Genomic DNA, 72,089 nt, shown 5'->3' with positions numbered 1-72,089 from the left:
TAGTTTTTAAGTAACTACCAAGCTCCTTTCCAGCATGGCTGTACCATTTTACATTTCTACCAGCAATGTGAGAGTGACCAGAACAAGCTCCCTGTATGTCTGCATCAAAATCTTGCCGGGATTTAAATGGAGTTGGATTAAACAATTGGAGGGGGAGTAACATCTTCGTTGAGCTTTCTAATCCATAAACAATAGGACTCATTTTTGCTGGCATATTTATTGGTTTTCATCGCTTTTCTAAGGCCAATGTTGGAAAATCTGTCAATCTTTTCCTACGCAAACACTTCTACTTGAACTTTCTATTATGTAAACTATGTTTTTATTTATGTTTAATTTTCAGATTAACTGGTCTAATATGTCATATCTTAATTTGCTATGATCTGGTTTCTGTAATATTTTTTCTGTTTATATGATTAAAATTCTGAATCTTTGGCAATATTTTAAACTTTATTTTTTAAACAGTTTGATCCAGATGTGCATTTTGTTTTAGGGGTTTTCACATCCAAAATAATCCAAAAAGCAAAATAAATAACACAATTTAATAAAGGATCAGCTGCAAAGGGGATTAAACAATGGATGGGGATCAGTCTTCCTGATCACAGGTAAGTGGGGTGTTGAATAGAGACCTTGGGTTTCAGAAAAAAATAAGTGTTAGTGGAAAACTTCTTATGGTGTTTGTGGTGGAAGGGCTAGATTTTTCTTTCCCCAGTTCTTTGAGAACTGATAATTTTATAAAATAGGATAATGGTGCCACAAAGACAAATAATCATAAAAGTGATTATTATTATTCTTCATTTGATTACTACTCTCATTGCAGCCTGATGGACAGTTCACGGACCAACATGAGTTTAGGGACCAGTCTGTGACAAGTGCAGTACTGGAGAATAAGTTAATTCCATGAGGACATTTAATTTTATAATTCAACTCCTATAATGACTTGAAATTTGAAAGCAGGTACTCCAGGCTCCCATTTCTACTACTTCAAAATGTTACAGTTACTGGGTGCAATCACATAGTTAGACAGAATGAACAATATTTAATAGCACAACAAAGTGATTGTAATCAACAGTAAGTTATGGGATACTTTAAAATAACTAAAAGAGGGGGATCGGAATGTTCCTAGCACAAAGAAATGATAAATCTTTGAGATGATGGATACTCCACTTACCCTTATTTGATTAATTCACATTGTATGCCTATATAGAGCAAATATATACAAATGTGTTGCACCCTATAAATAGAGACAACTATTATCTACTCATAATAATTAATTTTTTTTTAATGTTAAAGAGGCAATAGAACTTGGTAAAAATTTTCCCTCAGTCCTTCCAGGTGGATCTAGACACAGCTCTGGAAGACGCTGGTATTTGTTTCTGCAGTGGGCTCATCAGCAGGTCTGTAGGGATAAGAAAGAAAACCAGCACTTTCTGACTATGGCTTCTCTACCCACTGGTCAGACATTCTAATATTTGAAAGTTTTGGTGAGAAAAGAAGGGTGGAGGATGTAGCGTGACAATGTTATCACTCACTCTAGGTAAACACTACATGATACTCTGCCAATCTGTGGGTGGGAGAGTGCAGCAAAAATCATCCTGCCCAGCCTTGCTTGGAAACTACTTTAAATCTTGTACTGTAGGCAATGAATAGAAGCAGGGCTAATCCAATCATCTTATCTATTGATAAACCTGGACTCCCGGCAAAATTTTTCTTCTCCATAAATGAGTAAGGAGAAGGAAAAGAGAAACATGGGAAATAAATATTCTGAGCACCTCAGGAAAAAAACTCTGCATACATTAAAAGAAATAAAGACCAAGGTTTTCAGAAATCTCTAAGAACAAAAATAAGCCCTCCGTTGAGGAAAGACGTTTAGAACATAATCATAACAGAAAACTGTTAAAATGGTTTTTAAAGTTGAAAATAGGTCAAATCTCATTGGTAAGAAAGGCAAATAAACACATTTTGTTTTTCCCTATGAAGCTGTCAATTTATTTTTGCAGGAAGATGGAATGTTTGCAATAGCATTTATGACAGGGTCTCAGTTATTGGGAAATTATCCAGCTTCCTATGTGCAGGGCCTCGCACATGGTTATACCTTTGGACAGTAATATCAATTTTGAATTGAAATAATAATCAAAGATGTAAATGTTTATTATAACATTCTACTTAATTTATATTACTAATGATTTAGAATCAATGTAAAATAGGTAAGAATTTAACAAATGCTCCATATCATCTATTATCAGGTACGTGCAAATCAAAACCATAAGAAGACAACCTCTCATCTCAGAATAGCTTCTATCAAAAAGATAAAAATATCACAAATTCTGCTGAGGATGCAGAGAGGGAGGGACTCATATATTCTCAGTAAAGGTATAAATTAGTATACCTATTCCTCAAAAGATGGAAAGTATTAATAGAATTATGTACTCCCGCAGCTGAGTACATATCTAAAGAGAGGTCACTAGTACATTGAAGAGACGTCCACACCACCATAGTTAGGGCAGCACCACTGCCCTGCAATAGCCAAGACGTGTCTGTCACTGAACGGACGGATACGGAAAATGTGGGGTACGTAGATACACAATGGACTTCATTCAGCCACAAAACCAAATGATATTCTGTCACTTGAAGCCACATGGATGGCACTGGAGGCTATTATGCTATGTGAAATAAACCAGGCACAGAAGCACAAACGTCACATGTTCTCACTCAAAAGTGGGAGCTGAAAAGACGGATTCCAGGTAGGTAGAAATTAGAATAGTGGTTACCAGAAGCTGGGAAGGAACAGGAAGGGGTGGTGGTGATGAAGAGAAGTTGGTTAATGGGTGAAAAAACAAAGTTAGACAGATCGAATAAGTTCTAGCATTCAAAAGTATAGTAAGGAAATTATGTTTATCAATAATTTATTGAATATTTCGAAATGGGTAGAAGGGAAGGATTGTAATGTTCCCCAAAGAAAAGATAAATCTTTGACATGGGTTTCCCAATTACCTCATTTGATCATTATACACTATTTACATATATCATGATTTGGCACATTCATATCATGAAATATTATGTGTTCATGAAGTGCTAGTTTTATATATTATGAATTGGTATAATATATACAACCAATGTAAGGTGTTCTTAAAACTCAGGATAAATAATTTCCTTATGATTTTATTTTCAAAATGTATTTAAAGAAATTTTATGTACAATGGTAATTAGAGCACTGATTGCAATGATAAAAACATGAAAAAAAACTAAATTTAGAAAGAAAAGATTTTACTATGATATAACCATACAACATAATAGTATGTATCTACTTAAAATCATATAAAAAGAAGATTTAATGAATTGGCAAATTGCTCATAGTACAGTAAGTGGAAAAGAGAAGATAAAATAAATTCTAATAGAGAATGCTCCTAATAATACCAAATATATGTACAGATGAACATATATTTTCCTTCATTTTACTGTAGAAATAAGTATACTGAATTAATATTAAATAAATATAATAAATGGGCTATGGTTTTGAACCAGTGACTAAGTTAATTTCAATGCTATTTTTTTTTTTTGTATTGCATTTTGTATTTTTTTTTTTTTTTTTGAGACAGAGTCTCACTCTGCCACCCTGGGTAGAGTGCTGTAGTGTCATAGCTCACAGCAACCTCAAACTCTTAGGTTCAAGTGATCTTCTTGCCTCAGCCTCCGAGTAGCCGGGACCACAGGAATCCAAAACACCTGGACAATTTTTCTTTTTTTAGTAGAGATGAGGTTTCACTTTTACTCAGGCTGGTCCTGAGCTCCTGAGCTCCTGAGCTCAAGCAATCCACTGCCTCGGCCTCCCAGAGTGCTGGGATTATAGGTGCGGGCCACCGCGCCTGGCCTTGTATTCTTTTTTCTTAATTTCTTTATTATTAAATCATAGCTGTGTACATTCATGCAATCATGGGACACCATACACTGGTTTTCTTTACCATTTGACCTATTTTCTTTTTCTTTCTTTTTTTTTTTTTTGCAGTTTTTGGCATGGGCTGGGCTTGAACCCGCCACCTCCAGCATATGGGGCCGGCGCCCTATCCCCTTGAGCCACAGGCACCGCCCCTGTTTGACCTATTTTCATTGTACTAGTTAACAAAGCCTTCCTGCCATTTTTTTAGTTATTGTTTAAGACATTTATATTCTACATTTAGTAAGTTTCACGTGTACCCTTGTAAGATGCACCAAAGGGAGGGTAATTGGCCTTGTATTCTTTTAGACTATGTGACTAGGAGAATGGGCTGTGTACGTTACATATGTTTATGAGTATGCATCTGAGGATATGTGTGTGCATATATTTAGAATATTTATTTATATATAGGGTGTCCTTAAAGTTTGTGTGCAGTGTACTACATTAAACTGTGTTAAAGTGAACACAAATTTTGTGTCCGCCCTGTTTGCACATATCTGTTTTATTTGTACTTCTCTTCTGCTACCTCGAGGTATGAGCTGCAGAATGTGCAGATGTGCACGTCCACACGTCCACACACCCTACGTCTGCCAGGCTAGAAGCCACGGTCATTTTTCTTCTTGGTTACAAAACCAGTATGTATTTCTGTATGATGCTAAATAAAATCTCTGGAGTTTAGGGGGTTTTGTAATTGCTTTTTGTTTGTTTGCACATTCTTTGAAAGAAAATCTCTTTGTGTTTCTAGAACATTTTTAAAAACTCAATTATTTCTAAAACACAAACAGTTTGGGGAGTACGACTGGGTAATTAATAACAACATGTACACTGGCAGGGACTGGACTCTAATTAATTTACTCTGTAACGTGACTTGAAATGAATAGCTAATTTTAACTACATTATGCGCACTTTGTATTGAGTTTTCTTTTTTCTGTATTCACAATTTTAAATGGAAAACTTAGTTGGAAGGCATTACACTTTCATTAATTCAAGAATAAAAGCTTCACATTCGTCTTCCTTCCAGCTCAAACAAGTTATTAAGGATACAACAGGACCAATTAGTGAGGGACACACATTCCATTAGTCCAAAGCAAAGGAATGAGGAGAGCCTAAATGAAGTGACTTTCCAGATTTGCATGGTCAAGGCAAACACATTTAAATGCAAGGTCAATATGAAATGCACTCTTCCTTTTGAGTCAGGGTTTAAGGCTGCTTTTTGTTGTAGAAAATGAATATATGGTACATTTATTAAAACAAGATGCAATGGTCTCACTTGAAAAATAGCGACATCCTCAATTCTAACACATTAGACAGTATTGATTCAATTTTTCTGCAGAAACCAATACTCTATTTGTCTCTTTTATATTTTAATGTATTTTAAATGATATGAAGCCTTTTGTGATGTTAAAGTTTCCAAAATTCCCAAATTATAGAGTCATTCTGAGTTTTCTTTCTTGAAAAACAAACCAAAAGTTTAAAAACAAAGAAAGGAAAGTGATGAGACAAATTATAACCTTGAGTTCTATATATTAAAACTGCATTTTATACTTTGTCTTATTCTATAAAGATACTGTAGGGAATACTTATTCATTCCAGTAGTCTGAGGCTTCTCAGCTTCCACATGACTCATCTTCCATTGGGGGGTGTTCTGTGTACTGGGGAGTCATTTATGGCTTCTACACACACCATGCCAGGAGCACCCTCATCACTTCTCACAAACAAAAAGTCTCCAGATATCGCCAAATGTGCCCACAACAGCGAGTGAAATCACTTCCGGCTGAGGACCACTAAGTCAGCCCTTCGGCCCCTTCCTGCACATGTGGAGATTATACTTTTTGTGTCTGGCACTACGCTAAGTGCAAAAGCCAGAACAAAGAAAATGCAGTCTTGGCTTCAAGGAGCTCAACTTTTAGAGACATGAACAGATAATCCACAAATAGAGATATAATCACACATGTCTAATTTGTAATTTCACACGGTGTTTACTTCACTAAAGAATCAGAGAAGGTTTGCTAGGGAAACATGCAAATTAACTGAGTGCTGAAGAATGGGTAATATTTGGCTTGATGAAAAATCTTTATAAAGCTGTTTCAAGGAATGTAGAAAGGCAACGTCTAATGAAAGCCTTGGCATGATAAGAGATGAGACCTGCACATTAAGTGGAGATGGTGCTATGCTGAAAGTTAAAGCTGGATAATTCCCTTCATGTAAAAATTACTGTAGAACCTATGGTACATGGATAATAGGATCAAGGATGAATGGAAAGCTAGCAGGTACCACTTGGCAAGTGAAAACATCACACTCATTTCTGAAATGCACACAGCCAAGTTAATAATTTAATGTTGGTTTTGTTTCAAAAACCAAAAATGGGCCAACCCATCTTACTTAAGGAAGCCCAACCTGCCCTTTGTGGTACTGAAAAAAAAAGGCATTTAAGGGCTCACAGAGGTTTTCCTAAACATGTTGACTACAGGCAAATTACATTTACTATTTTAGAATATACCGACTACGGTCTGCTGACACAGGTTATAAGAAGAGAAGAGAAAGATGACAAGGAAAACCAATTCTTTGCCATGATTATGCTGATGTGCTTAATACTAATATAATTTAATTTTTTTTTTTTGAGACAGAGTCTCACTTTGTCATCCCTGGTAGAGTGATGTGGCATCTTAGCTCACAGCAACCTCCAACGCTTAGGCTCAAGCAGTTCTCTTGCCTCAGCCTCCCAAGTAGGTGGGACTGCAGGCTCCCGCCACAACACCCTGCTATTTTTAGAGATCTGGTCTCACTCTGGCTCAGGCTAGTCTTGAACCTGTGAGCTAAGAAAATCCACCTGCCTTGGCCTCCCAGTAATTTTAAAATTTTGATTCAAATGAGAAAAAATATTAGGAGTTTGCCATGGGCCCGATGATCTTCTCAGGAAGGAGATATCTGAAGTATAGCCTCACACCTGTGGGAATACTTAATCTTAAAAGAAAATCATAAGTACCAAATTAGTAGTGATAGTAGCTAATAGTAAATACTGAACATGGTGCTAAGGTGTAGAGATAGGATGATGGAACACGGCCCTTACCTGCAGGAGCTAGCAGGCGAGAAGAAAACAGGAATCGTTAGATTCTCCTGGAGAAGAGCTGTGTATCTGCTCACCAGGGAGATGTCCCACAATGTCCCACTACTGCCCCAGACTCTGATAATCCCTACCATCTATTAAGACTGGATTTCTCTACTACTTTAGAAAATTAAAATTGGAGAATTGCTACTGGGTGAAATCAAGTAGTTGCTCAGACTCTTCAATGGCGTTCAGAGGCTATTTTCAATGAGACATACACATAGGTCTACCCTGACACGGTTGCTGTCATCCCAAATCCTGAGAATAGAGTTTATCACATTTAGCCTCATCCACCTTGGGGCTCCTTGACCGGCTGTTCTTATGAGACATGGCTCAGGCCTCATAACTGGGTGGGTGGTCATAGTGAGCAATGGACACACACCCCAGTTTCTGTCATCCTGTTTTTTCCCAGGAAATCCTGAGTTTTTTCCTGGGCATGAGGGATGTGTACGAATGAACACCACATTTTATAGCTGGAGGCCTGAGACACATCTTCATCAGAAGAGAGCTGAGGCTGTCATTTAACAAAATAGGATGTACCCATACAAGCAATTAAACTGAAGATATACCTGCAACTTCAGAATAGAAAAAATATGACTTTAGGATATGTCAGATGACAAAGTAGAGTTCAGAGTCAGAGAGGTCAACAGGTAAAGCAAGGTTCCTTGACAATCTGGGCCATGGTCAGTTATAAGGGAACAAAAGGATCCTCCCAAAGTATTCCTCAGGAGGGAGAAGGACCCAGTGTCTTGTGTTGAAATGTGACCGTTTACATCACCTTGTTTTCTCATTAATCTCATCCTGGTAAAATCATTTTCCCAGAAGGTGTAGAAAAAAAAAAAATAGCACAGAATCATAGGTAGATTCATGAATTTCTCTAAGAATCCGGGAAGGGTCCCAGGAAAACATTAACATTATCGTGTTCTTCTGTGAAATCTGTAGTAGTCAGTTCTTTGAAGGAAAAATATAGAGACCAGCATTGTTTAATATTCTGACTTCCCTTTCATCACATTTCCCCTTGTGTAGGGTAGATTTGGAGTGGTTTTATCTTTGGAATCCCCACTTAGTAGAAGTGCTGCTAGGAATAAATGTATCCCCTCTTTAGTTTGGGGGATACATTTATTTGGTTTCTATCCTTTTCCATGTGTGATTAAAGCATCACAAACCAAAGTTTGTGAATGGCTTCAAGAAACATCCTTTCTTACCACTGTGCCTTCTCATCCAGTGCAGAAAGGAGAATATTCTTGCACCCTAGTGGCACCTGGCATAAAAATCATTTAGGTGAGGGTGGAGCGACGATGTTTCCAATGTAGGGAACCCAGGAGTAGATCATGTTAATGTGTGCCCTGATCTCTTAGGACCCCATTTAATCCCTTTGTGTGCTTTTTCCTTTGGTGTGGACAGCCAGACATTCCCAGGCTGGGACTACGAACACTATCTTTTGGGACTTTGCCTGACATCCCACACACCTTCAGCTTTCTCTTCTTTCCTGGAGGATTTTCTTGTTTAAATCACTTTTATGGAAAATCTAATCTTGGAGTCTAGCAAAATTGATCCAATAAAAGCCCAAAGCCATTTGGGACATTTGTAGTATTTGTCAGCTTTTTACAATTATAATTCAGTATAGTTTCTTTTATTACTGTGGGGAGATGAGTCAATTAGGCCTTCTTGCTTTAAGGCCATGAGGTGTCAGATTATTTTGAGTAACTATGATTAAGTGGCAGGTGCCTGTTGTCGTAAGTAATCTGATTAGTACTTGATTGGGAGCCACTATTGTTCTGGTCACTACATACGATCCCCAGGCTTTCCATGGGTGTGGACTTCCCAAGGTAGACTTCCTATGGGGGGGAAAGCTCCTTGTACTAGCTCACCTGCCCCCATGAGCTGGACAAAGGCAGATGTCCTCATGCTTGCTGGCCACTAGGAGCTGAATAAAGGGCACATCACAACTCCTTTGGGCTCCTGGGTTTTCTCCAGTCTGTTCAAATCCCGTGCAAATCTCCTTGGCCTCAACAACTGGCACTACAATTACCACGAATAAATCTTTACTCTGTGTTTAGCACTTCTAATTTTGCACTTTTTTTTCTTAAAGAGGGAGAGCAAAATTGTATGACATTCAGGTTCCACAAAGCATTGACCTGCCCTGTGCAGAGCCTGGAAGTGGGGCCTCAACTGCATGTGGTTCAGGTGAGTAGGATGCTGAATCAAGACTCAAGGGACTTACCTTCTATAACGCCTTTCCCCAGCTCCTAAATGCCCATCAGCTCAGGAATGGATTAACAAGCTGTGCTGTATCCATATCATGGAATACTATTCAACCATAAAAGATGGTGACTTAACATCTTTTGTATTAGCCTGGGTGGAGTTGAAACATGTTCTTCTCAGTAAAGTATCACAAGAACAGAATCTAATGTACTCAATAATCATATGAAGCTAGCAGAAGATCTAATGCATGCCCACGTAGGAGAAAAACTCACTTCAATTCAAGTTGCGGGAGGGGTTATGGGGAAGGGGGAGGGTTGGAGTGCTCTCATAGAATGAGCACAGGGTAGGGTGTTTGGCACTCCTTTTGTGTGTGGGACATAGCTACAAGAGGGACTGTACCTAACAAATTCTAGCATTGTGATTTAGTTGTTTGTACCCTCACATTACCCTGAAATTAAAAAAAAAAAAGAAGTCAATGGGAAGGCGAAACATCAGTCCTTACAGAGTCGGCTGTGAAGGGGAAGAGCATTCTCCACAGGTCAGCACCAGGCAAGCAGTCCTTGAAACTCCTGATGCAAATCAGTATGATGGACGAAGACTCTTAATCTGCTAAGTGGAGCTGTGCAATGTTTTTCCACACATTAAGTTACCTGAATTATTATTTGTTCAATTATTTAACAAGACCCAAGAAGAAACCACGGAACACTCAGATTACAGAAAGTCAAATCCAGAAGTGAATGCTGACAGCAGAGAAATAAAGGATATCGTGTATCTTTTAAATTTAACAATTTCACATAATCTATGCAGCCAGTTTTGCTCCAAGTCCCAAAGTGCTAATAAGTTTAACATTCCATATCATCTGAATTACGAACAAAAGAAACCCTACTTTGAATACCAGCATCTACACTCTACCCTACAAGTTTGTTATTAAACAATTTTAATGTTTTATATACAATATTTTATTTAGGACCTTATAGTACACTTTGATCTGAGTAAGATACTTAACTGGATCAATTTCCACCACAAATATCTCCTCTTTTATGAATGTTTTAGAGAATTTTATATAAATTCTGTAATACATAAGAGATTTTTAAATGCAGCTTTAAAATCATATAGCTCTAAAGAATAGTTGAAGTTTGATAATTTTAATATCATCCATAAATGTCTATTAAATTTTCTAACACTTTCAGTCATTTCTTTTAGTTATAGAGATAAATCAGTTAAGAAAAATAATAGTTACACTGATATCTTTACATTTTTCTATGTAGATATTTATAGCTATTTAATCATAACTTTATACTTTACTGAATCATTTTATCACCTGTTTGGAAATTATTTCATTCATCTTAGCACATTTCACAATTTTTCTTCACTTTTATTTCTTTTTATCATGTATTGAATATTTTTTAACCTATCTACCTCATCAATTTCTAATTTTATATTTCATCACTATTTCTTCCCTTTTCTTGCTCTCTTTATTGATTTGCTATTTGTAATTGTTACTTGTACAGTAATATAAATATTTAAGGTTCTAAATATTATGATCACAATTTTACTACAGTGCATATTTTAATATTGTATGTACTGTTCTTACTATCTTCCTAATAGTTGATTATTGTATTACTTATTTAAAAATGTATTTTGAACCAAACAAGAACATACCCTGGGGAAAAGAATCCCCATTCAATAAATGGTGCTGGGAGAATTGGATAACCACATGTGAAAGGCTGAAATTGGACCTACACCTCTCACCACTTATAAAAATTGATTCAAGATAGATAAAAAGTTAAGTCTAAGGCATGAAACAATAAAATTATCAAAGAAAGTATGGGGAAAACACTTGAAGATGTCAGTCTGGGGAAAGATTTTATGAAGAAATATTTGTGGCAATTGCAACAACAAAAACAAACGAATGGGACTTAATTAAACAGAAAAGCTTCTGTACAGCTAAGGAGACAACAACCAAATAGACAACCATCAAAATTGGAAAATATAAAAGCTTGATAACTAGGATCTACAGAGAACTCAAAGTAATCAACAACAAAAAAAAGAGCCAACAATCTCATATATCACTGGGCAAGAGAGATGAATAGAACCTTCTCTAAAGAAGACAGATGAATGGCTAACAAACACAAGAAAATGCCCTAATCATCAGAGAAATGCAAATCAAAGCAACCCTAGGATACCACCAAACCCCAGTAAGAATGGCCCACATTACAAAGTCTCAAAGCTGCAGATGCTGGTGCGGATGTGGAGAGAAGGGAACACTTTTACACTGCTGGTGGGACTGCAAACTAATACAACCTTTTTGGGGAAAAAAAGTATGAAGAATCCTCAAAGAATTCAAATTAGACCTCCCATTTGATCCTGCAATCCCATTACTAAGCATCTACTCAGAAGAAAATAAAATCCTTTTATCACAAGGACATTTATTGCAGACTGTTTATTGCAGCTCAATTTACAATCACCAAAATGTGGAAACAGCCCAAATGCCCACCAACCCAGGAATGGATTAGTAAGCTGTGGTATATGTATACCATGGAATACTATCCAGCCATTAAAAAGATGGTGACTTTACGTCTTTTGTATTAACCTGGATTGAGTTGGAACACATTCTTCTTAGTAAAGCATCACAAGAATGGAGAAGCAAGACTCCAATGTCCTCAATTCTAATATGAAGGCAGTAGATGAGCTAATACAAGGGGTGGGGTGAGGGGAGGGGGGTCACAGTGTAGGGCACACCTCTTGGGGATGGAACACAATTATAAGAGGGACTTTACCTAACAAATGCAATCAGGATAACCTATTTCTTTCTATCCTCAATGAATCCCAAACAATAAAAAAAAAAATGTATTTTGAACTAAATGAAAATAAAAATTCATCAAACCACAATGTATGTCATATAATAAAAACAAAAGCAGCACCTAAAGGGAACCTTATAACCTTGAATCTATATACAGGGAAAAAAGAAAGATCTAAAATCAATAATATAAGTTTCCCCTTTAGGAGCGTAGAGAAAGAAGAGGAATATAAACCTAAAACAAGAAAAGAAGTAATAAAAATGATGAGTAGAAAGAGATGGAAGTGACCGAAGTCATATAAGACATTTTTCCTACCCACAAAGTTTTGTGTTCCGTGCACAGAATTAGAAGACTGCATAGGCCCCATTTATCTAATTTAATCTCTTGCATGTGAGGAAACAAAAAAGAGTTAGTTATGTTTTCATACCAAAACCAATTAGGTAGGTAGATTGACAAGTAGACCAAGGGTAACGTTTCCAGAGAAGGGAGGCCCTGATATCATCATTTAATAACAATCAACTGAAAAAGTGAACACTGATCTAAAATCAATAATCTAAGCTTCCAAGGAAAAGCTGCCTTGACAGTTACCATATTTTCAATAATGGAGGTCACGTGATATCTCCTAGTCTCATAAATTCAAATAAAAATTTCTCCTCTGGTAATTGTAGCCAGATCCTGCCAAAGAGACTATGCTTAATTTTTATTTTTAAAAGTATACATTATATTAATATGTGCATACATTATTTATAAAAGAATGAAGCCAGAAACAAATATAAAAGTATGTACATATAATATAGGTGTATGTATAAATGTGTGAGTGTGCATATTTTCAAATATAGAACAGATAGAAGAAAACTTCCAGTGTCAAACTGTCCAATTTAATAAAAGATCAGAAATCTTAGGGTCTTATTAAGTTTAAACTTTCAGGAATACTATCCTTGAACTCCATTTCTAATTATGATCAGTAATTCAAACAAAACACAGAAGGCTCTTGAAGAAATAGCCATAAAGTACAGATCTGCTGTTATTTACCAAGGTATTTCTGGAACCAGCTCTGTTAAAGCACTAATCCATGCCTCTTTGTACATCTATTCCTGGTCATATGCTTTTATCACTTTCTCAGGACTAAACTCATGCCTGAATTACCCCCAAGGGATACCACCTGAATTACCCCCAAGGGATACCACCTGCTAGAGGGTCTTTATTTTCCTTGCCTGCCAATCCTGGTTTCTCTAAAGTTTCTTCCTGGGACCCATCTGCTATCTTTTCTGTAGAAATCCTCTAATATTTTCCAAATCCATAAATGTAAAATATGAGCAGTGAAATTACATGGTATTTCCAAGAGGAAATAACCATGTAAGATGCATTTTACAAGGGTACCAAGAGAGGATAATGCTCACCTAAAATCAGCCAACCTTTTTATATAAAAGAGTCAGCATGCTGTGGTGTGTAGGACGAGAACATGGCAGTGGATTCGAAGTGCCAAACTGCATTCTGGGCAACTTGATTAACTTCCATAAGCCTCAATTTCCCCACTGGAAACAGAACAAATAACAGATCTGTCACTAAAGATGGTGAGGACCAAGTGAAACACTGTCCACCAATACCCTTGAGCACAGTGCCTGGCACACCAGAATCATTCAGTGCGTGTCTGGTGCCATATTCATTGTTTTATATCACTGTTGCTATTGCTACTCACATTTTTGGAAACACATCTATTGATCTAAATTTCTGGATTCGGATGGCATCTGTGTGATGCTCTTTGGTTCATTTTATAACTGCATTATGAAATATTTTTGAGCAAAATATTTTTGCTGTTCCCAGCACTATGCTTGGTTCTGAAAATAAAGCTGGGTCAGGTCTCTGCCCTGTTCAGACCTTTGCACTATTGTTAGTTTGTTTACAGTGAGCCGGTTGCAGTCACAAAGAGTGGTCTGCACCTTGTTCCCTTTTCCCAGAGAGACTGATAGACAGTAGAGAAGAGGACAGAGAAAGGAAATGGACTTTGTACTTTGTGTTGCCTGCTAACTATTCTGCCGGGAGACAGGCATTGAGAAGGAGGAGGTGGTCATGCTCAGATTCAGCCTGAACGAGGGCTGCGCGCAGGTGCAGGAGGAGAAAGTGTCCGTGCCTTTGATACATATTTGCTATGGACGATATATATTGACTGCATGAATTCAAAAACAAATAAAGGAACTGGTAATCGTGTAATTCCAGATTAGCTTTTAGTGGGATTTGTCATTCCATGAAGTTTAAAGAAAACAAAATTAGTGGCATGAACCCCAGCTGTTGACATTTTCCCCTGCTTCTTGGCGCCCTATTATCTCAGCTGGTCTAGGCAGAGCTCAGCAATTACCATAGTTCTGCAGGCAGCTCACAGGCCACTTAAGCTGACACTTTGAAATATTAGTGGGGAAATGTTGCAGGTGCAGTAGGCTGGCAGAGACCCAGCAGCAAGTTTGCATCAGCCCAGAATTTTAAAAAGTTTTGCAGACTATCCCTTATGTTATTAAGCTGTTACAATTAGAGGCAAAAATCCTACTTTCTCTGGCAGGCATCTTGTTTCATTTATGAAGCACAATCACTCTCCCGGTGAAATTGAAAGCACCATTTTCTAGGAGTCCACTGTGGATCCGAGCATCACCGGGCCTGCCATCGGGAGCTCACACGGCAAGCTCAGTGTGTGGCAGCTTGTCAGGCAGAGAACTCTCTGTGCCCACCAAGACCTCCCCCTCAGCTTCCTCACTCCTAAGGATGCTCAGAATCTTTCAAATGCCTCTGAGTCTCTACCACTCAGCCCCACACATTTCCCTCACTGGGCACGTACTTCCTCTGGCGCTTTCATCGGTGCTAGTCTTGTGTTTCTTACTAGATTTCCAACATATCTTATACACCTGGGGATGAGGTAAGATCAATAATGAAGATAAAAATCATATATAATCACAATCACTTTAAAACCCTCTTACTATTAGATGATAGTAAAGATTTACGCTGCTATATGTGATCTGGGAATGCTGGCCATGGAGAAAGAAAAGGTTATTTTTTCTTTTTCAGAAGGAGATACATACTGAAGGGCTTATGCACAAAATTAACCAATGTCTGGGATTTGAATGAAAGTAATAGAGCCAAAAATAAAGTGTGGGGGGCAGGTAAGCCAACATAAAATATGTTGATATTGATAATTATTACAGCTGGTCATGGAAATGAAGAGATTTATTATAATTTCTCTACCTTTGTATTTGAAAGTTTATATATTCAAAAGTAAAAAAGATACTGTAAGTGGTCTAGTAAGGACTATATGTATAAAGACCCACATAACAAGGCACACACACACACACACATACATACAAGTACCTGCACACACATGTACAGACAATTATTTTATCCATGATTGTTATATCTTGCTCACTGACATCCGAGAAAAGTAAGTAAGCAACAACAGAACTGTACCTGATCCCCCGTGGTAAATCTGGTACGAGGTGGTTTCCAATGATTTCAGGCCTATCGTGATGTCTTACCCCACTTTGGGTTGCTATTAAATCTCTCCTGGGTTAATTCACTTTAACAGAATGTTTAGCTGATGTGGAGGTTAAAAGTGATCCTTTAAGTAAAACTCTAGAACCTGGCCCACAGCAGCCATTCAGCATATATTTATCGAAGTTGAATTCATGTTTTATTTCATTACACTTAAGTATCCTTTGTTCTTCATGAATTGTAGAGGATCACATGGTCACTTGATTTCTGTCTTTCTAACGGCAATATCTGAATTAATCCCAAGGATCAACTACAATTCACCTATCTGTGGGTCATCGAGCTGCTTATTATTAGTAGCGTGCAGATTCTAATGTCAGAGTCGGAGATGGAGTTAAGATGGAATGCCTCAGTCCACAGCTGCGCAGAATTAAATTAGAATGGATAGTGGACTCTCATCTTTAGCACAAACCCACTGAAATTGGATAGTACAGCCAATTTAAGTATTGGGAAACCTAGCCAAAATCTATAAGAAACCTCATAGAGTTTAAAGCAAATCTAAGCAACTACTATAAAAACCATGCAAAGAGATAGATTTAAAAAAAAATAAAAGATAAATAAAAATGGAATTCTAAAACATGTTCAGGCAAGACGTGGCAAGAGAATGGAAAGAGAGATAGAAGAGCACAAACTACAAACAATAATATAGAAGGCGTAAGCTCTAGAATAGTAATAATTATTTTAAATGTAAATGGTCTGAACATAACAATTAAAAGACAGCGGTTGCCCATGTGAATTGAATAACACATCAAAACAAACAAAAACATGACCCAACTATATGCTGTCTGAAAGAGGATCGTCTCAAATATAATGTATCGATAGGTGGTGGAGTCACCCAAATAATGGAATAAAAGTCAACAGTAGAAAAGAACAAACTATTGAGCTATGGAACAACTTTGATGTATTTCAATGGCAACAAACTAGAAAAAGCGAATTGGGTGTTCCATACTGTAGGATACCACACGTATGATCGTCTCAAAATAACAAAACTGTAGACATGGATGACAGATTAATGGCTGCTCAGGGACTGAGGAGCAGAGAGTGAGACTGGGTGGGAGGGGTGGTGTAAGTACAAAAAGGTGGCCTGAGGGAGTTCTTTGGTGATTGACAGAATAGTTCTGAATATCACTACCAGTGATAGTAACACAAATCGACATGTGGGGTGCATAGAAACCTACCACTTCCCCCAACTGAACGCAGGTTTCAAAAAAATGATACAAACTGAAAAGTTCTTTAGTTACCAATGATATACAAATCTCAATTTCCTGGTTTTTACATTGTGCTGTAATTATGGAAGGTCTCAAAATTTGGGTGACAGGATAAAAGATACTACATGGGACTATTATTTTTGCAGTTTTTTGACTCTATACTATTTCAAAATAAAAAAATAAAATAAGATAAATAAAGCTTCTCTGAAAATTTGTTGACATTTGTCAGAACAAGAGAAGTGTCTTTGTCCCTACTTTTGATCCTGCTGAGTCTTTGTGACTAGAGTGATGAATAAAAGATGGCAGAAGTGATGCCGCATGATCTCTGAGGCCACCTGAGGAAAGGCCTTGGCAGCTCATGGTGATTATTCCCAAAACAGCTGGTGTGAGCGCCTTCCGGTATCATGAAGGAGCCTAACAATCCTGGAGCCACCACACACACAGCTCGTTAGAAGAAATCATACAGAGGAGAAGGAGATGCTGAAGAACCTGAGCTGTTTATTTTTTTCCAGCCCTGGTATCACATATTTTGATGAAAGATCTTTGAGATGACCTCAGATATAGCCAACATCTGACTGCAACCACATGACAGCTCCCAAGACTATCTGAGCTCGGTCAATCCTCAAAATTGTCAACACAATAAATTGTTATAATTATTTTAGGTCATTGTTCGGTGGTGGTTTGTTATGCAGAAATAGATATCCAGGACACAAGATAAGGCAAACAACAAGTTCAAGGTCATGTTAATGAGGCAGGGCCAAGTTGCAAAAGGGAAGCTGCATTTTACACACCTGATCATTCTGGGTTGGAGATTACAATTAGCACACTATTGCTGCTGCCTGATAGGAACATGTCTGCTTAAGATTCTGCAAGCTCAACTGCTTGGTCACAATTAAAATATCTGAGCTCATTAATGTCCTTTGGTAACTCGCACTGTAAACTCTTTTTCTTTATTCTTTATGAGGATGTCAAGAGAGCTCTGGTCTAGGCCTGAGATGGTCTATAATCTAGGTATCTCTAATGTAGCCAGAATTTAATTTAATTAAATTAAATTTAATTTAATTTAATTTAATTTTATTTTATTTTATTATTTGCTTGCTTTATAAGGAAATAAATCCAACTCAAAATGTCTTGAATTAAAATAAATAAGTAAATAAATAATAATGCCGTCTCCAGCTACTGAAAATTCCAGAACATGGCTTTAAGGCCTCAGTAATTCTTTATCTCTCTCTCTCTCTGTTTTTTTTTGTTTGTTTGTTTGTTTTTTGTTGTTGTTATGTTAGCTTCATTAGTAGGTGAATTCTTAGAAAATGGTCTCTGGCAGATCCAAGACTATATTCTACTAACGCAGCAACCCTAGTGGGAAAGAAAACTTCCCTTTTACTAACCTCACTAGGTCAATTCCAGGAACTACGTGTCATTGGCCTGGCTGGGATCACTAGAACAAAATGCATCCAATTGCTAGTTGGCCAAACCTGGGCTCTGTGTCAACCACTGGCCCTCGGACCTTGGTGCCAGACCCCGGGGATGTGCTTGAGGGGCCTTCCCTGAACCATATGTACTGAGAATTGGGTGGGCTATTTCTCAAGAGGAAAACTGAGGTGCTATTTCCATACGAGGGACGAGCCACAGACAGTGTCTATCTACAGGACTCTGTGACTTGGCATATCTCTCTAAACTTCCCAGGCCTCTGGGACTACAGATCATGTGATTGTTGAATGTCTATCCATTCTGAGAGTTTAATGATCTACGATGATGTGGCCTAAGCCTATTACTGGGATAGTACAAGGAAAAGCAGTTACTTTTGATACCATCATTGTGATGGTTTCTGCCACTGCAGACTGTCAAAAAGCCTGGGACAGAGTGGTTTGAATCTGTAAATAAAGACAAGAACAGAAAAACCTGAAGCTCTTCTACTCTCTTCCCATCTCCCTCCCTCCCCCAATAATCACACAGAAGAGCCACTCGCCAAGACTGTAAATCATGCAGACATTCCCAGGATCCGTGCTGACTCCAGCCATCACCTTATCATGGAAGGGTAGAGCCTGGGAACAGTTCTTTGGTCCCCAGTCTTTGCTAATGAAGCCGGTTTTGATGGGCATCCCCAGGCATTTCAGTCTCTGTGAACCCACCATCATCCGAAGCATCCAAGTTCTGGCAGGTTGATTTAATGAGGCGCCATGTTGGAAATGATTACCAAGCTGACAGAAGTGTCATGTGGCAGGAACCCTCCCTGTCACAAGGCACCTTTGGGGTGCATGCAAAGTAGCTTGATGCGATCCTTGTGGACAAGCAGAAAGAAAGAGGTTGGATTAGGGCTTCAGTTGAAATGCAATTAGCTTTCCATTGCTCCTGCTGCCACTGACTTAATAGAGCTCTTGTTTCATTCACACTTCTGCTCACCCCCAGGAGCCCGCACCTAGCTGTGGAACACGTTCACACCACATGCTTTCCAGGTGCTGAGCAAACCATTTGCACTTGTCACTAGCATTTTTACCTGTGACTCACTGAAGCACAGAATAGAATAGTACCTCTCACCTTTCTCCAAGGCACAGACAGTGTCCTCCTCTGTCTCCAACCAAGGAGTCTCCTTGGACCTGTCTCCCATACTCTGAACTGCAATCATCTACTGGAAAGTACATTAATTTGCCAAGTTCTTACTGGACCGTTTATGTTATTTCTTACTTTACTCTTGCCTTGTGTTTCTTCCTTGTGGCAATAGCAACATCAATGACAACAACATTCATGACACGATGAATTTTGAGTACTCGAGATGTGTGCTAGGCACTGCTTTATGTGGCAGATCTAAATGAATTCTCATCTGCATGTTACCAATAAGGAGACCAAGAATTACGTGGTTAGGAAACCAAGGCTGAGATCATGCAAAGGACTCAAAGACAAGTCTTACTTTACTCAGCATGTTCTATTTGTCATCTTGCATTGGTCCAGCAGGGAGGAGGAGAATAGTCTTGCTCGGAGAAGCAAATGAGACAGCATACTTGATATAGCTCTAAGTTTAGAAACCATAGGCTAGTGAGATTGGCAAGTTAAGGCTTCTGTGACCTTGGGAGTTTGAGGCTAGAGAACTTTTTCTCAGAGATTGCTGCTGTCCTGGAGACCTGAGAGATTTGTGCCATTTGTGGAGCTGATAAGAATTGGTGCTGTTCGGGGGCTTCCTACCTGCCTCTCCCCCTGGCAGCATCCAGAACCAGAAGGGGAAACAAAAGAGAGAAGGTATAGGTAGGAATTGAAATCACTTCTGTGAGGGAGAAAGTGGCACCACAAAAATTGTCTCATCAGTCTGCATGGTGTTAATAAGCTCTTGGCATAGTCCAGAAACTTAGGCCTTGTTTAGTTTCATCTACTTACTCTCAAACCATCTCGAGAATTTCCAAAATATCATTCCGGTGAATACTGATCTCCAAGACACTGCCCTTGCTGGAAGTCGCTGTGCCTGTAGCTTAAGGAGAAACAGCTTGTTTTGTCTTTTATTATTCACAGACATTACACAAAATGACTGTGGTTCTCTCCTGTCTTTATGAAGGTTGCCCATTATTTAATCATGGCCAAAATTCAACTATTTCCATAGATCATCCCTTTTTACTCTAGCACATTGGACTATTTTCCTGCACAAATGTTATACCACGTGCTACATGCACCACAGTTTAACACTGCTGCATCACGCCCTCATCTGCATGCTAGAGTTCATTCACTTCTGAGTCACCAAATTCCTCAATTAAATCATGAGGCTATGTAGCAAGGGTGTCCAACTTGCAGCCAAAAGGAGGCATGTGGATTATTTGAGGATTGTTTTGCTTATCTGTGGTCTCAGATATCAGGAGAATTGTTCACGGACCTTGTTTCTGCGCTTTTCATTTCTTTGTTTTGCTCATCAGCTTTGAGTAGTGTTTTTGTATTTAACGTGTGGCCCAAGACAACTCTTATTCTTTCATTGCATCCAGAAAAGGAGAAGGGTTGGACACCCTTACATGCATTTCTTCCGAGGCCTCAAACTGAAATGGTTACAGGCTTTGAGCAGGTAAAGCAGGCTGTGCAACACTGTGGCTGCCTGGCATTGGCTTAGACCAGAAATTATTTTCAGGTCAAAATATGGGACAAGATAATCTTACTCATATTTGGAATCTAACAAAACAGAAATAGAGTTGACATCACAGAAGCAGAGCGTGGAAGAGTTGTTACCTGTGAGTAGGGAGGGAAAGGGAGTAGAGGATGGAGAGAGGTCAGCGGACAGGCACAAGCAGAACCAGACGGGAGGAATAGTTTCTGGGGTTCCACTGCACAGGAGGGCACTGATGGTTAACAGTGCGGGACAGTATACTAAGAAATTGGTAGACAAGAGGCTCTTGAACATGCTTACCACAGAGAAACGATGAACACATGAAGGGATGGATATGCAAATACCCTGACTTGATCATCACACAACACATGTGTATCAAAACATGAAATTCCACCCCATAAATATGGACAATTACAATGTGTAAACTTTGATTAAAAGAGACAAAAAGAAAGAAGAACCCAAGGGATAATGGTGACTTCTTTTTCATTTTCATCAGAAGTCCATTGTATGTATGTATATGACATGTGAATTCTCCCACTTTAAAATGACATCCCCTAATTTTTATTAAAAAATAATCTTGTGTAGAACAACTAAAATCTCTATAAAAATGTTGGCTAAAGAGCCCCTACTTTGGCTGGAATAATATATAATGAAGTAGAAGGTTTTAGGTGAGTTAATTGGTAATTTTTTATTTTTATTTTTTTACAGAAACTGTACTTCTTGTCTTAACCACTTGGGTAAAATGTTCAACAACTTTTCTGGTTGAATTTTCTCATCTAGAAAGTAGGGATAATTTATTTAATCAAGGTCTCAAGGTAAAGGTAAGGTTTAAGTCCAAATGTGTATATAAAAGCTAAAAACAATAGCTGACACATAGAAATAATAAATAGTACCAATCATTAGTAAGATGAGAATGGTCCTATTGGTTATTTCTGTCATGATCATAGTAGAAATAATAATAGTCACTGATTTTACAAAAACTCTGTGAGAAAAGTACTGTAAGTAATTTTGATGGTGATAATATTAGTAGTGATTGACAGTATATGTGATAGTAATAGCAGCAATAATAGAAAGAGCTGTGAAGAAATATATTTAATATCAGAAAAGGATAGATAGATGAAAAAAGAATGGTTCACTCCTTGTATTTTTTTATATATTCCTCTCACCATTGTCAAGAGTCCACGTGACATTGTTGGGCGCAAAGCATGTCAATAAATACTTGTTCAATTGGTTGTTTGTCCCGAGATCCATTAGAAGCCTAGTTCTATCTTATTGTATGTATTCATATCCAGAATGATATATGGCTGCTGGCTCTTTCTTCTGTGCCCTCTGATAAGCCATCTGGTGACCCCACTGAAATCTTTACCTAGGAAGCAATTCTCTGAAGTCTCAACAACAGAGAGAGAGAAAGCATCTCTTCACCTCTACCGCAGGAGAATAGTGGTGTCGTGTTGGGAAAAAAATAAGAACACCAACAACTAAAAATTGTTCTAAAATAGCTGAGTATAGAAAACTGTGCCTTTTAAAGCCAGGAGCTGTCAGAGAGATGCACCAGTGAAATCTTTCACACGTTCTATCCATGCAGCAAGATCATTTGCTTGGCTGTTTTAGGGCCCCAGCTGTGAGAGGTCCTCACCGCCTCCTTGCTAAGGACACAGCCAGATGGTGGACAACTCACCACACCTCCATGACCTCCCTGACACAGAAGGAGTCACCCACTGTGTTCCACCCTTCCTGGTTCCTTATGGTGTGGCTTCTGACCTTGTCCTGGTGGTCACAGGGATTGAGGCAAGGCATGCTTCATTTGATGTAGGTGTCTCGAGGGGAATCACCTCCAGAGGTAAGAAGCGGATGGATGCTCCAGCTTACAGGAACCAGGCACCATGACAGCAGCAGACATCCAAGACACTTCCCAAAATCAGTCACGAAAGAATGCACATTTCAGTTCTGCAAAGACTCTTGTCATTGGCAAGTCCCATTATATTAGCTAATTTTGGAGGTCATTCTTAGGTAAATTTTAAGAGATATATTTGTAAGCCTCATTATTCGTGTTGACAGATTACCTTCTCATTTAGATCTCTTTCCATTTCTTCTCAAACTTAACAGGATAGATGCTAAAATGTTCATCTGCTACTTTCAAACCTATTTTTATTCTTCATTCAAAACTTTCTCATTCCTGCAATAGCCAAGTGAGAATTCTGAGAATCATTATCTTTCTTCAGTTTATTCCCACATCCAATCAATCACCAAAGCTGGCCGAGTCCACCACTCATACATTTCTCTCTGTTCTAAATCATAGAGAAATGATTCTTACTAAAAGCAAATCTAACTTTCACCCTTAAGCTAAAATCTCATCAGTGGCTTTCCATTGCCCTTAGAATAAGAATCTAAGCTTTTGGGCACAGCTTGGAATATTCTAAGGGATCTGACCTATTTCTTTCCAGTCTCGTCTCTGTATTCTCCAGATTCTATGAATAGAACTGATTATTATTAGTTCTTGAAAAAAATATGTTACAATAGCCCACATTTTCAGGGTAGCCATTCTCTAAAATGGTCCTTAAAATATCCCTGCCTCCTGGTGCTCATTTCTTCATGTAGTTACTCACCACTCTGTATTAGGTTTGGCTGAATTGAACAAGAGAACAGAGTGGGAAGAATGGTGTGACTTTGAAGGTAGGACAGAAATGGTATTGTCACTTCCTACCTGTTTCTTGCATTTTTTTTTTTTTTTTTTTTTTTTTTTTGCTCTGAGGGATACGAATCACCATGTCATGAGATACTAAGGCCTCCTGCCAACATCCAGTACCAACCTCCTGGGTGAGTGTCAGTTATCACAAAAGGGGACATTCCAGCCTCTGTCAACTACTCAGATGATTGCAACCCAGCTGGCATCTTGACTGAGACTTTTTGAGAAACCTTGAACCAAAGTCATTCATCTGAGCCCTTCTTGAACTTATGACCTTGAGGCACTGTGAGATTTTATACACACACACACACACACACACAGAAAGAGAGAGAGAGATAGTCTGACAATTATGTTATGAACTCATCCAAGAAAAAGTGCTACATACTTCATTGCTGAATATCACTATGGTCACCCTTGAAGTACTTGCCTTGGGAAGCTGTGCACTAATGCCGGTGTCTGGCCCACTAGTCCACCCTTCAAAGCAATTTTGAAACTCTTTCTCTGGAACAGCCATTACAGCTTTTGTTGTATTACCTTTGATGTCCTGAATATCATCAAAATGTCTCCCTTTTAATATTTCCTTGATCTTTGGGTGAAGAAAAAGTCACTGGGGGGTTCTGATCAAGTGAGTATGGAGGGTGTTTCAATACCATTATTTGCTTACTTGCTAAAAACTCCCTCACAGACAGTGCCGCATGAGCTGGTACATTGTCGTGATCCAAGAGCCATGAGATGTTGGCCAAGATTTTCAGTTAAGATTTTCCTGTATCTCTACTGACATTTACTTGCTCTGTTATGTTTCTCACAGTTAGCCAATGATTTTGATGCACGATTCCATAAATTTTTGCAATGTTTAATTCAGTTCTGCTCGTTACTGCCTGCCCTGACCTCTCTTCATCAGTGATGTTTTCTTTCTCCTCAGAAAAATGGTTAATCCATTTGTACTCTGCTGTTTTCTTCATGGCATTATCCCCATAAACTTGGACTTACAAGTCCCTGATTTCACTTCCACTTCCAGTTTAACTGGAAATTTACAACATTCTCATGATGGCACTCAAAAGCATACAACAATAATGAACACCATTCAGCAAGACACTGCCACATGTCAACACGAACACAGCTGTGAGACGCTGATAGACCACGGTTAGAAAACCTTACTGAGTTATCTGCTGCCAACATAAGCACACAGTGGCAAGTTCATGAATTTGATTATTACACATTACACACATATATACACTCACACACACACACATACAGTAGAGCCTCCCTAGTTGACCACCTCCCTAAATAAACTACTTCTTTAAGTTTACCTAATTTTCCTAGACCAGATATCAACCATATGTATGGATGTTATCAGTACAGTAAGCGTAATTCTTTATGGTGACCACCTCTATCTATTGACCAGTTTATTGAAGTCCCTTGGGTGGCCAACTTACAGAAATTCTACTGTGTATATATATATATATATATATATATACACACACACACACACATAAAAATATAATATATAAATATATAAAAGTACACAATTTTATATATTTTATAAATATAATTTTACATGTTACACAATTTTATATATTTTATAAATAATATATAACTGTGTACATTTCTGTACTTATATTGTTATATATTATATTTTTATATTTTATGTACTTACATACTTATGTATGCAATAATATAAAAATATATATAATTATACAACAACATATGTAAACATATAGTTGTATAACAATATATATGAATATATAGTTATGCCACTCTATATGTAGAGCAGCAGTTCTCAACCTGAGGGTCGCAACCCACAGGAACTATATTAAAGGGCCGTAGCATTAGGAAGGTTGAGAACCACTTAGGTAGAGGGTTGTTTCAAAGCTACTGACTTTAAAGTAATTAGTTATGCAGCAATAGATAACTAATTTGGTCTATTTAACACTTGTATGTGATGTGCTATTCTAAATATTCTATGTGTATTCACTTACTTAATCATCACAATGACTCTCCAAATTAGTTACTACTGTTCCCATTTTACAGATGAAGAAATGTGGGCACTGAATGATTTTCAGAGATTTTCCAAATGTCACAAGGTTATTCAGTATCAGCTAGAACTTGGAGCCAGAGTTACACAAAGATGTATGAAATCTACTTCTTTCTCATCTTTCATGCTACAAATTCGGTTATTCCCATACATAATTATACAGCCCCATCTTTATTAAAGGGACTTCTCATACTGTTCACATTCTTGTCTTCCAGAAGAACCTGTTTTATCTGTTTCCCCTGCCATGTGTAGCTTGAAAGGGCTTGCAAGAAACCCCATCATTTCAGCAGATGGCTGACGAGTTTCCATACTGTGTTAGTTGGATGGGACACCTAATGTGTGCTGATGTGCACTGTGTCCCACCACCCACTTATCCCTACCAATTAGCAACTACCCCTGAATCTGAAACTGGAGACATTAACAAGACAACCTACAGATAAGGTCACAGCAAAATGGGGGAAATAGGAGGGAAACAAAAGGAAAAGAAGAAAGAAGCACCCCGTGTCTTCTGGCAGACTAATAATGGCTTGTGCACATACTATTAACAACCCCTCTAGATAATTCCCAATTAACAAAATCACTCAGTTTAATGACCTTCATAAGCCCTGGGAACTTTAGGGAAAAAAAAAACATAAAAAGTCATTTAGAGACCATTATCAACCTTAGAACAAGGTCATGTATGCTGGAGATTCATCCTCCCTTAAGCAATCTGAAGCAAAGCTATTTCCTGGACAGCCAATAATAAGAAATCAATGGCTTGAATCAGCAGATGTATAGGGAACTCAGTCATGGTGCAACCACTACCAATATACGAATGTTTTTAACTGAAAGTTCTTTTTTTTCTTCCCTTAAAAAGTGCAACAGAATTTTTCTTCAATTAAAACTCTACTTTATTCTTTTCCAAATTGCTACATTTTCCTGATTTCATAGACACTGTTTTCAGCTTCCAACTTATTGAGTATATGTTTTAATTTATGAAAAAAATAGACATTTATTTCTACATTTAGACACTTACTTAGGACATGGAGGCATTTCCAATGTACTGCACCTGATCCATGGTAATAAGGAGCTCTAGTGTAAAGGGCCTCCCTCTTCAAGTGTTGTGGTGTGTTAAGTAAACATTCATTCACTCATCTCTGTGTCAGATACTTTATTCATTAACATATATAATGAGATTCCTATTTTCTACCAGGTAATATTTTGATTGTAAATAATGTGGTGTAATGACAAGTTCTTGCCTTCACAGAACACATTATCTTGTCCAAAGGGAAAGAACAATAAAAAACAAAAAGAGTGAACAAACCAGTATATAAATCTGGGTATAGATAATTCTTATAAGAAAAAATAAAGCAAAATAAATATTGCAGAGAGACTGGGTAGGAAGGCTACCACCCGTGCACAGGGGCTGGTTAGAGAAGGGCCTCAGTGAGGTAGCCATTAAGCAAAGACCCCAATGAAGCACCCACACAATGCACAGGCTTGAGGGGGATTGCACTGGGCAAAAGCGAAAACAGCAGTTCAGTTGTGGGAACGATGTTGACATGTTTGAATAATAATAATGTGTAGAATAATGTGACTGGACAGGAGCTAATGGGATCAGAGTGGTCAGAAATAAACCAGATTCTGGGTTCTTATCCAGCCCTGCTGTGTGTGAAAACTAAAGTCACTTGGCTAATATTTGCCCAAACTTCATGACCTCCTACATGGGAAGTAGTTAAAATTTAATCAGCCTTTACCATCTACCAGGTAGCTTCCTATTACAACTTGACACATAGGTATTCATATGGGTCACATACAGGTCGGATGAGCCTCAAAGAACTTTTGTAATTTGGCGAAGATTATACAGATGGTAAATGGTCAAACAAGGATTCAGTCCCTCTGATACCAAGTCCATGATATATTGGGGGGAAATGTATGACTTATGGGGAACCACCTAGCATCAAGATCTGGAAGCCCTGACTTAAACTTTCTACTAAGGCTTCACAACTCTCCTACTTTGGTTCAAAGAAGAAAGAGATGATGGTCTTGCTTCCAAAGTTTAAACTTCAGCTGACTTTTTTGACAATACTCCAATGGGTCACTAGACCTGGATTACTAGTCAAAATGACTTTCAAAAATAAAAAATCCGTATGAACAAACACTGTCTACTTACTTACACATGTATACAGCAGATGGTGCCAAAAATGTATGCACATCTTAGGAAAGGAGAAAACTGTACTATAATTATAATACTCAATATATACCAATAACATTTGTTATCTTGTATATTCTATCTTGTATCTCTTGTAATTGCAGAACTCAAGTGTGACTTGAGTATGACAATTTTAATACAGTTTTTTTCTTTTTCTAAAATATGTAGACATTTTTGGCACACCCTGCAAATACTCATTCATATAATGTGTGGAATATATGCAGATACATATGTACATATAATGTATGTGGTTTTATACAGGAAATGGACTGTAAACAGGCATTCTCAGTTTTTAGTTCGATTTCAAAAAGGAAGAGACTCTTCCCAAAGTGTCTCCCTTTTTCTCTGCTCAGCAGATACAGTAGAGAATGTACAGCTGGGACGGTACCCAACCGCTGCTTCCTATGGTGACCCTGCAGGCAACAACAGAGACAGTGTTTGCAAAAATGTGCCTCCATTCCTAAAAATCCTGCAGAAAGATCAACAATCTCTGAGATGACCAGTGAAGGCTTTGAAACAGAATCCACCCGCCAGGTACTCGGGAAATGAACACCATGATTCCCTCACGGTGGGGATCCAAATCAGCCCAGAATGATTCCACTGGCCACAGTGGTGAAAGCCATGCACCTCAAACTCAAATTGTGCTCTGAGGGTAACCAGACATGGGCCTTCAAAGTGGGAGGAGCAGCCTGACATTTCTTTCTGGAGCTTTCATCTTACTTAAGTCTATTTAGTAATGTGAAAGAGAAAGCCATTTTATTTTTCCCATTTTTCAAAGTAATTTTAGAAGTATTTTTCAATTAGAAATAAACAAAGGATACAAAAAGTATATCTTCGGTTTTTAAAACAAGTTAAATATTTCCAAGAATTCTTTTGTGCTACATCTTAGCATGCCCAGTTAATTTCTGCCATTCATATGATCCTTCTCATATTCATACGGAGATTACTTAACCCAGCTCAGACTTACTAGGCCCCTGACAGGCCCAGGGCTCAGACTGTGTGAGACAGACCAATAGCAGCAGGCTTCAAACTTCCCTGCAGGTTTTATTAAGATGTGTGTTGTTGGGCTCCACCCTCAGAGTCTCTAATTTATTAAGTCTGCCAGGGAAACTGAGGACTTTAATTTCTAAGTTCCCAGGTGCTGCTGCTGCTGATCTGGGGAGCACACAGAGATAGGGTTTGCAGAAATGTATATCCATTTCTGGAGAACCACTGTGAAAAATGTTAAGAAATGCTAGATTTCTAGGCAATTTATGTATTGTTATGCCATTTTTATAGATGAAAACCCTAAATCACAAAGGGGATAAATACTTTTTACCTACAATGAACAGCTAGTCAATGACTGTCAGTAATTTTAATCTTGTGTAGACCAAACTGCAACCAGATTTTTTTATAGTGATAGAACAGACCATGACTTTCTCTTCTTTATGGCAGCAAACTAGTCACTAAGCTTTCCTTTTTCTATAAATTTTTTTAAGCAACCTTCTGTTCAGTAAAACCAAAGCAGTGTTATATTGAAAGGCAGGCATTTCCTGACCTCTTATTCTAGCATTTGTGTGTAATAACTGACAAAACCAGAGACAGAACCCAAAGACCCACGTGTCAGAAATGAACATCTCCCAGCTGAAGTGAGCAATGTGAACACAGCTGCCAAGAGACAAACATAAAACCTAAAGCTACTGTTGTTGAATGAGCAGGATCTGAGATTGAATATCAGAAGACAGGGAATTCCACAAACAAGCAACAGATCTTTCTGTTCTTATCATCGAAAATCATTCAAACAACGTTCAACAGTGTCCCCTAGAATGAAAACCATCAACACTATTGCAAAAATAGTTTCCAAAAGTGGACAGCTGACAGAAAGTTAAACTAGGCAGCTCCATCCCGTAATTAGCGTAGAAAATGGGAACTCACTTTTTCAAAAAACACGGTGTCAGTTTCACTAAGAACAATAAACATAATTGAAATACAGTAAACATAAAAATGTTATCTAGGGGAGGATAATGGCTTAGAAAACATATGTGAATTACTTTTCTATTGCCGTGTGAAAAATCACAACAAATTTAGTGGCCTGAACCAACACCCACTTATCATCTCACATTCTATAGGTCAGAAGTCCAGGTGGTCTGGAGGGGCTTCCTGGTTTTGGTCTCCCGAGGCCAAAATCAAGGTATCAGAAGACCTGTGCTTTTTTCTGGAGACTCTATGGAGGTATCTGATTTCAACTTCATATGGGTTGTTGGTGGAACATGATTCACGATTCCTTTCAGTCACAGGACTGAGGTCTCTGTTTTTCTAGCTGGCTGTTGGCCAGACTATTATCACTTCTTAGAGGTCACTGTCCTGTGCTTGTCCTTTGTTCTTCCATCTCAGCAATGGAAAATCCCCCTGCTGAATTCTTCTGATGTCTCTCTCAAATTCTTTTCTGCTGTCAGAAAAGAAACACTCTGCTTTTATAGGGTTGATGTGAGCAGAATGAGCCTGTACTGATATTCTCCCTATCTTGAACTTGGTTGATTAGTTAATCACACTTGCAAAATTCCTTTTTTTGTATGAGATATAAAATAATCAGCAGACTACAGGACATTGGAACTAATGAGAAATCTGCCTACCACAGTATCTGATATCTCTAAGAGTTAGTAGGTGCACATTCCTACACATATACGTTGATATTTATATCAATTTTAAAAGAACAACAAATTTAAAAGTAGGGAAAAGTCTCTGTCATCAGTAGATACCCTAAAGGGTCAGTTCACCCATGAGAAGAAGAAACTTAGCAGATATGCAGCCAGTCAGAGCAGCAAATCACGAGAAGGAAGATTCTGCTAACACCTCCCAACTCAAAAGGTCACTCCTGGAGGGATGGGGGGATGATTGTCTATACTATCATGCTCACCTCCACATTTCTGAAGTTGTTGGCTAAATCAGGTGAGCACAGCTAAATTGGTAGAAAGCTTATGACAGACAATGCTCACCCTTGGTGTGTACACGGTGAGACACACCCCACTCTAGCTGTGTGCCCTTGAGCCAAGCAAACAGCTATTCAATCAGCAAATATTTATTGCATGACAAACCAGTGTAGGCACTGGGAATGTCAACAAGCATGAGACATATAAGGTTCCTCCTAACAGAGATTCCAACCTCTAGTACAAAGATAACTAGAGAGATAAAGAGATAAACACTATGGAGAAATGATAACATAGGTGTGAGAAAGGACACTTATGAGCAAAGGAAGACATGTCAGTTGTCTACATTGAAAAGTGAGCAACTAAGTGCTTCTGAGAAAGGAGTGTTCTAGGCAGAGGACATTTCCACAGTACAGGAGGCAAGAACAACCTTGGTAAGAAAGCAAGACACGTTAGCATAAGAAAAGGAAGGAAAGGAGAGGAGCAGGAGATGAGGAGACTGAGATAATTAAGGGGGACACTTACACAGAATCTCTTCAGAATTGCAGGGAATTTGGGTTTTATATCAGTACATTGGGAAGACACTAGACAATTTCAAGATGGCGAGTAAAATAATCTCATTTATCAAAAGATCTCTCTACCTACTGTGTAAATATAGGCAGTGATCCAAGAAGGATTCTCCGGTAGAGTTCTAGGCAAAAGATGATGTTAGCTTGAAGAATACGACAAATGGAGAGACGTGGTCCCATTCAGACAGGCTTTGCAAACATACTAGAGAGGATGGCTTCCCACAGTAGGTGCTGAAAGGAACTTCCCTGAATCGTAGGAAAGTCTCAAAGATTGATGCTGCCTCCCCACCTTTGCCTCTACCCTCTCCCTGTGCTGTTCAAAATTCTAAATAGGCAAAAATGTGAGCAAATAATTACTTCTCCACTTTTCCTCTACCTAAACTTGAAGAAAAAAATTAGCATAGAGCTTCTGTACCCACTGAGAGATTCCATTTCAATGGCCAATACCGGAAATGCGTAAGCCTCCCCCACGCAAAAATGAAGACATACAAAGACCATCATACAAAAACTTATATAGGAATGTTCATATTATTATTGCTCATAAAATTATTCCAAAGTGGAAAGAAACCAATGTCCAGCAAGTGGGGAGTGGATAAAGAAAATATAATCTGTCCCTAAAATAAAACACTCTTCAGCAATATGAAGAAACTCATTGCTGACGCTTGCGGCAACAGGGGTCAACCTTGAAAGCACTGATACAAGTAAAAGAAAGCAGATGGAAAAGGCCACATATTTTATAATTTTATTTATATTAAGTGACCAGATAAGACATTGAATGTACATCTGAGGCTGACTGGTGCTGGAGACTAACATGGATAGGGAGTGATTGCAAATGAATCTGAAGGATCTTTTGGGAATTATGAAAATTTTCTTTAGAAAAATGTATTTTGATGATGGTTGTCCTAGTCCATAAAGTTATTATAAATTCTTACATCCTATCATTAAAAACCATCAGGAAAATGACAATTATGGGCAGTTAAAAATAGTTAAAAGAAAGTATTGCTTAATGAAGAGTTAATTCATAAGCAAGAGAAAAAAATAGACAATTATTAACTCATATCTCAGTAACTTCAAAGAAGTTTACTTTGAAAATAGAAATAGGAGCCAGGGAAGGTTCCATTAAAAAAATTAATTGTCAAATAAAAAACGGCATAAGCCCTTCAGTAGGTGAAAGAACAGACTGTTGTTTGGCCACGCACGGCAACACAATTCCGCAAAAAAGGTGCACGAGGATAGATACTAATCTTAAATACACACTGATAAGTGAGAGTTGATAACAGTATTTTCCCTGAGGTGCAGGCAAACAATTCTGAAGTCACTATGTATGTACATAGGAAATGAACAATTAAGTAAATGAGTAGTAGATGCTAGGGACCAACTGTCTTTTTATTTATTTATTTATTTATTTATTTATTTATTTAGATAGTTAGACAGAGTCTCACTCTGTCACCTGGGTAGAGTGTGGTGGTGTCATAGCTCATAGCATCCTCAAATACTTGGACTTAAGAGATCCTTTTGCCTCAGCCTCTCAAGTAGCTGGGACGACAGGCTTCCACCAGCATGCCCAGCTAAGTTTTATATTTTTAGTAGAGACGGGGTCTCACTCTTGCTCAGGCTGGTCTCGAATTCCTGAGCTCAAGCAATGCACCCGCCTCGGCCTCCCAGAGTACTAGGATTACAGGTGCGAGCCACCGCGCTGGCTGGGATCAAATTTCTTTCTGTGGGAGAGGGAGAGTCCAGATAAGCAAGGAGAGAAGGCTAGATTTATCTACCTCCTAAGATATTAGAACTGGGGACATCGGAATACACTCATGTTTAGCTTAATGTGGGTTCAGGTGGTCACATACAGAAATACTTTCAGATATGTGAATATACACAAGTTAGTACTCACGTATATTTCCTTGCTCTGTCAGCTGAGGGCCTAGACTCAATGGCACCCCAGTGACAAGGAACACACCTAGCACCCACACTTGGTGGTTTATTACACCATTCTCCAATAAAAGGAACCAGGGTTTCACAGGGAAATGGATGACACTAGTCCTGGGACAGGAAATACCCAAGATGAGCCTGGATCACACTGTAGTGCTGACAAATAAGGAAAGGCTTTAAAAAAGTAAAAGAAAGTAAAGCCACATGCATGGGGAACTATCAACAGGGCCCAGAAGTCAGCCAGAAGAGCACCCAATAGAAACAGCTGGAAAAAATATGAGCAGTAAAAGAAATTAGTACTGGGCTGTAGCTTAAAGTATAGAATAATATTCATGGGTCCATATTGATATAAATAAATGATTTAATATGAATATGTGGGAGAATAAAATAAATGAAAATGGGATAAGCATAGATTAATGTCCCATGCAAAAGAATTATCAATGATTTACAAGACTTCACTTTCCAGATGTTGGAGCAAAACTTCCCACTCCTTACGTGTGGCCATGCACGATGAGTTTCTTCCGAAGAGTACAGTGTGAACATGGGGAGAAAAAGGATCACTGGGTAGGAGAGAAACCTGACACACTCTATCTCAGCAAGGTGATCAAGCTTAACATCGACTGTAATAAATTGTGTTGATAATATCGCCCCTTGATATGATGTCATGAAAATGACATGCTTTAACTTTGTGGTCCCATTCCACCAAGAAAAAACTAGAAAAAAGGAAACAATAATCCCAGTCTAACCATGAGAAAAACATAGGACAAATCCTAACAGGAATATTCTGACAAATTCCATACTGGTACACTTCAAAGCTGTCAAGGTCATTACAATCGAGGAATGACTGGGAAACGGTCACAACAAGGAGGAGCCGAAGTGGACACAAGGACGATGTGCCCCACGGTGTTGTGGATCAGATGATGGAACAGGGCCATATGTAAAATGATAAAAATCTCAATAAAGTCTGGACTTTAATCAATAATAATGTATTATAATGTATTACTATGGATTCATCGATTATGACAAATGTACCATCCCAGCCTAAGAGGAGCCAAGAGGTCCCCTGGGAGATCAGGGAGCGTGAACTCTGGCCGCCTCTGGCTGGATCATCCTGCCCAGAAACATTGTTCTGGGGGCCCAATGAGACAGTGGGGACTCCAGAAGCTGAGGAGGCAGCCAGGAGCATTGAAGGCTGGCACAGAAGGCAGGTGCCGGGGCCTCTCCCACACCTGAGCACAGAGACAAGGAAAATTAAGGAGAAGGAAGGCAGAGGAAAAAATAGGGGAAAGAAATGAACGAGAAGAAAACACACCTGAGAAGCAGCTGCCCACTGAAGAGAAACTGGGCATGGGGTAGGTGGGAACTGTCTGTACTCTCTGCACAATGCTTTTCTGCAAATCTACATCTATTCAAAACGTTTACAAGTTTAGAAAGGCCAAGTGGAGCCAAGAACAGGAGATTAAAAGCTAAAAATAATGAACAGAGTGAGCCCAGAAAGCTAGATGTAATACAGAGAAGAAGAAAGACTGAAATGTGAAAATGGACAGCATCAAAGGAGAAAAGCAAGAATTTCAAGATATGTCTCATCCCAAGGCAAGACGCAGAGAAGGGAGCACAAAAGAAGAGCAGTTGTTGAAGGCTGAAGATTTAGAAGGAGGCTTCATAAACAGTCTAGATTTTACATAATATATCTTTTTAATTTTTTCATAATTCTAAAGGTTCTTCAAACCCACAGGGGAGGTTTATAACCTCTGTTATATTTTCATAAGGGAGGAAGTAGCTAGAGGAAAAATACAAGTGCTCAAGGCAAGAGGAAAACGAAGGTGAGAATGTTATAAGGCGTAGTTCCTTTTTTTAGGGGAATAGAAGAATTTAAAATTGCTTCCTATTAAGTTTTGCGATGAATTCAATAAAACCTCTCCTTTGATAGTCCAGAGAATCCTCAGTAAATATGTATCACTATTTAATATATTTGAATTGAAGTGTGTTTGTGTCTGGGATGCGTAATAAAATGTTATCACATGGCCACATGCAATAAAATACCAAATGTGGCCGAGGGTGAGCGCAACACGTCCCGTCAACATTCCAGTTGCATCATAAAGTGAGTAGACCAGGTTTTAAAGCGGTAGCTGCATCATACACCTGATTAATAACAATAGTAATAATTATAGGGAAATGGCAATAGAAACATATATATCTCATAATCAACTATATTATCAGAGGCGGTACTTTTCTCTGTTTCAATTTGATCCAGCAACAATATCTTACAGTTACAAACAGAAAATGTTAGTAGAAGTTGTTAAATTCAAACTATCTCCTCTCTGCCAGGACAATAAGAGACTCCTCTCAAGACATGAATTCAATATTTCAAGTGACATTGATTATTAAAAAGAAAGTTAACTTTGAAGCATGCTAGAAAAGGCCAGGAAGATACAGCCTGTGCTTTTGGAACAGTAGATAAACTCTAATTCCTAAAGACAATGGCAGTCCCCAGAAGTCATCCCTCTATGACAAGAGACATCCATTTTTTACTGTTGCTTTGTGGAATTGTGGAATCTTCCATATTCACTGTTTGTAGAGTAAGTTCACAACCTCTGTCTGTGTCTCTGGGTGTCATACCAGCATCCTTTTACAACAAGCAGGTACTTTCCTCTACACTGAGAGTAAAATTCAGTCTTTACCATGGTTTTAGAGCATCTGAATCTCTCTTTCACCTATCCTTTCTGACCCTCCTCATCACTCTTCAAGCTCCTGGCACCCTTTTTTCTGTTCCCTGTTTTTCAAACTCATTGACTCTTTCTCCAAAAAGAAAAAAGAAGAAGAAACAATGGTTTTCTCCACCTGAGTCTCTCTTGGCCTTGCTGACTCATTCTCTAAACTCTCAAATGCTACTTTCTGAGCGACTCCTCTTCAATTACCTACAATTATATACTTTGCCCTGTGTATGTGCACCAAACATCAATGGTAGCGCACATCGTGTTTTATTCCCTTTTTATACTTAAGAACATATTTGTTCATCCGTTTATTCCATTGACTTGGCAATGAATATTTGTTTTTGAACTCGATGTGTGTCAAGCATTATTCTAAACACTGAAGAGCCGTAAATAAGACAGCTTCTTGTCCTGGAGGTGATTATATTCTGATTAGGGAGGGCAGAACAAATAGCATTCCTAAGGACAGAAGATCAATTTGCCATAAAACAAGGTGACGAGGCAGAAAGTGACCAGGGGTGGGAGTTGTGGCCTGGCTGGTCAGAGCAGGTGCCATCTGGGTTGAAAGCGGAGTGGTAGGGAGCTGGGCAGTGAAGGAGCCAGGGAAGAGAAGGCCTGCAGGTCTGGGACAGCACGGTGTCACATTTCAATAACCTGGTAGTAAGAATTCATCTGTCAAAAGTTTTATTATTGATAACTTCCTGTGCCCGAATATGAAAGGCATAATGGATATTGTGAAACATTTCAGTTGCCCTAATTTTTTGCTTAAATTTATTGATATGAAAAGATACTGAGGCTTTATAAGATGAAACATTTATATGCACATCCAAACATTAAAAATGACATAAAATATTTTATGTCCTTTCAGAGAAAGATGTTCATAATGGAATGCTAAATTTTTAAAAAGTTGTCAAGTACCATGGACAACCAGGCTGCATGCATATTTGTAAAAATAAATATGTAAAAATGTGCATTTAGAGTAAAAAGATAACTTAGGGGTGGAATCATCCACAAAATATTAACCTACAATTGTAACGTCGCTTACCTCTGACCGGTACCCACACAAATGCGTCTTCGTTTTCTGTGTATTTTAAATTTTCAAAAATGGAACTATGAAACATATAATAGAAAAATAACTTCCTAAGGGAGAGAAAAGCAGCTCCAAAAACAGTACACATAAGTTACTCCACTTTTGAAAGCTGCTATATGTACATCTGCTAGTTTCTTTCAAGCATGTGTGTTTGCATACATGTTGAAATAGTTCTCTGTGAATTAAGAGACTGTGAATGGCTTTGGTTTCCTTCTTTAGTCATCTGTTTTTCTCTACTTAAAAATTTATCAATTTTATGATAGAAAAAGTTTAAGTCAACGTTTTGTGTCATTATAAAAAGAACATTTATATTTATAAATATAAATGCTATACAACTATCAATATAAATGTATACCATAAATATACATGCTCAGTTTTAAAATGCTGAGAAGAAAAAAAAATTAAAATCATCTCTAATGATGACCAAAATTAACACTAACATATATATAAACACATTAGAAAACTGCAACTAGTTGCAATAAAAGCTTTACAATATGGCATGCAAAGTTGCTTATATAATAGAAACAGCATAAATATATATAGTTGTATATACATCATGGGTTCCAATACTTTTCTTTAAAAAGTCGGATGGTAAATATTTTATGGTTTGAAGTAGTCTCTCTTGCACTGTACAACTCAGCTACTTTGACCCAGAAGCAGCTACAGATTGCTGTGGTACAATAAACCTTTATTTGGGGACATTGAAATTTGAATATCATATCATTTTCATGCCATTAATATTGTTTCATTTTTTTCAACCATTAAAACAAAAACAAAAACTATTCTTTGCTCATCAAAAAAAAAAAAACAGTAAGCTGGGTTTGGCCCAGAAGTGATAACCTAAGGGCCTATCTTTTAAATGTGGCATAACTCACAGTAAATATCCAGTGTCTGCTGACAGTGGGTGGCTGACCGTGGGGGGCAGCACCATGTCACTTCTCTAGGGGATTTGAAAATAAACTGCAGATTGTTGGAGATTTGTCCACCAAATTTTCCACAGGCATTAAACTAAAATGCCCTTCTCAGTATCAAACTAGATTTCGATTTTATCCTGAAGAAATATTGCTCTGGCAGAGAGCAGAGTCCCTAAATTTTCCAAGCAGTACCTGAGGGGCAGCTTTTAAAGTAATACTGAAGTTGATGGGACCTGCCCAGAACAATCATTGTGTTCTCAAATGAAAAACTGTTGGCAGTGGATTGACTGAAGTAACTTAATGTTATTGACAAGAGGGCAAAGGACACAAAGGACCTTCACCCAGTAAATGATGAGATGGTTACATCTAACAATGCACAAACAGATTATCTGGCATTTTTTTTTAGACTGCATTAAAATGCTCAGGTTCACCTACATCTGTACTGACAGTAGTGTAGGTAATGTCCAAGGATTGAAGTTTTGCAAAAATGCCATATAAATGGATGTTACTTTGATTTACAAAAATGAGCCTTCAAATTTATAAGATAAAATATGGCATTGAAATAGCCACTGAACTCAGGGGAAAATATCTTTATAGCTAGTGAAGAGAGTTATAATTCAGGACATTTAATTAAGTTCCAAGGCCCCTAACAGATAGTTATTCCTTGCAACGCAAATGCTCTATATACCATGAACATTTAAAAATTCAGTACCAGTTTTGTCCAAAAGAAGTTGGTGATTTCTATGAAGACAGTAGCTTGCTTTTTTCCAGTTCTATATTCTAACCATTTAGCATTAGCTATTCATGACCCTTCTTCCTATGTGTTGAAGAGGATAAGGAGTATTATATTTAAATAAAATTTTATAAGATGAACTTATACTTAAATTGGGAAATTAAGACAATTATTTAACTAAGAGGAATAGCTGTAACTTTGTTTTTAACTTCCCAAATTTTCTTTCATTGTTTATGTTTTTTCTTTTATACACAGCCTTTCCTATGTATTTCTTAGGTATTTTCATTCAAAAAATTATGAAGTTTACATTTAATATTTGTCTTTAAGATTTAAGAAGAGGTAGCATTCTGGAGTTAAGATAATGTCAATTGAAAAACATATCATGTAACATTTATTAAAATGTTTTTTTTTTTTTTTTTTTTTTTTTTTTTTTTAAAAATATGGAACGCTTCACGAATTTGCGTGTCATCCTTGCGCAGGGGCCATGCTAATCTTCTCTGTATCGTTCCAATTTTAGTATATGTGCTGCCGAAGCGAGCACTTATTAAAATGTTTTAAATAGCAAAACATTGAAAACAATAATCAATTCTAATACAATATTATTTTATCTATCAACCATAACACTGCCACTATTTAAAGAAAGAAATGTTATAAAATGTTAATGAAAATTCAGTTTCTATTATAGTTCATAAAAGTAAATGTACAACACAATATGTGTTACGCAAACTTGAGAAAAATTTTGTGGACACTTTCATAAAAGCACATGCAACTAAAAAGAAAAAAAAGGCTGATAGAGGGCAGTGCCTGTGGCTCAAAAGAGTAGGGCACCGGCCCCATATGCCAGAGGTGGTGGGTTCAAAATTGGCCCTGGCCAAAACCACAAAAAAAAAAAGGCTGATAGAATCTACATCAAATGTTACAACAGTTGACATTGTTATGTGGTGTTTTATATTTCTCCAATCTTTCCATTTTATTCTCCAAATCAATAAATATGTATTACTGTTCCCTGGGGGAAAGGCGAGTTACTTTAGAATATTACTAAATAAAATAACATTGAGATACAGTATACTTGAAAACCCACAGTACCAAATACAACATGAGTTCAATTTTCTACTAATCAAGCATCCATTAAGATATTTCATGATGAATTACAATCATACATTTTAGGCTTTCGAGAAAACATACATTTCGAGACAACCGAAATTAAATTCCTCTTGAACTTCAGAGAACATCATTGAACAGATAGTAAGGAAAGGCCTTTAATGTGACAGAATCGGGGTGGGGCAAATAGGACTCCACCATGTCTGTCTGCTTAAACTTTCTCAACAAAAGACTCAACTTTCCTGCTTCCGAGGAAGATATTCCTTTTCGAGAAATAAACCCGTTTCAACAATATCAGAACAACAATGCTTTTGATGAGCAATTTTCAGCTGATGAATGTTCTAGGTTTTTTTTTTTTTTTTTACATGGGTATTGTTTCATTTTCTCCTAAAACTACTAAAGAGGAGAGTGGCAGAGTGTACCAATCAGCCTCAACCACTGATCATCAGGACATATTTTGACATGATTGAAGAATCTTGGAAATGTGGACCAGCAATTTCTCTCTTGTAAGAAGTTTCCGAATGAACTAGGGGTCCCTAATTGTTTTAAATCTTTTAGTTTTGATTACAGTGCATCTAAGTCTCTTCTGGTTTTTTTTTATTTGTTTTGTTTTTTTTTTATTTCACCCTTCCTGTGTTTTCCATGGTAAATATGAATATTTTTCTGCTTCAAACTTAAAATTTCAAAAAACCAGATGTTTTTGATTCCTTTCTCCAATGTGGTATGACTATGGTCAGAAAAATATCACCACACTACTGAAATATAAGTCACATGAAATGATCTGAAACAAAAAATAGAAGATAGTCTTGAATTTATTCAACATTTCACTTCAGGAAAATCCCAGGTGACATTCACGGACCTTTCCCTAAGTCACCATTCTGACACACCAAGAGCAATCATATATTTTCATGGTGAGTTTTTTTACTGTCATTTTATTTGCCTGTAATTCTCCACACTTAGCATTCAACCCTAAAACATGACAGAATCTGCAGTCAAATGAGAGGACCTCGTACAAAGAAGATATACGGGGAACCAAGGATGGGGCATCTTTTGTCATCCCCAAACCATACCAGGGAAACAGTCTCCAGCATAACCTGTTATTTAAATGTTAATGATAATTTTTTTTAAAGTAAAAGAGCCTCTGTTAAAATCATAATATTCTTAAGTAAAAAATCTGTATGCTTCGGAGCTAAGGCTAATTCTATACTGAGATGTTGGCCTCTCAGTCTTCTAGTTCCCTGCCTTCTCCTCCAATGTCTTGTCTCTCCCTCTCAATCTCTATGCCAGGGGTGCACAAATTGTGTTATCCCTTGTTTTATAAATAAAACTTTATTGTAACACAGCCACGCTCCTTTGTTTGCACATTGCCTATAATGCTTCCATGCTACAATAGCAGAGTTGAGCAGCCAAGGTCAGGGAGCCTACAAAACCACAGATGTTTACAAAATTAGTCACCTCCTTCTCTAAGATCTAACCAAACTTTAGTTTCATGAACACCTAGACTCAGCCCTTCTCAAAATTCTTTTCCCTGAAATACTCTTTCTCCTGGCTTTCTGTGGGGGCTAATTCTTATTCTTCAGGATAATTTTTGAATACCCCCATCTTTCCTAAATTAGATCTTGCCCTATCATTTGCCTCAAAGCCCTTGTCATAATTTACTTTTTTGTTGTTTTTGTTAATTGCCTTTCTCCCCCTCTAGAAGATGTTATCTTTAATTTAATTTCCAATCCAAGTGACATAGTTAGCACGTGAGCTGCTTATCAAAATATATTCAGTAAATAGTTTGGTGGGGAAAGTTGGGGTTACAGTAGTGCTCCAAAACATATTTTTTAAGTGGCAGAAAGAAAAAGAAAAGGACATATCTGCTTCAAGATAAAATATAATAGCTATGTCCTATCTATCAATTTATACATTATCCCTGCACAATCTGATGAAAGAATTGAGTCCCAGATTCCTCTTCTGGCTCTTTTTCTTGCTATGCACCTGGACAAGCCTCTGAAGTCATTTCTGCTTCAAAATTCACATCTGTGAAAAGAAAAATTTGAAACAGGAGATTCAAAGTCCCTATGATTTTTAATATGTGCTGATTCAATAAAAACTCAGCATGGTTTTTATAGGCTAATTTTTAAGTACAATGTAGTAGATGGTTCTTATTCTTGGCTGTTCTGTTTGTCCGGAAAAAGAGCCTTGGTTTTCCTGTTTGGTGCCATGCAAATTAGAGGATTTCATCTTTTAAGCATATTAATTGGGTCTTGGGACTTTTATGCATATAAAAGTTTTACTGGTATATTTTACTCAAAATATACCAGTGAAACTTAATTATAGGACTTCAGAGGAAACAATCAAAAAGAGGGCTCACTTATATCACTCACTTATATTTTTGAGTTACAAAATAAATCTGTAGCTACCAGGGAGGCATCATGTGGACAGAACTGGCCCTTGTAGGGGCCAACAGACAAAGAGATAGCAAACGACTCCATTTTTCTTACGGTTGAATGGCATTCCATGGTATACATGTACCACCGTTTATTAATCTATTCTTGTGTTGATTGGCATATACCTGGATGGATTTGGAGAACATTATTCTAACTCAAGTATCTCCTAAGCCAGGCATCCTCAAACTGCGGCCTGCAGGCCACATGAAGTGGTGTGAATTGTATTTGTTCCTATTTTGTTTTTTACTTCGAAATAAGATATGTACAGCGTGCATAGGAATTTGTTCATAGTTTGTTTTTTTTTTTAAACCATAGTCTGGCCCTCCAACGGTCTGAGGGACAGTGAATTGGCCCCCTGTTTAAAAAGTTTGAGGATGCCTGTCCTAAGCCATGTACTCAATACTATGTTGAAACTAGCAGATCAACAACTACAGGCCCACATAAGGGAAAAACACAATTCAAATCAATTTAAGAGGGGTGAGAGGGAAATGGGAGGTGGGAGTTCAGCAAGTTCTCACCTAATGGATACAATGTAGGGGTATATGGCACATTTCTTAGGTGAAGGACTCAACTCCATCTAACACTTACAAATGCAAGCAATGTAACTTAATCATATATACCCTCATATTAATCCAGAAAAAAAAAAAAAGGGAGATAGCAAAAGAGACTTGCTTTCTCAAAAATCCGTAGATCCCCTGGAACCATCCATACCTGAAGCATAAGCCACCCTGGACTTTCAGGTCATGTGAATGAATAAATCTCTTCTTTGCTTAAGTCGTTATGAATTCAGTTTCTTTGACATTCAACTATGAATCTTCGACTTGGACAGCACACTCAGATTACCTCTGCTTTCATGTATGAATTTCATTTTTAAAAAAAGAAAGCTTTATCTGTTTGATGATTAAATCCCTATTCTCCCTTTAGTCTCTTCCCACAATTCTTCATGATTCTCTGTCTGTGACATCTGATCATTAGCAAACGCTTCAATGCATGGAAGTTGTAACACTGGAAATAAATATTTTCTTGTTCTAAGAATTTGAATATCTATCAGCAGTAATTACCTTGTGTAAATCATTAAAAATAATTGAGTTGCTAGGAACAAAACTCTTCCCTGTGCAACAAATCTCATACAAAAATGAGATGGCCACGGCCTCACTAGGTTTAAGCTGAGATAAAAAGTAGCCTGGAATGTTTACCTTTCTGACTCTAAAGAGACAAGTGGGGAGAAATCAAATCATACTGTGATTATTGAACATTTTAGGTACTTTAAACCACAGGCTTGCTGGGCTCCGAATGTTCTGTATTGGAAACCTATCAACACTTAACTAGTAGAAGTAGAGATTGACATTCAATTAAATTCAGACTGCCTAGTCATGGTACGGAAAAGCGGAGATCTCATGAAACCTCTTTGAATAGTTTAAATTTTGCATAGTTTTCCAAATTTCCCATTGTTTTCTCAATCCCATTGCTCTGATGTGCAGACTGAGAGTGGCTTTTAGAGGACTCCATGGTCACTCATCAGCAGAGACCAGAGCTGTGGTCCTTAATCTTTTATAAAGAATCTTTCTTTCTTTCTATAAATATTCTTTTTAAATATTAAGAACATCTAAAGCTTATAAATTCGATTAAGATTATTGAAGATCTGATAAAACCTATGGCCATCCTTCCCTGGCAACAAATGTACACATATTAAAATTGGAATACAAAATACAAAGTAATAGATCCTTGCAGCCTACTTGTTAAATTCCTTTGAGTCCTTAGGCCGCATTTAAGAACTATTGACCATAGAGAAATCATAACTATTGGTCCTCGTCTTGAAGTCTCTTTCTCATATAATCATGGCCATTGTTGACTAACCTGAACACATTTTCTCATTGAGATAAAAAGCTGTATAATAACGATGAACCAAATTCAAAGTTAATTCTCACCCATGAAAGATGCAATGCTTGTCTCATTCTTCCTCCTTTTAAAATGAAAATCATTGTTGTTCTTTAGCGCACTTACCTAGCCATGACTTATCTCTGCCCGCTCAAAGATTTTAAGCTTTCTGTACTTAGATGTTAAAGAAAAGAAGGCAGGGTGGCACCTGTGGCTCAAAGGAGTAGAGCTCCGGCCCCATATACTGGAGGTGGTGGGTTCAAACCCAGCCCCAGCTAAAAACCCAGGCACTGCCCTAATGACTGGGCTTTGGGGTAGCCTGTAAGATTCCTGAGCCAGGGAGAATGTCTTAGTTACCATGATGTCCCCTGGACAGGTGGTCAGGGATTTTGCGCTGACTTTTCCCTCCCCCTAGATTCCTCCCCCAGATTTGTTTTCCCTCTTTGCTCTAATCTCAGATGTTACCTCCATGGCCGACCCTATCCGTCTCACTCTTTTTCTGGGAGGATCCTCTTCTTCATGTATTTGCCCATCTATTGTCCATCTTCCCAAATTAATAGTAAGTTCTATTCATCTCAATACTCCCAAGTCTAGTGCAGTCTTGTGCTCAGTAAAAATGTGTGGAACAGGGCGGCGCCTGTGGCTCAAAGGAGTAGGGCTCTGGCCCCATATGCTAGAGGTGGCGGGTTCAAACTGGCCCCAGCCAAAAACTGGAAAAAAAAAAAAAAAGAAAAGAAAGAAAGAAAAGAAAAGAAGGAGGAAGGAAAGAAAGAAAGAAAGAAGCAAGCAAACAGGATTTCATTGACAAATTGGTTTCAGAGTCAGAACAGCAATCAATCCCAGGTTTGGCCATTTACTAGTTGTGTTACCTCTGGCGGGTCACTTAACCACTCTTAACTAGTGCCTTCTTTTTGTAAAATGAAGATAATGATATTTCACCACCTTTTGTGGGTAGAATAATGCCCCCCCTTCAAAAAAAAAAAAACCAACCTTTTAATCCTTGGAACTTGAACATACGTGATCCAACGTAGCAAATGAGCTTTGCAGACATGATTAAGTGCATTAATCAGTGACCTGGAAAAACAAAGATTCTCTGCATTATTTTGGTTGGTCCCATCTAGAGCACTCCCCTTTTTTTGAAAGAGAGAGTCCTGCATAGAAGGCTATGGCATTATAGCTCACAGCAACCTCGAACTCCTGGGCTCAAGTGATCCTCTTGCCTCAGCCTCCAGAGTAGCTGAGACCACAGGCACCTGCTACAAAGTGTGGCTAGTTTCTTTCCTATTTTTAGCAGAGATGAAGTCTCACTTTTGCTCAGGCTGGTCTCAAATTCCTGAGCTCAAACAATCCACGCACCTGGGCCTCCAAGAGTGCTAGAATTGTAGGCGTGAGCCACTGTGGCCGGCCTAATCACGAGCCTTTAAATGCAGAAAACTGCTGGCAGCTGGAGGTGAAGACATGTAGCAGAAGTTACAGATTCCAAGCAGAGGAAGGATTTGATACTCTGCTGCTACTCAGAGACTTAATTAACCATGGTCCCAGATGTCAGCCAGGGAGGACACTGGACCTCATCCTCTAACTACAGTGAACTAGATTCTGTTAACATCCTCAATGAGCTGACATTAGACTTCTTCTCTAGACTGTCCAGTTAGGACCCAAAACACTGCACACCTTGATTTTAGCCAAGACTTCTATTAGCCATCAGACTTCCGGAAACGTGAGATAATAAATGGGTGCTGTTTCAAGCCCATGTGTGAGGTCATTTATTGAAACAGCAGTAGAAAACCTCATGCTGCCATGGTAAGGTTTCAGTGATAAAACAGGCTGGGTGTGGTTGAGACCGCTGTTAATTGTTTTATTTGGGTGTATAACTTCTGGCAATTCCTATAGTTTAAAAAAATCCAAATTGGAATGAAATTTCTCAAACTCTCCTGGCATAGAAATATCATTAGCACAAGTTTTTTGGGGTTCTACGTAATTAGATGTGATACCTAACCAGTGAGGTGCCGGCTGTGTTTGTGTGCACAAAGCCTTCTGCTGCCTGGCTACTGTCGAAAACAAGTTGTAACAAATCCAACTGCTGTAACTTCTCATTAAGTTGCCCTGGTTACTGGCCATGGTTAAAGCTTTTTCTACCTTGAAATGCAAATGTTAACATTTCTCACCAACCAACCATACCAGATGAAAGGATCCTAAAACACAGGTACAGAATTTAGCAGAGCGAGCAACTTCCTTTTCTGCGCCTCTCCTCTCCTTCAAAACCCCTTTCTTATCCTACATGATTTGTTTAATTTCGTTAGTGTTCCTCCCCCAAATAGTCTTCATGCTTATAAAGATTATCCAAAGAATGACATAGGGAAGTTGCCAAGATGAATTTGGACAGCCTAGAGTCCGAGTAATTTGATTATGAAAGAAATGCACACCCACAGAGTCAGTAAAAGCAAAATTAGATAATGCTTGCTTTTCTACGAACAGGTGCATTTCATTTAAATGACGCTTTAAGCACCCACTCCCTCTCAAACAGATGGATGATTACGTGGGCGACACGGCCATCGATAGCCAGTCAGAGGAAAGGAAACCCAGCTTCCTCTTCCAATCCAGCCTTTTGTAACCCTGGTTAAAAAAAATCCCACCATGACATGCTTTCAGTAAAGGAAACATGTTTATTATTGCAGGGAGTGGGCATCAGAAAACTCACATCACTCCATGTTGGAATGTCTGATATATTTAGCAAACAAAGATGATTTCAGAAACTACCTGCTAACTCCCTGTTCCTTATTTAGCAAATTTTAATGGTGCCACGGCGTCCATAGGCTGAGGGAGGGATACTGAGTCACCCTTACTGAGGGAAGCTTGCAGCTGCAGTGAAATCATCGCGGGGAAGGGCTACTAAGTAGGGGCTCTCATTTTCAATCACTCTTACCTGAGTTACCACAGTTTGGGTCTGGATGAACAATTACCATGGCAACCATTATCTCCAGCAATTCGCATTCTTTCCCCATTTTTTGTTCCATTTTTGCAAAGCATTAATATTTTCGTGTTCAATTTATTTTTACCAATCAGTTATCCTCACACACGCAGCCATGCCTAGCGTCTCCTATCACAGATGCTCTTTTTTTTTTTTTTTTTAATGGCCTGGTATTTGGCCATGCAGAGTGAAGATGGCTTCTTTTGTTAACGATGAATTAAAATGTACCTGCTCACAGCATTGCTTTTATCGAAGTTTCTTTTAAAATGATTGAAGAAGATGGGCTGTCTTGAGATACCCTCTTCCAACTCTTTGTAGTCGAGAATTGGCAAACAGGGCTGGTCTGAAATGGGCAACTTTCAAGGATGAGATTGAAAGAAGAAAGGACAGATACCTAACTAGATTCCAGGAGCCCTTCCTCTAATCAAAGTGCCAGTCTCATGGATCCTGGCTCTTTCCAGCTCTGCCCAGTCTATCACTTTCATATATAAAAGTGCAACGTGCTGAGATTTGTCCCTTTAAAAGCCTTTAATATCAACTTTCCTGTACTTTCATGAAAAATAATTACGCATTCTTCTAATCCTTTACCTTACCAAAAAGTTACTTTGGTCTTTGGGGCTATGATTAGACCATGGAAAGACAAGGGGATGAGTGTGTAGCTCTTCTCCTGCTGAAACCTTGATTTGGTTTTCTTCATGTACCCGTTCTCCTGACAGACAGCAAGGGAGTCAGTTCTATTGGTTTCCGAATGTGGTGGCACAAATACATTTTTAATGCACCCCCTCAAAATCGAGCACTATTGCCATGTGATAATTTGTAATGTTACATGCTTTAGCTAATTTAAGGCTTGCAAGCTTGATTTTACATAAGAAGGAAAGGAATATTTCGAAAGATCACATAACCTGGCTAAGGTCTCAGTGGCTGTTACTTACATCTGAACATAGAAGTACTGTGGTCATTGTTCGTAAACTGCAACATGTGGCAGAATCACCTAGAAATCTGCTAAAATCACAGGGCAGAGACTCTCTCAGCCCCCCGTGCAGAAGAACTATAACACATGTCACACATCTGAGATTCTTTCAGCCCCCCAGGTTTCTAATTTAGCAGGTCTGGAGGGCCTGATAATTTGCATTTCCAGGGAGATGCTGATGCATGAGTCAAGATTCCACATGTTCAGAAGGACTGCACCATCATCTACTTCATTAAAATGTTTAATTTGGTTTTAATTAAGCATATGATGATACAGTGCTGACTGCCCAATGCACCACTGTCCCAGAAATCAGCCTCTTCTCTGCATTCCATTTCTGAACATTCGACTCTAAGTCTATGTTCCAGAATCTTTGGTCCTTTCTTCTCCTTCCCCACGTCCATCCACTTTCTGATCTCAGCCTGTCTCCCTCATTCCCTCTCCCTCATTGCTATGTCAGGATGCCACCAGGCTCCTCCTCCTGGCATTCTTCCTAACTGGCCTCCGTGTCTGCTCCGTTCTTCCTGAGCCCCTCCTGTCCGTCCCCACACTCAAGCTGAGTCACATATTGTAAATTTGATTTGATTTGATTGATGATTGATTTGATTTGATTGTAAATTCAAGCCATCTCTCTCTCACATATATATTTTCATTTTATTCGCTTTTTGTCCTCAGAAAAAGTCCAGTTTCTCACACATAAATGAGGAGGCCCTAAAGAAGTAAGCCCATCCTCTATTTCCAGAAGAGACCGTATTATTAGAAAATTTTTAAAAATAATCGTTATTATTTAATTTTGACTTTAATAAATGTTATACCAAAAATGATTGGTTGCTAGGCGAGTGATAAGGATATTTAACCTAACCAGGCAAGGTTCTGGGTAGGCTTCCTGGAAGAATTAATATGTAAGCTAACACTTGCAGGATGTAAAGGAAATAGTGGGTGAGTGGGGGGCTGGCTCAGTGAGATAATCTCACAGGGCTCCAGGACACAGTGGGAAGGGGCCTACTGTACACAATGTTATTTTCTATTTGGATGGTATGTCCCGGTTCTATAGAGCACTGGTCCCATGAAGAGGAAGGTATTCCAGGCAGAGACCAGCATGTAGAATGTCCAGGTGGAACTTAAGATGGCTTGTCAGAAAATGATCTATGAACTTTTAAAAAGATATATTTTCTTCTGTGTATATCAGTAGAGTGTCCAATATGATTGGATGGGGAATTTTTAATGTTTTACTTTTAATTGACATGTAATTGTATATATTTATGGAGTTCACAGTGATGATTTGATACATACAGTGTATAATGATCAGATCAGGGTAATTAGGATATCCATAATCTCGAAACATTTATCATTCCTTTGTGTTAGGAATATTCAATGTCCTCCTTGTAGCTATTTGAAACTACGTATTATTATTAACTATAATTTTTCTACAACACCAGAGAACCCTAGACTGGACTTTATTCCTCCTAGCTAGCTACAATTTCATATCTTTTAATAAATCTCTCCCTATCTGCACTTTCCCCTCTTCCTCAGTCTCTAGTATCTTCTGTTCTACTTTTTACTTTTATGACATGAATTTTTTAGCTTCATCACAAGAGTGAGACATGCAGTGTTTAACTTTCTGTTCTTGGCTTATTTCACATAACTCGATGTCCTGCAGTTCTGTTCCTGTTGCCGTAACAGGATTTTGTTCCTGTTCCTGGCTGAATAGTACTCCACTGTGTGCACACGCCACACTTTCTTTCTCCATCCCTCTGTGGTTGGACTCCTAGGTGGACTCCCTGTCTTGATCACTGTGATTAGCCCTGTGCAACCAGCATGGGGTGAAGATGTCTCTTTAACATGCTCATTTCATTTCCTTTGGATAAATTTCCAGTCGTGGAATTGCTGGATCATATGGTAATTCTATTTGTAGGGGGTGCAAATGTTCTTACTACAAGGATGGATTTTATAAAGCTAAAGTCACGGCTTTTAGTGCGCCCATCATCAGAGTTGTGTACATTGTACCCAACAGGTAAGTTTTTATCCCTTACACCCCTCCTACATTGCCCCCTTCTTAGTTTCCAGTGTTCTTTACACCAATTTTTTGACCATACGTACACAGCATTTAGTTCCCACTTGTTAATGAGAACATGTGGTGTTGGTTTTTCCATTCCTGAGATACTTCACTTAGGGTAATATTCTCCAAGTCCATCTACATTGCTGCAGGTGACGTTGTTATTCCATTGCTTTCTATAGCTGCGTTGTACTCCATGGTGCATGCATATACATAGATCACGTTTTCTTTATCCACTCATGGATTGATGATCACTTAGGCAGATTCCATATCTTTGCAATTGCACATGCAGACATTTTGATTCAAGGGAGCTTGAGACAAGAATATCTAAAGCAGATAAATTATTTTTGGATTCCACCCAAAGATCTATTTGCTCATTGAATTTTTTTTTTCCCGAACACCTCACTTCTTATTACAATGTCTATTTTCACTTCATTCCTATAATATAGTTTGTGTTCATGTTATAAAATCAAAAATCATAGCCAAAGAAGAATCTGAGATTGGGCCTCATCATACAAATTGGAAAGCATCATGAAATGTCCCTCTTGAAGGAGAGAAGTTGTCCTCTCCGATGCATGTTTTGTTGACAATATCCTTGAGTGTATAACCAGAGAGGGATAAATCATAGACAATATCTAATGTGTTGCTCACACCATACATCTACGTGTACCTTCTGGCAGAAAGTACACATTTTCTATGATCAATAAATATGGGGAAAGAGATTTTTAAATGGTAGTTTGTATACTCACTGACAATTCAGGTTCAATATTATTCCATACTCTTCAATTTTACTGGGCTAATAAAGAAGTAGTGGAGAAAGCCAGCTATAATAAATATGATTTTATTATTCTATCTGCTCCTGCTTAGATATTGCACTAATGTGAGCTAGAAAAAATTCAATACTGAGGTAATGTGAAAGTTTCTAGCTCATTCTAATTATTTTTAAATGACCATTTCAACAAAACAACATATAGTTTTGAATTAGCTGATTTATACTCCTAACCATCATTATCACTAAATTGAACTAAAACAAAAGCAGAATATAACTTACATGGGATACAAAAATTACGGTCTTTTGAATGCATCGCTACACTGGTAAATTCTTCAGTAGATAGTGATAGTCTGTGATCGGGATATGATGAAATTGTACTGCAGGAATTACCTTATTTCTCCTTGTAAAAAAACAGCTTTAGTGAGGTCTGAGTAACACATAATAAGATGACTTATATTTGAAGTGTGTAAATGGCCACATTTTGTGGGTAAATGGCCACATTTTGTTACTTACACACCTGTAAGTCCAGACAATGAACATTTCCATCATGTTTAAAAATTAATTTGCACCCCTCTTTAATTTCTTTCTCTCACCCCTTCTATCACTATGTCTCCAGGCAACCACAAATTTTGTTCCTATCATTATTCATGTTACATTTTCTAGGATTTCATATAAGTGGAATCATTCAATATATAGTTTTTTGGTCTGGCTTCATTGGCTCAGAATTATTTGTATCCCAGTTGTAGCATATATCAATATTCTCCTTTTTATTTCTGATTAATATTCCATTATATGGATGTACCAACATTTGTTAGCAATTGACTAATTGATGGGAATTTGAGTTATTTCTAATTTTTTACAATTAAAAATAAAGCTGCTATGGATATTTATGTGCAAGCATTTGTCCCATCCTATGTTTTCTTCTTTTTTTTTTTCGTTAATATGTGGGATTAGAATGGATAGATTATAAAATAAATGTTTTCCAAATCTATTGTATTATTTGATGCTTTCATGAACAGTGTATGAAAGTTTTAGCTTCTCACAAACTTAGATGCAAAACATCTAAATAAAAAGTTAGCAAATCTTATACAACCATATATAAAAATGTTGACAAATCAGGTCCAAGTGGAATTGATCCAAAAATGCATAGTTGGTTTACCTTTGAGATCAGTCAATGTAATTGACCTAGTCCCTTCATTTACTCAACAAATATTGAATTATGTCTGAAACCAGAAAGGACTGAAGATGCAAAAGTTCAAAAAATCACAAAAATATATACCCTTTCAGAGGTGAAAATATAATGAAGTCAGAGATATATTACTAAGTGAAATTGATTGTCACACCATAAGTGCTATGGGTGTAAATATGACAAGGACGGGAGATAAATGGGGTGGTGGTTCATGTAGATGGAGTTGACAGGAACGGCTCCCTACAGGAGGTGATATTTGATTAAAGACTTTGAAGAGACATAACAGCAGGTCACGTGGATATCTGGGAAAGTGCCTTCTAGATAGAAGAGACAGAAGGTGCAAAAATCTCTAAGGCAGAAGTGTGCTTCTGTCCAGTTTTGTTAAAGAAGAGTGGGCCAAGAAAGGAGCAATAAGGAGAGATAGTGACAACAGCAGAGAATGAAATCATTTAAACTTATGTAGGTAAAACTGTGCATTTGGTTTCTTTCTCTTAAATTGTAATCATGTGTGGAATGTGTTGAACAGAGGACTGCCTGCATCGGAAGAGCTTTACACAGTCATCATTTTCCTGTTGTAGGAAGACAAGGGTAGAAAATCAGAAATTCCCTAAGAGGTACCACAAGAGCCCAAATAGGAGATGTTTATAGATTACATCAGAATCTTTGCAGTAGGAGCAGTAAGATGTGGTCAGATTTTAGATGTCTTTTGAAGGTAGAGCCAGCAAAGTATTTGCTTTCCAACTGCATGTAAGTTATGATAGAAAGAGAAAAAAATTCAAGAATAAGAAAAGAGATTTTGTTTTGTTTGGTCTGAACTCTGAAAGAAATGATTTCTTATTTACTGAAATAGGCAAGGACTAACAGATTTTGAGAAAAGACCAAGAGTTTGTTTTTGGATGGAACTTTCAGAGCCTTTTGTGAGACTTAGATGGAGATGTGAAGTTGGCTGCAGGATATTAAAAAATAAAGTTTGACTTGTAATATGAATTTGGCAGTATTCCATGTGTAGATGGTATTTACAGCTGTGAAGACGAACAAAATAATGTGCGGAGCGTGTTCACAGGGATGAGAGGAACAAGCACGGGAGATGGAGAAGGGTCCTGCAAAGTGGTCCAACAAACTGAAATAGGAAGGAGGCTTTGTGGTTTGAAATGGCATGTTCATGTCCCTGGTAACCCTTAAGACCTCCAATGTTCAAAGAACTATAGCCAGAGATAAAGAAAATAAAAATGGAGAGGATACTGTCTCTGCAGCCAAATTTTAAAAAATGTGTCAAAGAATTGAGGGTGATCACTTCCCTTTGCATACATAACATCCAGTGTACTGAAAAGCTGATGGTACATGTATCTTGTCATTGGGACAAACAGGTGGGAATTAGTCTGTTTTACCTTCGAGGGGAGACAGACTTTGATACGGCTGCCATGATTGCTGGCCCTGGTATTTGCACTTGTTATTCAACATTGCAATCTTCCCCCCTTGTTATGTGTAGAACCTATGTATGACATGTGAGTTCCTGCTGGGACAGTAAAGAATCCCTCCTCTCCTGGTGGCCTTGTAGCAAGCTGTCACATAGCAAACTCTTGTGGACAGGGCTGCAAGGCAAGGAGCCAAAGTTCCCCTCTCAGAGCTGAGGTGGCATCTGGCCAATAACCAGAAATTATTCAAGACTTTTAGTCCTACGATGCCAAAAAATTTTACTCTGCAGCAACTTGAGTGAGTTTGGAAGTGGATAATTCTACAGTCAAGCCTGAAGAAGAGAAGCCAGCCCAGCTGACACTTAGACTGGTAAGATCCTGATCTAGAGAGCACAGCTAACCTGTACCCAGACTCTCTTGACCCACAGAAACTATGAGATAGGACTCATGTCCGAGGTTAAATCATTAACTGGAATAGATTGCTATTTCTGAATGATTCTTGTCCCAAACACACCCAAGGAGCTTCTTCTTAGAAACAGCTAATTAAGCTGGACCTGGCTTAATAACACTAACCTAGACTAAATTTCACCTTTATGCTCATTCCAGTTAGTGGATTCAATCCAGAGGGATTTGGGCTAATCTCACCAGATCACAGCTAGGACCTGCCTCATTCTGAAGAGTTTGGTTCACTGTCTAGTATCCTCGAGTTACCTCCTGCTCTTAACTGGTTGTCTGAGTGATTCCAATACACTCAAAGCAAATGAAGAGCAGTGTCGAAAAGTAGAAGTATTGGTTTGGGGACAGGTGCAATTCTCCATCCATTACTTAGTGACTGGGAGTAAGACGTTGACACAATCTGAGCTTCAGTTTCCACATTCACAAAATGAGAACACCTCCTTCAACTTTACTGCAAGGGCTAAGTAAGAAATGTAAGTGAAAGGATTATGAGACTGATGAAAACGCAGTGAATGTATCAACTCATCCCTTTTAAGAATGAAATAAACTACAGTTTTTTTGAAGAGTCACAGTTCTTTTTTTTTTTTTTTTTATTGTTGGGGATTCATTGAGGGTACAATAAGCCAGTTACACTGATTGCAATTGTTAGGTAAAGTCCCTCTTGCAATCATGTCTTGCCCCCATAAAGGAAGAGTCACAGTTCTTAATGGTGAAAAATACAGTTTACTTTTCCAAATCTATCTACCAAAATATTGACTTTCATTCATAGCACCCATGAAATTATGGAAAAAAAAATTTATTTTGAACAAGAAAGAAAACCAAATTAGAGGCTTGAGCAATTTAACATTTAATGTCAAGAACCATCATCACATCGGTAGGATTCACTGGATGCCCAGCTCACAACATGGATATACTTAAACTGGTCTCAGGAAAATGTTCATCAAGGGGGCAATAAATGTATAGATATTGAAATGATGTTTCGCTTATTGATACAAATTAAACTAAGCGTTCAGTCAATAATGTAATCATCAGGGTAATGAACAATGAAGGAAAGGCTGTAACTTGGTGCACATCAATTCAAGTTCCATCCGAACAGTTCAAAGCTATGTCTATGCAACTGTCAAAGAAAACGCAGACAGAAGATTTTGCTTTATGAGCTCTGCACATCTGAGCTGGAAGTACCAATTCTCCTTTACCTAATTTTTATCATCACTGCATTGATAATAAAAAGGACTTAACTGGCCTAAGATTTGTTTTATGTTTTAATTTTTTTATTTAAAAATAAATATACACAATAAAATTTATCAACTCATCCCTTTTTAGAATGAAACAAACTACAGGTTTTTTTGTAGTCACAGTTCTTAAGAGCGAACAATGAAGTTTACTTTTCCAAATTTATCTACTTTAATTTTCTAAATTTTTTAATTAAGAACCATTGCAGATAGTTTGTATTATTTTCATAATAATGATCAGTTTAACAGAAAATAGTTAAACATGAACCTTCTCCATTTACTGTGTTTACATTGACATTTTTCCTGTGATTTTTGACTTTTTAAAGTTGCGCCAAATAACTTTCTCATTGTCATTTTCAATTTTCTTTTGGAGTATTTATATTTTTTTCTTATTCACCTTTATTTTTATGTAAATGACAGAAAACTTTTTTCTATGATAGGGTACGATAGAAATATTCTCCCAAGTTTTCATCTGCCTCAAAATCCATGAGGAGGAAAGCTATTTAACGGAAGGAATTTTGGTTAATTTGTTCCACGTTATGCTTTCAAAACATAAAAACTTCCTGGCAAGTGGCTATTTTATAAGGTTTCGTGATTTTGTTGATGGTGGGGCATGTTAAGAAACTGGCATTTGGATTGATGAAAAGCAGAATTCTTTGTTACTTACAACTCCAGAGGATAGAGGGCTGCCGGGCTGGAGCACCCGGGGGCCCTATTATAACAATCTGGGGTGCTAGGGAGCAGCTTATTGACGGCAAGCAGCGTAGGCTTAGGTAGGTTTTGTAGGTTGCCTGTGCACTGGCTAATTTGAATAATTTAGAGGATTTGAGGACACAGGGACTGTCCCTAGTTTTTGCTACCTGGACCACAGGCAACAAGGACTTTTTCTCTAAGCATGTGAGAACCCATAGAGACCTGTAAGTTACCCACATGTATCTGCTTAAGAAAGAGAACTGACCAGCCACTAGCCAAGACCTCAAAAGAGAGTTAAGAAAGTGCTTTAAAAACTGTATGTTATAGGGCAGCGCCTGTGGCTGAAAGGAATAGGGCACCCGCCCCATAGGGTGGAGGTGGCTGGTTCAAACACAGCCCTGGGCCAAAAGCTACAAAAAAACAAACCTATGTTGTTGTGCATTTGACAACTGACATTCACACTGTTTTCACATCTTGGGTTACTGTTAATAATGCTGCAATGTACATGGGGGTTCGAATACCTCTCCAAGAATACCAATGGCACATCCTTTGGGTATATACTCAGAAGTTAATTGCTGGATCATACAGAACCTCTGTTTTTAGTGTTGTGAGGAGCCTCTCTACAATTTTCTACAAATTTATACTTCCACCAACAGTGTGCAAGGATTCCCTTTTCTTCATGTCCTTGCCAAGACTTGTTGTCTTTTGTCTTTGGGGGAATAGCCACTCTAACAGGAAGAAGGTGACATCTCATGGTGGCTTTGATGAGAGGATAAAGAAACTGTGGGAGATACACACACCTATGTGCATATTACTAAGCCTTATAAAAAGACATCTTGCCATTTGCAACAACATAAACCTCGAAAAACATTATGATAAGTGAAATAAACCAGAAACAGAAAGAAAAAGAAGGAATGTATGATCTCACTGATAGGTAAAATCTAAAAAAATTCAAACTCATAGAAATAGAAAGTAAAACGGTGGTTCCCAGAGGCTGAGGTGTGTGGGAAATAGGGGATATTAGTGAAGGGATGTAAAGGTTCAGTTATGCAGAAGGACTAATCTGGAAACTTAATGTACAGAATGGTGAGAATGGTTAGTAAAACTGTATTGTATGTATATTCTTGAAATTTGATGAAAGACTTGATCTTAACTATTCTCCCCACTTACAAAAAAGCAACTAGATGAGACGATAGATATTTAATACATCATATGTCCCTCACAATGTACATACATACATCAAAACATCATGTTATACTCTTTAAATACATACAATTATTATTGCTGGTCAAGTGTACCTCAATAAAGCTATAACAAAAGGAAAAAATAACTTGTATTACATTAGAAGTTATTCAGTATATACTTGTTGCATGAATTATCTAATATTAAATATAATTTATGATTCAATTTTGAAATTGAAGAGTTATTTTTATATTTTCAAATCTTATCATTTTAGTATGTAAATATGGCTTCATACGGAATTATTTGAAATACCTTGAGAGCAACATTATTCAATATACTTTTAGTTTATTATTTCTCATACAGGGATATTTGCAATTCTATTTTATCAGATAAACTTTAGAATAATTTTCTTGAGTGCCAAAAATTCATTTGAAAGTTTGTTTAGAACTGAAATCAATTTGAAAACTGATTAAAGATGATTATTATTTAATGAGATTGAATGTTCTTAACTTGAAAAATGGCATGTGCCTTAGTATGTACTGCTGTTTAACAGACCGACCCAAAATTAGCGATTCAAGCAATAATAACAATGCGTCATCTCTCATGGCTCTGCGAGTTGGTTGAGTACAGCTGGGTGATTATTTTGCTCTCATGGAATCTTCTGGAATTCCTCAGCAGCTGCATTCAACAGAAACATTGGCATCACTGTCCTGTGTGCCCTTTAATGTTGGATGTAAGGCAATCTCTCGGTCTTTCTCCAGGTGATTTTCTCATTTCTCGGGGCCTTTTCCTCATATGCCTTCACAGATAAAATAGCACGTACTCTGTTGCAGCTGCCTTGCGAGAAGACAGCCCTAATGCACAAAACCTTGTGTCTGTGTCAAACTGACTGATACCTCAGCAGCAAAATCATATTGCAGGTTCAAATTCCAAGTTAAAGTGATAGACAAAAAGACAACTTCTGGGTGGGAGAAGGGTGGATCATGCTGAAAATGAGTGCAGATACTGAGGAAGAATTTATGGCCATTAAACAATCTACCAAATTGTTCATTACAGCCAATTAAGATGCACATTCCTCCCATATGCAAAATATGTTCATACCCAGGACTTCCAGAGCCTCGGCTGTGTTACTGCATCAGTCTCAGTCTCAGGCTTCACGATCCGGTGTCTCTTGTCTAAGTTAGATGTAATCAATTTCCTTAGGTGCCTCTTGATCCAGAGACTTGTTATCTGTCTTGCACACCTGATTCAATGCTATGACAAGATGAAATAAAAACAGTACATGTTCTCACTCAAAATGAAAAATAATGAAAACAAATAATGGGAACTAACCCATAAAAATTTTGAAATCTGCTAGGCATGTTGCTAGTTTCTCAAACTTTTATGTCAGGAAACAGTCTACAATTAAAGCCCATTTCTACCCCTGAGATGGGTTCCCAAAACATTTTGTTTTTAACCAGCCATTTTGGCTTTATCTACTAAGCTATTTGAAAACTCAGTGTGATTTTTGGAGGGGGATCTTACTGGGGTGCACACAAGGCCCCAAACCACAGCCATGTTTTAAGATGTATCTCTCTGTTTTGGTTTACAGCAGACTTCTATGAGATAAATTCCTTCAGGTTTACTAGAGCCGTTTGTCAAACTCAGAGTGTTAACTACGCACCATGGTCAATGGTTTTGAGAACTCAAGAGAGGGTCTTAGAACTTAACTCTTGATTTGATCTGTACTTTAAGTCTGTTGGTTACTTTGAGGATGCTTTGCCTGCTGGAGAGACGAGACCCAGCCTGAAGCCCTCTAGGCTGCCTCTAATTCTGTTTGAAATCTAAGACATTTCCCTTCTACTTTATACCTTGCTTTCTCATACTTTATCATATATAGCTAAAAGAAGCCAACTGGTTCTTTTTCAATATTCTGCTTGAATTATTAGCAAGATGCACACATTGATGAGGTACATATTTTCTTCCACGTTATTACCAAATGTTTTCCCACTACATGATACGGTAACCCTTTCTCCAGCCTCCAAAAATAACTTCTAGCATCCACTCTGAGATTTCCTATTTTTAGCTGCAGAAAATAGATGTTTTTAAAAGAACATAAAAAAATCCCTTGTCATACAAGGAAAGTTAAGAATTATATTTATGGAAAATACTCAGTATTTAAAAAATCAAGTCATTGGCTAGATGTAGTGGTTCACGTCTGTAATCCGAGCACTCTGGGAGGCCAAGGTCAGAGGAGACCAACCTGAGCAAAAGCAAGAATCCACCTCTTCTAAAAATAGAAAAATTAGCCTGGTAGAAAAAAAACTATAGACATGGGCTAGAAGTAGAGTCAGATGTCTGTATTCACCTACTTGGGAGGCTGAGGCAGGAGGATTACTTGAGCCCAGGAGTTTGAGGTTGCTGGGAGCCATGATGTTGCCACAGCACTCGACCCAGGGTGACAGAGTAAGACTGTGTCTCAATAAAAAAGTAAAGCAATTGAAAGAGAACAAGATATTGGACATTTATATAGTTGACAAAGGACTGTTATCCAAGTTATGTAAGAATACCTCCTACAAACCAGTAAGTAAAAAGGCAATGGAAACAGAGAGGGTCAGGCAGTTCAAACACAAAGGACACGCAAGTATAAAAATAAAACATGAAAACGTCAGTAATCACGAAAAATAGACTTTAAAACAGTCCGTGAAAATGATAACACTACAGTTACTCTCAATAACATTGATGAGATTCTCACCCATAATATTAAGCTATAGAAGGTCAACATTATCTAGTTACATCAAGAAAAGGGGACTCAACAAAGCTTTAGGATTTCAGGGAATGTACATACAGACAGTAAAGAAAGTGGGCAGTTACCATAGCAGCAGTAGTGTGCAGGAGGAAGGAAGCTGGACCATGCCGTGTCAGGAGGGCTGACTGCAGCATCCCCACTCAAGTCCAGCAGCTGGACATCAGCCATGGTCAGAATATTTATGTCATGGAAGTTAGCAAACACTACAGAACTCAGGCTTGCCCCCCTCCCCCATTCCAAGAAAGAGTTGTTTTACCAGCAAACCACTGTGATGAAATTTGCATTAATAGTTACCTTCAGTGAACAAACAAGAAAGGAATATTAGGAATATTTGGAATTTCTCAGACGTTGGAACTACCCAGACTTATTAGCTAGCATGATACTTACACGATTTCCCATATGCCTTGTATATCATCATGGAAATCACTTTTTCAAAGATCTAAGGTAAATGCGAGAAGGCAAAAAAAGTAACTAAAAATATAAATTTTGAAAAATTAAAGACAAAGGTATCACTTTTATAGAGAAGATGATGAATTAATTTAACATAAATTAGAAACAATTGAAAGACCCTTCACATTGAAAAGTTCATTGAGGTACCCAGATGTAAGAATAATATGTGATACTTGTAAATTTTCCTATACATCAGCAATAGGCAATTTAAAAAGGCAATGAAAATAATAACCAGTGACAATAAATATATGAAATACTTATATAAACTCCACCAAAAACCTAGCATGCCATCATGATGAGGAGAAAACTATGGACATTTACTAGAACAGACATAAATAAACATGCAAATAATGGAAAAGCTCACTGTCATATCAACGTCAATGATCTCATGAAACCATTAATTCAAATCACTCCAATACATATCACAATGGATTAATGTTGAAGATTTTAGGCAGATCTCAAAGTCCAAAATGTAAAAAACAGGAAATATAATACAAAAAATAGAAAAGAGAAAGACTCACCCTGCCAGATGCCTTCATGACTTATGAAGAGGTATGAAATCCAGCAGGATACCATTGACAAAAAAACAGATACCTACATCAACTTAATAGATCAATGGGTCCAGAAACAGATTCCTACTAACTTCAGCTTTCCTGGGTCTTGATGCAAATGTAGTAAGCTCACACCCTCCTAGTGGAAAGTGATAGACTCTGGACACAGATGCCCTTAAAGAGTGAATTCTACCTCCATCTCGCTTTTTTTTTCTTTCTTTCTTTTTTTAAATTTCAGATTAATATGAGGATACAAATGTTTAGGTTACATTGTTTTCATTTCTAGGTAAAGTTCAGGTGGTAGTTAAGCCTAGGAGGTGTGCTCTAAACTCTGACATTACTACCTCCATCTTTTCACCCTTAGAAGGGGTCCTTCTCCACACATCTACTACCTGACTCTGATTTAATATTTATTGACTAAAGAAATTAAAAATGCTAGAAAAAGGAAAAAGAATTAAAAAGAAGAACAATAGAAGAAAATCCTCCTCAAATAATCTAAAAATATATAACACAAAGCACCAACTGGAATGTTTTTGCTATCATATAAACAAAAACTAAATGACTGAAAGTGTTCAATATTGGTAAAAATATGGGGAAAATCCTTCTGATAGAAATGAATCACTGGGAACAGTGAAGCCATTTTGGAAAGCAATGCAAGTTGACTAGGAAATCTAAGAACATTTTTATGCAAGTTCTTTCCATGGCAATACCACTTCTAAAAATCTCTCCTAAGGTATAGAGCCTAAGTGTGCAAAGAAGGATCACCGTTATCAGATCCTAGAAATAACAACAACAACAAAACCCAAAACAAACAAAAAGCAACAGCAAAAACATCACTGTGAATATTAACTATAGAACTTTATTATACTGTTATGCCCAGGAGTCCCCCAGAGACCACACAACCAGACAAGCTGAATTTGCAGGGGAGTCCTTTATTGAAGAGCCAGCTGGTGACTGCCTCAGTTTCCCAATGTGGGGTTTCTGAGAGCAATCCCAAGTTGTCCGTGGCTCTGGTTTTTATAGGGAAAAACTTTTCCAAGCATTATTATGAGGGTAGGGCAAGGGTAGGGAGGTTAGTCATTTTACACAATCCTATGATCACAATAGCAATTAGTGATTTTTTTCCTTCCTTACAAAATAGGTACAAACCACAATATCTTGGTGGGGGGATGTAGAGACGGGGACTTACAGGTCAGGGTTGTAAAGGGCATGATCATAAAAAGCTATAATCAAGAGGGCCACAATCACAAGCGAGGTCAGCAACCTACATCACTAACAATTTTAGCTAAATGCATTTACATTTACACAATGGGAGGGCAAATAAGAGGAACCAGTTTCAAAGTTAATAAAATGTAACAGAGAGTAAACAGCAAAATGGAGTAAACAGCAAAATGGAGTCCAGCTTGCTCTTTTAACACTTCAATATTATATACACATGGCATGAAGACCACCTTACCAATATGTGTTACACTTTAATAAGGTAGGCACTATAGGTTTTTTTACCTTATGGATAAGGAAGCTGAAACAGAAATTAAGTGAATTGTTTCAAGGTTTCACAGTTACTGCTATAGCACCATCAAAGATGGTGAAATGCTAGGGAAAGTTTAAATGTCCATTTACAAAATGTTTAAGTAAATTGCAATTAAGTCTCTACTCTAGAACTCTACAAAGCTTTTAAGATTGTTGAGATTGCCCTATATGTGCTGACTTCGACAGACTTCCAAAACAGAACAGGTTGCAGAAAAATGTTTATATCATCCCATTTACAACTTGTTTGTGTGTGTGCTGTTATCTTAATCTTCCTCCTCCCTATATATTCATAAAAGAAGAGTTACAGATGATAGGCACTTCAGAAATGCAAAACATTTACCTCTCAATAATGGGAGGTATGGACGGAGAGTCTCAGAAATACAGTTTGGATGTTAGATCACATTTGCCTGTGTTCATATATAGCAACAGTTGAATCTTTAACAAAAAATGCATTTTTCTATTACTTAAATATTTTTTTAAATTATGAAGTAAAGCAAAACAAATCTAAGTTATATTCTGGAATCTTTTCCACATATCATGTTCATTAAGCCCAAATCTCCTTTTTAAAAGATCCTGAATAGATTGCACATGGATGGGGCACAACCTGATCTTAGCTGGAAATCTAGAAGCCCCTGAAAAGAATGTTGTGAATCTTGTAAGCTTCAGTCCCTCCTCATTCACCTCTTTTCCTTACTTCTGTGGGTTAGAACAGAAGAGAGGGTGGGGTGCATATAACAGAAATCATGTGACCCGAATTCTTCAGTGACTAAGTTCCCTTTGTTACTATACTGTTTCTCAGGGTGGGAGTTTCCATTAGCTCTTCAGAAATAAGTCTCCTGTTTTCAAATTTTTACCACTCATCTGCGACTGCCTTGTCCCTCCCTATGTATTGTCCCAACTCACAAACTACAGATCTGCTTTCCATAATGAAATATCATATAGTTGCTCTTTTTTTAGCTCTTTCTCAGTGGGGTATATCTGCAGTTAATTTACAGACAGTGCAACAGATTAAACTAGCAGGTTATCTTGGAAACGGGTCTTGAGATTTTTCTGATGGGAGACTGCCTCTCCAGAGCAGGACATTTTAAAGAAAGTTAAACAAAGACTTTTGGACAAAGGTTAAAACTGGTTTAATTACAATGAAAATGAGTGAAATTGTGGAATGACTAGAAAAGCTTCAAATTTTACAGAAAAATGATACATAAATGTTAAAAGTTTGAGATGTACCTGCTATTATTCAAGAAAAGAAGAAGGGATAGAGTTAGAAAACAGATACTTCATTTTAAGGAGAATGATTGCAAATGTTTTTAAGGCGATAAACTTCCATTTTAATGGACAACAATTGCTGCACCTTCTGGGGTTTGGATTTGAGCACAGCCTTTCTCCTTTACAGAGAGTCCTGAGGAAGGCAAGTTCCTAAAACAAAGGCTGAGAGGGAAGGGCCACAAGTCTGCGGAGAATCCCTGGGAAATAATTTTTTCTTTCTACATTTCATTTGCACTGGATTTAAAATTCTAAGATGCACTCAAAAGATTTGGGTGTATGTGTCTCCAGAGGGAAGTAGGATAAACAAAGAACATTGAGAAATGAGGATGTAAGACAAAAATCAAATCTTTCTGTTTTACGTAAACTTCAATTGAGGTAAAAGAAAGCAAATACAGTGTGTGTGTGTGTGTGTGTGTGTGTACACACACATGTATGTCCTATGTACTTGTACACGTCTGTGTCTGTCTACATAGGTAGATACATAAACAAGGTCTGATCACGGGAATGGAGACTAAAGAAAGATGCCCCAAATTAAGAGCTGAAGTTTACTCAAGGAAGGAATATATTTTTATTCTTTTAAAAACACATATGCCTCAAAAATAGAATTATGGGTCCTTTTTACTTTTGTTGGGTTTTGGGGTTTTTCTTTTTTTTTTTTGTACTTCGCAAATTTTAATAATAAATTATAGTGGGTTTGACACATATTATCAGAAAATATACTTTATGTACCTTAGAAAATTATCTTTTCTTCAATCATCCATTTTTTCTAGTTAGGATACTAATTAATCATATTTTATTTATATTCACAAGGACCCTATAGTCCTGAAAAACTGTATGAAAAACAATATTTTAATATTTCATTTCTCTCAAGCATTCACAAAGTGGCTATCTTTTTTGAGAAAAATAGTTGTGAATATTCTTATAAAATTTTGCAACACAAGGCTCGACTTGATTAAATAATTGTCTCATTAAATCAGTGATGATGGGCTCAGTATTTATTAAGGTACAGGGAAAACATTGTTAGTAGGGTGGTAATCAGTAAACCCTTTCTGGATATCAAGTTGGGAAGAGTGATTAAAATCCCAAATGTCGTTATCACTCAACAATTCTACTGCTTGAAATTAGCATTAATAAATCTCACATGGATGTGCTTTATAGCATGATTTTAATACAGAATATTTTGCAATTATTTAAAGTAGAAAATTCATCAAAATAAAAGACGTACAAACTGGAGTTTATATAAAAAATAGTGAAGAAGGTGCTAAAAAGAATGAACTGTATTTATGAATGTTTATATGGGAAAGTCTTAAGTGAAAAATGTTCAAAATTATGTTGCTCCATGACATCACTGGTGAATATTTACAAGAAATAGAATATAAAGAGATAAAAATACATATAATACTAGCTTGTGGTCTGAGCATTTTTTTTTTTCCTGAAATGAATCCCAAGAAATTATTAATAGTGGTTTTCTTTATGGAGGAAGATAGAGAAAAAAGAAATCTGGATGTTACATTTTAGTATTTTAAAAATTTTAATTAACATTCATTATCATGGTTTTTGGTATACATTTTCTACCTAACATCTAATAACTACAGATTTATAAATTTAAAAATAAAGATGGATAAAATTGAAAGAGTAAGTGCCATTGATGAGTCTGTTGAAGATGGACACATTTTCCTACTAAATGTATAAGTAATAGGTTTCCATAGGTGTTTATGTGAATAAATACATGTGAAAATTACATACCGCTACATATAAATGAAGAGTGTGTGCTTGCTCATATATGAGATATGTAGCAGATATCGATCATTGAATTAATTATATCACCTGTTTATAACTTCTTCCCTGTGAAAACTAGTTTTTATGCAGTCCTTATTCAACACAAAGCAGAGTCTAGCTCTGCATGGGAAACAGCATTTGGATAAATGTGCCAAGGGGTTAAAATATTATGGAAATTAATTATCTCCCCTACATTTTATTAATCTGGACATTTTCGCGCTTGAGAACACATGATGTGCTGAATTTATGGTATACAATCCTGCTTCAGAGAAAGAAAGCATCTTAGATTATATCCTTTTTAATTCATTGAAGTATAATGGATAATAAATTATTGAGTTTAATTAAAACCTCTTTATCAGATGGGCATTTACCCATAACATTGTTATGCACAACTGGTGTTTCTGCAGAAGGCGGAGTTGCCATTTTTCTTCTCATTTTGTTCCCCTAGCTGCATTTCAAATTACGTCTATTTCCACAAAGTCATACTATTCCACAAAGGCAGATATTTGTACCAACTCCTTTTCCAGAGACATTTAAAACTCCTCTTGCTGTTTGCTTTAAAATATATCCTTTCCTTTTTTTTTTTTTCTTTAATTCAGAGAACAAAGAATACTAAAATATGGTACTTGTGGGGTTTGGAGGAGACTGACCTCTCTTGAATCCCAGCTAACCGTTTCAGAACGTTACTTATCTTCTCTGAGACTCACTTCCCTTTTTCATCTCTAACATGGGATTAATAATAGTTTTGAAGATACAGTGAAGCAATGCATGTAAAATAGCACATTGGTGCCCATTAGAGATAAGTCTGATAGCATCATCATTATTTTAATCAATTTTTACTTAATGTCTTACAGTGATTTTTTTTTATTTGGGGAATGGGAGGATAGAGAGATGATAGGATACTTTTAACACTAAAGATTCAGGCTGGGAGTTTGGAAGTTTTATTAGTAAATGGTTAGGATCTTAGCATTGGACTTTAATTTCCTCTCAGCCCAGGGATTCCCTGAATTCTCAAGAACTGCATTTCCTTCCTTTCCCAATTCCTTCCTCTTACAATTCACTACATCCTCAATTTTAATATCATTTTAAATTGTCATAATTTCAAAATGTTGTCAGATTCTTATACTCTTTAGTCAAGTGTTATAGGAAAGTCAAAAATAATGAGAAATAACTGTACAAAATCTATAAGGTGCCCAAACGGATATTTTATTTAATATTTTGTGAGAAAGCAGGGACTATAATTACAATATGGACTGCAAGTATTGAATTCCTCATTTAATTTTTTTTATTTCCTAAAGGTTTTCTTCTCTTTAAAGGTTTCATCTCTCTCCTTTGCCTTCCTAGCATGATCTTGGAAAAAAAAAAAAAATTATCTCCTAATCTCAGCTCTTCAGATCTCCATTCAGCAAAATAAAGATTGATAACTGGCTAAAAGCATGTCATTTTTTTCCCTCCAGCATGATTTGGGGCTCCAACCACAGTGATAACGTCGGGCACTGCTGTCTTTCCAACTACTTTGGGGCACAGAAATAACAGGTTTGTATTCTTCACTCTTCCCTCTTAAAGAAAATTCATCCTAGATTCCCTTTTCTTTATTCACAAAAATTTTAATATTTCAAAAGAAATGACTCTTATTGATAGTCAAATACTTAATTGACTACTTACAGAGAGAAAGGTTATTAGTTCAAGAGAAAGTGGTTTTGGTAACAATGGTGATGGTGGTTGCCATAATAATGGTAGTAAAGAGAGAAAAAAGACAAGACCACCATCCATCTTGATGCATGATATAGGCTCTAACTATTAGCTCTAACTTTGGATTGTGGCCCTATCTACTTTACTGAAGGTTAAATTAAGGCTTAGAGGAACAAAATCCCTTGTACTAATCCATGCACCCAAACTTTTTTTTTTTAATTAAATCATAGCTGTGTACATTAATGCAATCACAGGGTACAATGTGCTGGTTTTATATACCATTTGAAATATTTTCATCAAACTGGTTAACATAGCCTTCACAAGCATTTTATTAGTTATTGTGTTGACATTTATATTCTACACTTAGTAAATTTAACATGTACCCTTGTAAAATGCACCGTAGGTGTGGTCCCACCACTTGACCTCCTTCTACCCATCCTCCCTCCTCCCCTCCCCTCCCTCACCTCTTTTCCCTTCTTCTTGGGCTATAGTTGGGTTATAGCTTTCATATGAAAACTATAAATTAGTTTCATAGTAGGACTGAGTACACTTCCATTCTTGAGATACTTTGCTAAGAAGAATATGTTCCAGCTCCACCCATGTAAACATGAAAAAGGTGAAGTCTCCATCTTTTTAAGGCTGCATAATATTCCATGGTGTACATATACCACAATTTATTAATCCATTCGTGGGTTGATGGGCACTTGGGCTTTTTCCATGACTTAGCAATTATGAATTTGGCTGCAATAAACATTCTGGTGCAAATATCTTTGTTATAAAGTAATTTTTGGTCTTCTGGATATATACCTAGTAGAGGAATTGAAAGATCGAATGGCAGGTCTATTGTTAGATTCCTAAGTGAACTCCAAACATCTTTCCAAAAGGAATGTATTAGTTTCCATTCCCACCAGCAGTGCAGAAGTGTTCCCTTTTCTCCACATCCACGCCAATATCTCTGGTTTTGGGATTTTGTGATGTGGACTAATCTTACTGAAGTTAGATGATATCTCAAAGTGGTTTTGATTTGCATTTTTCTGATGATTAGGGATGATGCGCATTTTTTCATGTGTCTGTAGGCCGTTGCACCTGTCTTCTTCAGAGAAGTTTCTCTTCAAGTCTCTTGCCCAGCCTGCGATGGGATCACTTGTTCTTTTCTTGCTTATACGTTTGAGTTCTCTGTGGATTCTGGTTCTTAAACCTTTGCCGGAGACATAACTTGCAAATATCTTCTCCCATTCTGAGGGCTGTTTGCTTGCTTTACTTACTGTGTTTTTGACTGTACAAAAGCTTTTTAGTTTGATCAGATCCCAGGAATGTATTTTATCTAAATGACTTTTGAGTCCAAAGCCCAGGCTTTTAACAAAATTGCATATTATATTAACACTTAAAACAAAAGTAATAGTAATAATAATCATAAAGACAAATGCTATTCCCTGGAAATGGTTTCCATTGCTTTACATCCTACTTAAATAGCTGTGTGTTCTGTAATTAGGATGTGCTAGACACGAAGCTCGGTGTTAGAAATTGAAACAAACAAGCAAACCCCCCTGGACTTTATGTATATTTTTCTATTATTATGTTTATGTGTCTTATTTTACTGGGCTTATGTAATTTCCTGTGCTGAATCACATCTTTGGCATTGCTGTTCTTATTGTTTTGGTGGAAAGAGGAAAGAAAAAAGGTAGAAATCAGTGTTAAACAATTCTGTCTTCCTCATAAGTGTTCTCAAACATTGCCACTCTTCTTTTGTGCTCCCTACTCCTTTTCTGACTCATTTTACATTTCAAGTGGATCAGATTGCTCTGAAAAGAAGAGGTAGGATTTCTAAGTCACCGTGACTATGACACTGAAGGCCCATGACATTCCTACTAAGGAGCACTTAGACGCTGGAGGTGGGTCACACCAACCACTGATGTGAACTTGTTAAACACGAGGACAATTCTGGGGGAAAGATTAAAATGGTATCATCCACCTTTGCATGGTATTACATCAAACCACAGTACTTGGCTAATTTAATCTTTGCAACCACCCTGTAAGGCAAGTATTTCTATCTTTAATGGCTTAGTTATGAAGATAGAAGCAGAGAGATGAAGGGATGGAACAAAGATCTCAGAGCCAGAAAGTGGTAGATGTGAGTCCAGCCAGGTTTCCTACTTCTAACTCACCATCCAGGGTCTTAAAAACATTATAATTACAGGACCTTGTCTCTGTACCAAAAATTTTATATAAAGGGCTGAGCTTATTACTTTTAAGATATAACAAGAATTCTCTATAGAGTGAAATTTCAAATTAGACCTTTCTCATCCCCCACAAGGCCACTCGCGTAGCTCAGGGCTTATGTTGTCTTCTTGTACAATAAGACAGATCTGTGATGTTCGCCACTGTGTGTGCTGTGTCCCATCTAGAACCTGCCATATAGGAGAGATATAGGAAATATTTACTGAAAACATGGGTGAAAAGCAGATGAATGAGAAGCAAATATCTAAATTATTAGCCATATTCACTTTAGCACAAATGCTTCTATTTTTTTTCACCAATCTCTTCCCATTTTCAGGTTTTCAAATTGGAGGTAAAAAGAAAGAAACAAAAATCCTGAAGTGGGGAATTACTTCCTGGGAAGATCATGGGGACACTGACCGCAGTTGGGTGGACCACATATTCTTAGAGAGCAAAAAGGTTAAGCTGAAACAAAAAATGGCACAAATAAAACATGCAAAGGACATTGTGAAGTAAGAAAAATCTGAAAAAGAATGCCATAATTGGTGTACTGAGCATTTGGAAAGTGGTGGAACCACACAAGACTTCAAAGACTTCGAGATTAAACTGGGAACATTGAGAAAGATTTTCTCCTTTTTTAGCGGGGAATGTTTTTTAAGTCTATCTAGATAAAACCTCCTATTTACCATTAGGAACAAATATTAAATCTCTCAGAAAAATCATTTCTCAATGTAAGCCCAGATTTTTCCATAGTTTAAGATCATGGATGGATGAGTTTAGAATCAAACATCTTAAATAAGGAATTATAAAGAGCCCGAATAGCCGAAACAACCCTTAGCAAAAAGAACAAATCTGGAGGCATCACATTACCTGACTTCAAAATATACTACAAAGGCTATAGTAACCAGGCAGCATGGTATGGCTGTAACAGTGGACATGCAGATCCATCAAACAGAAAAGAGAACCCAGAAATAAAACTATACATCCACAACCAAGCAGTCTTTGACAAAGCAGACAAGGTTATCTACTGGAGAAAGGACACTCTATTCCATAGACGGTGCTGAGAAAATTGGGGAATCATACACAGAAGACTGAAACCAGACCCCTCTCGTCATACACCAAAATTAAATTAAGATGGGTTAAAGACTTAAATATAAAATTCTAGAAGAAAACTTAGAAAAATCTCTTGTGGACATTGGCCTGGACAAAGAAGAATCTATAACTAAGACCTCAAAGCAAATGCAACAAAAACAAATAAATGAGACTTAATTAAAATAAAACATGTCTGCACAGCAAAAGAAATAACCAACAGAATAAATAGATAACCTACAAATGAGAGAAAATATTCCCAGACTATATATGTGACAAAGGGCTAACATTGAGAATCTACAAAGATCTTAAACAAATCAGCACGGAAAAAAGAAAAAGTAACCTCATTAAGACATTGGCAAAAGAAATGAACAGTTTTCAAAAAAAGATATATACATGGCAAAAAAGAAAACATGTTCAACATTAAAAGCACCTTACACCTGTCATAATGGTCCTTATTAAAAAGTCAAAAATAGATGCTGGGATAGACGCAGTAAAAAGGGGATGCTCACACAGTTGTTAGGAATGTCAATTAGTACAACCTCTACGGAAATGGTATAGAGATTACTCAAGAAAAGGAAAGTAGACCAACAATTCGATCCTGCAACCCCACTACTGGGTATCTACCCACAGGAAAAGAAATATTGTATTAAAAAGATGTCCATGCTCAAATGTCTATCGCAGCATAATTTGTAATTGCAAAGATGTGGAATCAACTCAAGTGCCCATCAATTCAAAGAAACAGACACAGTACAAGAGGCCTCAATAAAATACCTGGTGTGGATGCTTGGATCCACTGCTGTGCCCAGCACTGTTGTGTGATGAACAACAGCAGTGTGAGTTGCTTATGCACTGTCAACATTAACCACTGTCTTTCTAGGTTGAGTGGTGGTTCCACACCGCCTCTGTCTCTTTCCTCCTGAGCCCCATGTTCAACAGCTCAGCCCCCACAACATAGGAAGAAATAGCAAACATTTGGAGAATCAAAAGGTGAATGCATCCCGATCACCAAGCCTGAGCAAACACAGTCTGGGAACCAGCTTCCTTAAAATTCCTGACCACCATCCTTCCCTCACCAGACTGGCCTCTCCATGATCGTTACAGAAGGTGGAGTTCAAACAGTGTCGCTTAACCAAGTTCATTTTGAGAGCTCTGCAAGGTCTTGTTTTGATCTTGGACAAGCCTGACAGGGTACCACAAGTGGGAAAATTGTTTTCAAAGATGAATGTGAATTTATCAATATGTTTTTGAGGACAAACATGTTTTCATAGGCAGCAGTTTAAAGGGAGTGGGGCAAAAGGCCAAGGGTTCACAGGAAAAGAATAACAACAAACTGGGAGCAGAATCTGCAATTTTTTTCCTCAAATCAACGTTTCACATTCTTTGCTGTGTATGATATGAATTGAATAATGTCCCCACTGCAGAGGCTTTTTTTTAATTTTATATTTCACACACACCCCCATAAGTAGATATAAACTTTAAACAAAATGGGGGCTTAATTGTGGTGAATAGCTGGGAGCTTGTGACGCTCTCTGTGGCCAGCGCAGGAGTGTCCAGCACTGCTTGGTGTTGTCCAGCCCCTTTTATTCACATTAACTCCCTCTTCTGTTATCTTTCCCCAGGAAACATCACTATTTCCCTCTGCTTCCTTAGAACATAGGTTTATGTTTTTCATGGCCATATTTTTGCTCAAAGTTAATCAAATTATTGCTTTCTTAAAAGGAGCCCTCTGCTATACATAGAGAACTTTCTGAGCTGG

General features: G+C 37.5%; 1 non-coding gene across 1 annotated transcript; it reads right to left on the bottom strand.

The window, feature by feature from the left end:
• Window positions 1–39,058: 39,058 nt before the first annotated feature.
• LOC128574433 (U6 spliceosomal RNA) lies at window positions 39,059–39,165 on the bottom strand. Its single transcript, XR_008376784.1, has one exon. It is a non-coding gene; the product is annotated as a U6 spliceosomal RNA (small nuclear RNA).
• Window positions 39,166–72,089: the final 32,924 nt, after the last annotated feature.

The sequence above is a fragment of the Nycticebus coucang genome, chromosome 21, assembly GCF_027406575.1.
Source record: "Nycticebus coucang isolate mNycCou1 chromosome 21, mNycCou1.pri, whole genome shotgun sequence".
NCBI classification, from domain to species: Eukaryota; Metazoa; Chordata; class Mammalia; order Primates; family Lorisidae; genus Nycticebus; species Nycticebus coucang.
Note: the sequence above shows the minus strand (reverse complement) of the source record. Positions and strands in the feature narration are given on the sequence as shown.